Genomic DNA, 61673 nt, shown 5'->3' with positions numbered 1-61673 from the left:
TAGGCAGGTGATTCACTTGGACAGGAGTTTTATGGTAGTTTTTCTTGGTTTTTTTTTTTTTTGGTACAATGGCTGCTCATCCCAATCTGGCATGAGTACAACCAAAGTTTTTCTCGGTTTAGAGTTATATGGTGGTTGAACATTTGATCTATCGTAACCTAGAAATCTAAGTCAGGATAAATCAATGCCTTCCAAATCTCCGTGAAAAAGTTAGGGACAGTGAAAGATATGATTTCTAACATATTGCTATGCTCATTTTCTTTTCATTGTAAAACCTAAAATGTAACTAAATAAGGTGCGGTTTTTCAGATGTTGTACTAAGCGTACAATTGAGTTTTGCTATGAAATTTGAACCTTGATATAATCAATGACAGGAATTTATCACTATATTTCCTATCACATATTCTATTTGACCATAGATTGGTTATCAATAAAAGGAAATATGGAACTTGGATCTTAATATTGTCAATGTGTTATAGGGAACCATATCATTGCATTTCATTTCTCATGTTTCATATTTTTTTTTTAGCACGCCTACTGCTGGCTTGGCATGGTTCAACCGCGCCAGTAGCAAGCCAAGCGCGCCCAAGGGCTGGGCACAGGCCAGGCGAGGTTCGGCTGCAAAAACCTCGCCTGCTACAGTGCAGCGAGGTTTGGCCTGCTGAACCTCGCCCGCTACAGTGACCGCATGCCAGCCAGCTCGCCTGCATGCCCGCTAGCTCGCTCGTGCGCGCCCTCCTGCTACAGAACCTCGCTAGCTACAGTGATCGCGCGCTAGCGCCAGCCTGTGCGCACCCGCCAGCGTGTCAGCCCGTGCACGCCCGCCAGTATGCCCAGCCACGCGCACACGCCCAACTGCGCACGGCATCCAGACGGCCCGCGCGGCGCCCGACTGCACGCGCTGCCCTGGACGGCCCACACGACGCTCGGGCCGCGCAGCCGGCCTACACTTAGATTTGATGATCAAGGCAGCCATCCCTCTATATACTAAGGGTGGCCACGCCTTGGCCCTTTGGAGGCATACATGGGAAGCTATAAATAGGACCTAAGGGGGCATCTTTTGACATCTATCTTATATCTTAGAACCTTGTATCCACTTCTTGTATTTTCGGCCTTGAAGGCTCAAGAGGGACTTAGTCTCTATTGTATTCGGTCTTGAGGTTTGTCCAAGACTTGGGCTAGGAAAAATCCATCATAGTTTTCTCTAGATTTTGCTTGTAAGCTTCATTTTGGAAATAGAATCAATTAAGCGTTCCTCTACAAATATCTTCTTGTGTTTGATTGTCTTCTTCTCAAGTCAAGGGTTGGGTCAAGTTGCAACCTGTAGACCGTCCCCTTGCCTTGGTTCCCACGGCCACTTAAGAGCTTGGCACACCACGGCACAAGCTTGACACACTATGGCGTTACCCATTCGGCCCACTTTCCTACATTTCTAAGGCATTCGCAAAGAGCAAAGGGGCAAGACTTTGTGTGGTGGCTTGGGGCCGATAGCCACCCTCCAATAAGGGCGGGACGGCGATGTGGCGGCCAGAGAGGGGAGGCGGACGGCGGCGGCGACGATGCAGCACGGGCGGAGGCAGAGCCGCACGAGCGGAGGAGTGGCGGTGCCAGGGTGATCGAAGATGAATAGGTAAGGGGTTTTTTTTTTTTGAACTCGGATCCTTTAAGATTCGGGTTATCGGGCATGACCTGCTTCGGTAACCCTTGTTCTTCTGGGAATGGAAGATCAAAAAGGGCAAGGGCATTTTCAGTATTTTTTGAGAAAAAAGAAAGAAGCTAAGGGACCGGGATTTAAAGTTGGTGGAGATACTGAACGAAAGGTTTTAAGACCGGTCAACAGGGATTTTTTTGTTATAGCATGGTCTTTTGAAGGGTGGGGAATTAATTACCCCAATTTAAAAATCTTACATCAATTAAACCTCAAATAATAATCTAATAAAAAAATTATAATAATACTAAATCTAAACTAGATAGATATTGTCGAATATCTCCTCTAGTTTCACTCCCATAGTAGAACCCCTATCCAGAACTAATGTCACGCCCCAGATCTGGAGCATGACATGGTCGTGGTATCGTAGCATATTGCCCACAATAACACGAATCTCACAATGAAAAAAAAAATACAGTATGATAAAATTTGTCTAATTTTATTTGCTAAACAAAAAGAAGTGGGTATAGAGCATCTAAATTCAATATTTGAATATTCTCGACCACATAACTCAAAATTTAACGCAGGTCGCCGCCGACCACTGCCCGTCCCCGCTCGAGCTCCCTCCCGCGGCCGCCGCCGACCCTGGCTCGCCCCCTCCCGAGCCCCCTATCGCGGCCTCGCTCCCTCTCGAGCCCCCTCCCACGTTCCGTCCCCACCTGAGCTCCCTCTCGCGACCGCCGCCAGCCCCGGCTTGCCCCCTCTCGAGCTCCCTCCCACGGCTTTGCCGCCAGGAATGCCCCCACCCCTTCACGAGCCCCCTCCTGCGGCCGTCGCCGGCCGCGGCCCGCCCTCCTCCCGCGTCCGCCGCAACCCAGCCTCTTTCCGGAGCCACCAACCTTGCGGGAGGAGAGGTGTTCTCCGCTGGCCAGCCGCGGCCGCCGCCGACAGCGGCCCCGCCCCCTCCCGCGGCCCCCTCCAACGGCCGCCACGGCTCGGCCCCCTTCCGGCATCGCCGGCTCGCGGGAGGAGAAGAAAGAAGAAGAAGGGAAGAAGAGAAGAAAGAAGAAGGAAAAAAAAAGAAAAGAAAAGAAAAAAAGAAAGAAAAGAAAAAGAAATAAATAAATAAATGCATAAATAAATAAATATAAATTAATGAATGAATAAATAAATAATATATTCTAATGAAATAAAATAATTATAAAAAATAAATAAATAAAGCTGCCACGGTCGGGCCCTCTCCTGCGGCCTCCTTCTGCGGCCGCCACGGCTCGGCCCCCTTCCGGCGCCGCCGACTCGCAGGAGGAGAAAAAAGAAGAAAGAAGAAGAAAGGAAGAAGAGAAGAAGAAAAAAAAAAGAAAAGAAAAAAAGAAGAAAAGGAAAGAAAAAGAAAAGAAAAAAAAAGAAAAGAAGAAAAAAGAAAGAAAAAAAGAAAAGAAAAAAACAGAAGAAAAGGAAAGAAAAAGAAAATTTAAGTGTGTGCAGATAAGACTTGATTGTGTACAGAGAATACTTAACTGTGTAAGTGTTCTCTGTACATAACTAAGTCTTCTCTGTACACACTTAACTGTGTGATGCATAGAATACTTAACTATATGCAGAAAAGATTTAAGTATGTACAGAGAAGATTTAATTATGTGCAGAAAATATTCAACTTAACTGTGTGATGTATAGAATACTTAACTGTGTGCAGAAAAGATTTAAGTATGTGCAAAGAAGACTTAATTGTGTACAGAGAATACTTAACTGTGTGCAGAGAAGATTTAAGTGTGTGCAGAGAAGACTTAATTATGTACAAAAAATACTTAACTTAACTGTGTGATGCATAAAATACTTAACTGTGTGCATAAAAGATTTAAGTATGTGCAGAGAAGACTTAATTATATACAAAAAATACTTAACTGTATGTAGAGAAGGAAAGAAAAAGAAGCAGGAAAGAAAAAGAAGAAAAAAAGGAAAGGAAAAAGAAAATAAGGAAAGAAAAAGAAGAAAAGGAAAAAAGGAAAGAAAAAGAAAAAAAGGAAAGAAAAAGGAAAGAAAAAGAAGAAGATAAAAGAAAAAGGAAGAAAAGGAAAGAAAAAGAAGAAAAAGGAAAGAAAAAGAAGAAAAGGAAAAAAAAAAGAAAAAAAAAAGAAGAAAAAAGAAAGAAAACGAAGAGAATGAAAGAAATGTGATGCATAGAACACTTAACTGTGTAAAGAGAAGATTTAAGTATGTGCAGAGAAGACTTAATCATGTACAAAGAATACTTAACTTAACTGTGTGATGTATAGAACACTTAACTATGTGCAGAGAAGATTTAAGTATGTGCAGAGAAGTTTGGCACACAGATAATATACCATGGCATATATTTAAGTAAGCTTGGCACACAATTAATCAATATTTGAACACTTAATCTAACCTGACACGTAGTTAAATCTTCTCGGCACACAGTTAAGAAAGATCTAACTGTGTGCTAGACTAGATTAAGTGTTCAAATATTGACTAACCGTGTGCTAAGCTTATTTAAATATATATCATACTATATTACATGTGTACCAAGCTTACTAACCTAACTGTCACTCACTGATTATTTTTCTTTTTCTTCCTTTTTCTTTTCTTTTCTTCTCTTCTTTTTCTTTCCTTTTCTTCTTTTTCTTTCCTTTTCCTTCTTTTTTTTCTTCTTTTTCTTTCCTTTTCTTCTATTTTTTTTCCTTTTCTTTCTTTTTTTTCTTTTCTTTTTTCTTCTATTCTTCTCCTCCCATCTTATTTATTTATTTTTATTTTATTTCATTGAAATATATTTAGTTATTATCTTATTTATTTATTTATTTATTTATTTATTTATTCATTCGTAGATATAATTATTTATGTATTTATTTTATTTTTTTATTTTTTTCTTTTTTTCTTCCTTTTTCTTTCCTTTTTTTTCCTTTTTTTCCTTTTTCTTCTTTTTTTTCTTTTCTTTTTTCTTCTCTTCTTCTCCTCCCTCCTTATTATTTATTTATTTATTATTTTATTTTATTGAAATATATTTAGTTATTATCTTAATTATTTATTTATTTCTTTATTCGTTCATTCATAGATATATTTTTATATGCATTTATTTATTTATTTATTTATTTTTTCTTTCTTTTTTCTTCTTTTCTTTTTCTTCTTTTTTTCTTTTCTTTTTTCTTCTTTCTTTCCGAAGCTTCTTCTTCTTTCTTTTTTCTTCTCCTCCCTCCTTTTTTTCTCCTCCCACAAGGCCGACGGTGCCGGAAGAGTGTCGGTCGTTATTTATTTATTTATTATTTTATTTTATTGAAATATATTTATTTATTATCTTATTTATTTATTTATTTATTCGTTCATTCATATATATATATACATTTATTTATTTATTTATTTTTTCTTTTTTTTCTTTTTTCTTTCTTTTTCTTTTCTTTTCTTTTTTTTCTTTTTTTTTCTTTTCTTTTTTCTTCTCTTCTTCCTTATGCCTCTTCTTCTTTCTTCTTTCTTCTTTCTTCTCCTCCCTCCTCCCGCGAGGCTGGCAGCGCCAGAAGAGTGCCGAGGCTGGCGGTGGCTCGGCGACGAGGCCGACGGTGGCTCGGCAACGTGGCCGGTGGAGCGCGGTCGAGACCCTTTCTTCTCCGGATTCTCTCGCGGGTGGCAACGGTGGGGAAGAAGCACGGGTGGAGGTCGAGGGCAAGGAAGGCGGCGGTGGAGAGGGAGTCGCACTTAGCCTGAAGGTTGGAGCCGATGATGCGGAAGCGGAACGGGTACATGCGGACCTTACGGGATGGCTTGGAAGGAATAGGATTCAAAACAGAAAAAAAAAAGAAGGGAAAATGAAGATGGAGGTGAAGGGCATTATGGTCTTTTTATAAAATTTATTATGCATTGGAAATGGGTATGGACCGGTTGTTAAAGTTATGTTCAATAAGGATTAAACATTACAGTCTGGTCAAAAAATGGACCGAACATTAGTTTCCCCTTTTAAATTTTATTTGTCAGGCCCTGAGTTTGCTTCGGTATGGTCAGTGTTTCTCCGGTCGTCGGTTTCAAGAGCTCAACAGTTTTGTGAACTTCATGGTAGACACGGAGCAGGCCATTACAACACCATCATGTCAACCATGATCTGCATCCAAGCCTTGAGAGACGATACTTGACCTTGCAGCCCATCCAGTCCGAGCCGAGAAGGACGATGTGGGGATAGTCGGTTTTACCGGCACGGTCGACGTGGGCATCGATGAAGCGAGGCTCCAACGTTATGGAGCGCCAGAGCTTGCAGACATGTCTGAATCTTATGAAACTGAGCGTCGGAAGCCTCTGTAGTATCTCGAAGAGGAGGTCGGCTGAGACGTCGACTCCTTTCTTGTTTCGTTTTGTTTGCATGGTGTTTTCCTGGTTAGCCATGCATGGCCTCTTTTTAATGTGGAGGTAGGTTGAAGGACTGCAGAGAGCGGGGAGGAGTTTGTTTTAGAATCCATGTGACGAAGGACTCCTTTGGTTCCTTGGGAAGAGGAGAGAGAAAAATATGGCCAAATAAAAACTTATATATTTGGTTGAAGTCTTCAAATAGGAAAAAAATATTACTTTCTCATGAGAACAAAATTCCTATATTTCATCAAAAAAAATCTATATAGAATATAAAAAAGTCATTTCCTACTAGTTGAAAATTGGATATTTTTATAATACCATTAAATTTTTAAATAGAATAGAATAAAACCTATCCTTTTTAAAGGCATAATAGGTATTTTTTTCAACTTTTTCACGAAAATAGATGCTCAACAAAATATAAATTATTTTAAAATATATCACTTTCTTATATTCAACTGAATATATAAAAATAACTTTTTGAGGCATTAGCTTTTTAGAAAAAATATTCTAGTGAGAAAAATTTTCGAGCCAACCAAACAAGTCCTAGGCCTCCTGCCAGTCAGCAAAAGAAAGGGAAAAAAAAAAGAAGGTTGAACCATAGGCTTGAGCAACGTGGCAAAATAGACTTGTTATTTAGGACTTGCTAGTCTCTCAGAAGTCAAGGAGGTTTAGAATTTTGAGTAAGAGAGAGTTTTCCGAATCCGAGAAAGTAATAGGAAGGAAGCTTGCAGAAAGGTAGATCAGCTGCGGTTAGCCTTCCTCATCAGACTTCCACATCGACATACTGTCGAGAAATCATGAGGTCTTTCGATGGGTGTGCAAGCCCCAGTTTCATCTCAATGTACATCTCAAGCGCACCACCAAAACCGCTCTGCCCATCACTTGCGTCAGAATAAGTACCAAAACATGAGAAGGAAGTACAATGGTAGAGCTTCCTCGGAATTCCTAAGCGATGGAGGAGCTTCCTTTGGCTCAACGATGTAATGGATTTGATTAGAATGCCCCATAAAATCCTTGCAGATGGTAGGTGAACAAGGGACAAAAAAGAGCTAGCCATCTACATGCTCAACATCTTAATAAAGTAATAACAATCAAAGCCATAGATAGATATTCAAATAAAAGGGAGCACTTTGCTATCACAAAAACACCAGCCATAACCATAATAGCTGCATAAAATGAAGCAGACACTAGAGTGGCGACCGAGTATGCAATCCTCTCCATGCATATTTCCAACAGCACCAATACAAAGTAAACCATAAATCAGAGTTATAGCATTCAATCTAATATTACAAAAAATAATATATTTCGATGCATTACATTAGGGAACATTTGGTATAAAGACCATCTGATTGATGGATATTTGAAGGCCTAATCTGATAATATAATGGGCCAGCAGAATTTTATTCAAACCAAGATGAACTTCGAATTTTTCAGACTAAGAAGTCCCCTCTACCTTCAGGTACCTCTGTTTGCAATCGATTAGTTAATGTAGAACTTTGCTAGTACCCCTTTTTTTTTTTTTGAAGGTTTAACCGCAACCAACGTCACTTAACAAAGCAGATTGGTAAAATAAAGCTCGATCCCAGCACAAGAAACGGTGCACATGATACCCAAGACCATGCCCGTAGCCATAAATGGTGGATTCAACATTCTAAGACTTGTGTCGTAATACAGTTCTTATAATTAACTTGATTTTCCTTCCCCAAGGTGGGTTCCAACCCTTTATCTTTACCGCAACTAAAGCTTTCATTAGGAATAGCTAGTTACACAAATAAACATGAGACTTCTAGCATTGTACCCATCCATATCTTAGGTTGAGCATTGCGTCCTCTGCATTGCCGTTGTCCATTTTAGCATTTTCAGATTATTACTTATGTGAATCAATACATAGTTCAGGCAAATTAACCGTCAGCACACTCAAAGGGGCACCAATAAGGCATTTTCCACCATTAAACCTCTGCTGGAAGAAACTTAATGTGTTTAATAGATGAGGATTTAAGTAATCTGAGTCAACTTAATTTTTTCATATAAAAAAAATGTCTTAAATTTTCAGAGGCATCAGATCGTTTAATTTTAAGAAGTCACTGAGTGTCAACAATACAATCAAACTATGATTACAGATCTAAACAATAATTTCTATCTCTCACATAAGTCCAAATAAACAATGATGCTAAAAATTACAATATTTAGTCTTAAACATAGAAGCATCACAATTTTATTAGATGTTTATATTTCAGAGGCTTCTGACTAAACTTAGTACCAGTCTTGGTTTCCGTCTCTGCAAATCAACAGTTGACACATATCTGGTTTTGATAGAACTTGTAAAAGTAACACCGACAAATCATGGTGAATCTACAAATGAAACTGGTTTATTTAGTTTCATTGGCTCCGATTTCATTCATCCAAGGTAAATTCTTACCCAGATCCACCTTCCCAATGTTGTTCTAGGGCCCATCATCTTTACAGCCCTCCTGTGCAGGGGAAAAATATTTTTTTCCCTTCATGTGCTACTCTAGATTGAGAGCTACAAGCAAGAACAGGTGCAACAATAGTCTACAACTGGTAATTTGACCCATTTCATCTTAATCCAAGTTCTTGAAGTTGAACCACGATAAGCGTGAAAAGCTACATAAAACAGAATATGCACAACTCCCAGAAAAGTACCATCTCCAAAACCACCAGACTTAGATTTAAAGAAAAACCTACCATTCTCACTGAAATTCCCATATGTACAAAATTTCCAATTCAAAAGACAAAAATGTCCATTGTCTCCACTGTGCACTTTGATTGCTCGGCTTGACTCCTGCTGATCATCATGTTTCAGCTAAATCCTGTATAGAGTCATAGCTGATGAACAAACGTCATTGAAAAACAAAGAGACTGCAGGACCAGGTGCGAGAGAAGGAAATAGTTGCAAATGGCCCGAAGGGCTGGGGTATCAGAAGGACAAATTCAAGAGCACTTGCACCATGAAAAAAGAAACAAAATCCATTTAACCATACAAGCACCTACCTATACCCTATGATATTCAAAACCTCTTAAAGAAAAAGATATACCTATTGATTTAATAACTTCCAAATGCATGCAATAGATCTCTTCTTTTCCCTTTTTCGCCCCACATTCAGTTCAAAAACTGTATCATATTTATTCAGTTCTTGCAAGCATATTTTATTGCAGATAATTAAATACTGGGCTCGATCATATACCGTGCTACTACGAGATAGGATTTGGACCAGATCCTCATTTGACTAGAAAAGTAAGCTTGAATAGCAAGAAACAACACTGATTAATTTTTAAGTAAAAAAAGCTTACAGTGGATTTGTGCATGCCTTGAAGAGGATTTACTTGGAACTTTTGACCTTCGCAAGACTAGCTAGCACCTCTCTGATTGGTCCTTCATTCTTATGTTTGTTCGCCTATAAAGACATAAAGAAATTTTAAATTTCAGAGATTTAAAGGACTTGACTGCATAAAACAGAAAGAAAATTAAAGAACTACAATTATGACAAAAAACTAAACAGACAGTGTCAGAGCAATGTCAAAAACCAAGTAGCCTCACACACAAAAGGTCACTTTGGTCCACAATCAACCTGTTCACTCAAAGATACATTAATTTTATTGATAATAGTGTAGAAAAAGTCATCACCTTTTATGTATAACCTCTTTCTTATTCTACAAATGCAATACATATCAGAAAAGGCCATCTCAACCAGTACCTATTTAATCTACTACTATGCCATGCTGGATTGTGGCTCCAATAGTACTGATGTCAAAGAAGTCTTCTCTGTTTAGTAGTATGAAAACTATATGCTTTAGTAAATAAAGAAACAAATACACATAATACAGAAAAGCCCAAAATAAACACCTTAAGTATTTTGTCATGTACCATAACTACAAATAGCTAATTTAATATTTTAGATAGTCTGTATTGGCAGCATTATCGGTAAATGTCTACATAATCCAGAGTCAATACTGCAGGAACATAAGCAATGACTCTTGTTCTTCACTGATATGACAAAACAAGCAGTTACAACATGACTCTTACCTTCAAGGATGGTAAAAGAGCATAAACCTCCTCAACAGTCTCTGGACAAATGTTTCCAATCATACATATCTGTATCAAGAGGGAGACACAGTTACAAAAAATACATGCTACTTGCATAGAAGAACATAATAACTGAGATCCAAACCTCGCCATCATTGACCCCATTTATTTTGAGAGTCCTGGAAATTGAGTTAATGGATTAACAGCCAGATTGTTCACTGGAGCAGATGACGGACAACTCATTACTAGATTAAATCAACCGAAAGAGGAAGAAGACAAATGTAGGATACTCTAGGACTTTTCTCGCAGACTGGCTATTAATATAATGGCCACCAAATTTGGTATACTGCAATACTTTGTTAAATGACCTGAAATAAGAATTACCATCATCAATATTCAAATCAGAAAGAAATGACTTAACATATTTGAAAAGTGAGCATGCGAGGAGAAAGGATATTACTCTGGAAATTTAACTTTTGGGTCTTCCGATAAGATGGTCTTGTGCTCCTCAATTTCTTGTAAAATTTCTGCTGCTTCACAGTCCATCAACAATCTGGCATTCTTGGGAAGTTCTACAAGAAATTTTAATAACAAAGGAATGTCAGCAAATTATAAAAGCGATATATATATAATTTTTAATGCTATAATTTTTAATGCCAGAAAGCACATAGATGATCGGCTGTATATCAAAACTGACAAAACATCAAGCAACAAGGCATACAAAGATAAAGACAGAAAAGAGGGGAGCGTGTGTCACTTCATCAATCTTGTGATTGATCTTCAACCCAATGTCTACTCCAAATCAACAAATTGGACACCTTTTAGGGTCAAGACCAGGGGCCTCATACTGAAGCCATGCTTGGAATTTTTCAAGCCAAGTCCATATCCTTTAAGCAGGAACGGAGAAATAATCTACTAATACACAAATATGGGCCTCTATTACAACATGGTTTTCACGTTCAGCCTTATGAAACCAATGGAACCATATTCAACAAGACAAAGATTGAGACAAAAGAGCACATTGAGTTATAAGAAAAATACAACCTAGTTCAAGTTTCAGTTCGATTTCTGTTAGGCGAGGCTTTACGGCTGTTGCTTGTGGTAAGCTGCCCTTTCCCCCGGCCTTGCCTGCATTAAAATCCTTTCCTCCTTTGCCCCAATCCCCTGAAAATTTTAAAAAGATGCAAGAAAGTAGATTGTCACCAACTGCAAACTGTTTATCTAAAGCATTATACAGAATGTGAAAAAGCGCATGCATCTGAGACACCAAAATAACAGGAAATTCATACCTTTAGCAGCTGGGGTCTCGAATGAAGTCTTCCTTCCTGTTTTCAGGCTTTCGAATGAGACCTTCTTTTTGCCAGATTTCAGGTCAGATGATGCCTTTCCACTTGCCTTTGCTGAAGCTGGACTTCTTTCATCAACAAAACCTAAGAAAGATAAAATAAATGCATGCAATATTAGAGCATATTCAGCAACTTAACTGCTCAGATGATGGACTCTTGCTTGAAGCCTTTTCAGGCAATAAATTTTTAGGAAGAGAGCATTAAACATGATGCAACTAAGTTGGCATGTCCAGATGCATGTGACGAAAGAATAATGAGGAAAAAGTATCTGATGCATTTCTATGATCTCAAAAAAGGGAAAAAGAATGTTCAATTAGATTTTTTTCCATGAGTACATAAATTGATCGATGCACTCTCAAATTTGGTCATCGCAAATTTGGTTGATGCGGCTCTATTTATCTCCTTATCTTTCTAAAAAGTTATATGAGGAGAGAGAATCAAGAGCAATGTATTTTCAAGAAAATAAAAAAGGAAATCATTCATGGAGATGATTCTCAGCACCACACAAGCACCCCATTGCATTAGGCATTTAGACTGATAGCAAATGTGTAACTTCTGAAACAATTCTTGCCATTATGTTGAGAGGAACATCTATGGACTGATGAGGTCACCTTCTTTATCAATGATTCACTCTCTTAAAGTGTTGAGAATGCAAATAAGTGGAAAATTATATAGTATGCATATGTGAAGATCCAGTTGGTGAACTCCATCAGTATATTGTGTATTCAATAGTCAGGATGGATATCTTCATCCAATAGATATGGTTCTTATCAAATCCTACAAGCAACAATAAAAACTGCATTGCAGGCCTTGATGGTTGTTTATCTGTGAATTTTTTTATTCAAAAAGGGCAAGAAAAACATGCCCTGACATGGATAGCAAAAAAGTAACAGTGAACTACTAATTACACATATTCTAGAATGTAGTACTATGTTAACAGGGGAAGAAAATGTCAAAATACCACCTTAAACCTTATAAAGTAACACTAGATTATAAAGAAATATAAATGCATACCTTCATATTCAGAATCTGAGGAGTCTACTTGGATATGCCTTGTCTTATTCACAGGAGCACTGTCCTTTCCCTTCAGGGATTCTGCATGCAAATGGCTCACCTTTAAAAACATGCAATAATAAGAAGTTGGCATCAGCCAAACCAAAGTCTGCAAAACCTTACAGAAAGACCTTTTGCATTTCTACCATAAATTTTTAAAGCATATGTATGTATGTATGTATATAAGCCAATGTTAAATGTGTTCAGATCACTTTAATGCTTGATGAAACTGTTGTCAAGGTTAAGTACCATATATCTACCAGAACTAATAAAACTCAGTGACCATTTGTTATTGCCATATGATGGCAAGAGTCTGCATAAACTAGACCAGAAATATATTCAGCCTTACCGATGGATACTCAGAGAATACAAAAAGCTATAATAGGAAATCCTTTCCTTCCTACTACACTAGCGAAAAGCCACAAGCAATGCAACATAGATTAAAACGAATAAAATGGAATAATTTCAAATGTTAATATTTTATTTTTTTCTAGAATGTTGAGATTACTATAACAATTATTCTTTACATGTTTGGAAAGTGGTTTTGCAATATTGACAACATGCTTACCAAAGAGTAACTCTCAGTAATGTTGTTTCTGGTCGTCAAATCTTGTGGATTTGGTCAGTAAGCATTGCAGACTTGATCTATCAATTTAATAATAGGGAGGTTGACTGAAATCACATAAATTTGCAAAAGAGAATGCAATGGCAACAAGCAAGGTGGCTCAAAGAGATTGACTTGTCTGTGTCACATGGCTGTATGCTCTCTATAAGAATGGGAGAGCATTGTGCTGGGCATGTAAGATGAAATGCCAATTGATTCATCAAGGCATAAATAACAGGGTTAAACAAGCAATTTGGGTATGCATGCTCAAGAATAGTATATGAGCATTATGCTTAGGTCGATGCATGCCTGTATGGCTTACAACAGAAAAATAAACAAGTGGCAAAAGGTGGCAACGGTACAAGTGGTAATGGTCTTAAGAGGTCAACCATTCTTTAAGCGGCAGAGTGAAAAAGGGCCACCCACCCATAAGACTACCGTACAACTTTTGTCCTTCTATAAAGGATACCATATGATACAACAACCAAAAAAAGACAAATAAGAACACCTGTACTGAATTGGTGGTAGAGCACATTTTGCGACCTCTAATAGAAGTTGTAAAATGTGGATTTAAAGCTGAAGAGGTTGTTAATTATTACAGGTTGACATCTAATCATCAATCTCCTCTAACAGGAGGGAATAATGAAGAGTATTAGTTAGTGAGATGTTAAAGGGCATCAAATTTCATTCCTTGAGGTAATATACACATTGAGCCCAGCACTAGAGGATGTTAGACAAGGACTAAGCTAGCTTGTAGGACTAAGCAATTTAAAGTGGAGGGGATGTTGATAAGTCACAAAGTGAAGGATGCAAACTGGAAGGGCATGCTCAAAGCCAAACATATGACAATAGGTTGATGGCTACCAATTTTCTTGTAGTGAGATAGCAGCATCAATATCTCTACAAAGTGTTTTCTCATGCAGTTTTCATTATTCAACGTAATTAAGCATTTGTAAGTTTGAAGCATGTTGGTTTTCAGAAAATAGTCAGGAGTGGAGTACAAATATCATGCCAAAGTATTATATAGTACATAGAATAACTGATGCAATCAGCATGAAGAACTTGATTCATTAATAAGGTTAATTATGGGGTACAATGCCATGAAATTATCTTTAGCACAAAGAAAGCAAGCATAAAGTGAGACAACCAAGACAAGTGCTGGATGGAAAATTTTTTGAAGCATGAAGATGTAGAGAAGGCATATCATGGATGCAAACGTTGGATTATTGCAAATGAGTGCGTGAAGATGAAAGTGCTCCAATGCTTGTGAGATGAAATATGTTTAGTCATCTCAATGCATAGCAATACCATAAGGCATGTCACTACTTGGCTAATTAGCCTTGTGCAACAGATGTTATGCTCATCAAGGAGTCAATGACAGTTTGGTGGCACTAAATACTCTTATCTCATGGTTTGGTATGACTACATTAAGAAAACTTGGATAATCTAAAAAGATGAATGGACTAGATTTTAACTCAAAAGTGTGATGGCATGAGTGAATGGAGCTCATAGACAAAAAGGTGACTGACATGGGGTGCTCTAATTGTGGGGCAAGAGAACAATGTGAATATAAAGGTGACCAAGAATGGTGCAATGTCTTATGGTTGTGCTACAATAAGTGGCATTTTGATTGACTCCTGAAAATTGCTCATGGCACTTATTAGAATTCAACTGTGATGGCAGAAGCTACTATCATGGCCTGCCTAACCATCCCGAACCGCCCATATCAAGATGTACCGTATCGTACTAGCACAAAACCAGGATGGTTCCTAAGTTCAGTTCAGTATATGAGCTGGACCAGCCGATAACGATTTAAACATGTATCAATCGTGCCATGCCGAACCAGTAACAACCAGTACGATTCCTCCTACCAGTTTTGTCAAGTCTGGCCACCAATAGGAAGAAACATGAGTACCCATACCCAAGTCCAAATTTATTGTGTAGGGAATGGCAGTTGAATTAAGCATTTTAGCTGGCCCTAGCATGCCATGTACAGAAGATGATGGATCAAAATGTGAAGGCCTGCCCAAACTCCACAGAAACATTAACAGGCAAAATGGTTTCAAGCGAGTGCTTAAGCACTATTCCATAATCATAAAGGCATATTCTTCTTTATTGTGCTATTTCTAGACAAGTCTTAGAATGAAAAAAAGAGGAAAAGATAATAATGATGTAAGGAGAGAAGCGAAGAGGCATGGATGAGATTATTACTGATATTAAGTGTTTAAAAAAATTGGTAAAAAAAATCATTTTTCTTCACCAAACCAATCCCAACCATTTTTTTTAATACTATAGGCACACAGCATCATAACAAGGAGGAGGCATTGGGAGAGGCCAACGTATACAGACAACTAATCTATTACAAACCAATGCTTTATCATTAAACCACACAAATTTACTCATCAAACACAAGTTTCTCAAACTACTCTCAAACCAAAAACTTTAAAATTTCATCCAATAACCACACACCACATCATATTAACTCATCTTCAATGGAAACTTTCATAATAAAAAGGAAAAAGAAACCCCTTCAAGAATCCCAAATTGCTTCTTACGAATAAAAACAAAGTCGCCACCTTTGTTTCCCCTACTGCTTTCATAGATTTCATTCGAAAAACCTCCAACAAGACAAATGCAGAGGGAAAGTAAAGAGGATCTGACCTTCTTTTGATGCCGCCAATTTTGAAGCAGTCTTCCCTTTGTCCGAGGAGAAATTCTTGTCTCCTTTCTCCACCATCGCTGGAGCTAGAGCTAGGGCTCAACAAAGAGTGACTTCTCCGTCCAAAACCTAAAACTGATTTTTGAGGGGTTTGGAGACTCGTTGTCGGGTTCTTTGCTTTGGCGTCCAGACTGAGAGAGGCCTTTCATTTGTACAAATCGGGGATCATCACACCTGGCAATCGGAGGTAAGAACTCTTCTAGGGTTAACCTAAGGGTCGAGTTTAAGTAGCAAATAGTTATGGTGACATGCTGGCCACCTAACCGGAGAGTGATGGGACCTCGTACTCCTCATAACCGGAGAGTGACGGGACCTCGTACCCCTCGTAACCGGAGAGTGATACAATATGGACGGTCATGATCTCAGTTGATATGTGCACTCTCAATTTCAAGATATGTGCCCTTCTAATATATATTCTTTAGTGTGTGAAGTGTACTTAATTACTTATATCAAAAAAGTAAGAAAGGGCCAACTGTAGTGGCCTAGAAATGGAGTATATAAAGTCTTTAAAGATGGATTTCTTTTTTTCAGGAAAAAAATATATTCCTTTCCTTTCTTTTTACTACCTTTCCCACTCTGGAGCTTGGAGATGAACTGGATAGTAGGAAACCACCTTCTCGTCTAACAACATCAATTGGGAAAAAATTCTCTAATGGAGTCGACAAATTCTTTTTTCTCCGTATCTTCTTATATACTGGTGTAATAAACCAATATGTTCACTTCATTCTCATCTGATTATACTGCATAATCCATTTAAATCTTACAAAACGGGCAAAAATAAGAATTTGCTTATATGTCGTGAGAGATGTTTTGATAATTTACTAGTTTCATGGTTTTTTTGTCTAGGTTAAGATATCAGTGTACATCAAATCTTAAGCAATAAACAAAAAGTATGGCAATTCATTCATCTTATCAACTCTGCAAGGGCTATGGTATGAGACGATTCATGAAATTCAAAGTTACTAATAGTCCATAAGATTGATAAAATTATGAATTGATTTTATATTAGCCATGAAGCAAAGGCTGAATTGTTCCATCATAGCCTGAGAAACAGCCCACTTTCTTATGTCTCTTTATCGATTTATAGCTGCTCAATGATGAACTCCAAAGTAAAAAATAAATATATAAATCAGGCGAATTCTTCATGCAGTATAGTTTTATTGTGATGACTTGATTTTAGCTTCGTGTTGACAGTTAATGTATTTTTATTTTATCACCCAACACTTTGTTGTAGGTCTCGCTCAGTTACTTTTATGAGTGCTAAAATCTAATAAATGCATTCATCTTTGTTTCCTCTTTTTTTACTTAATATATATATATATATATATATATATATATAAAATTGAGTCACAAGAGAATCCCACTGAACGGTCTAATTAGCTTGATAGATTTACTTTGTAGATACTAGCAGTTAGCAGCAAAAAAAGTTTGTCAATTTGTTGAAATGGCAGATGAAGTTTTGCAATTTTCTTAATTGTGATTCATTTCTTTTAAAGAAATATGAAAGTTATGCCATAACTAGGATTGCAATCGTAAATATCTCCCAAAAGCAAGTCCAAGAAGAGGGGCACCAACCGTTGGATCCAAGTCTTGTTGGTCAAATTGAGACAATATTACTATGCTCAAAGCATTTAAAATTGATCACTCTATTACATAAAGATAAGACAAAACATGATGATTAATTGTATGGTCATAACCATCTAGTAAGCATTATTTTTGAAGTACATAAATAATGTAAAATGTGAACCACAAATTAATTTATTCATATAGGTGTGGGTTACTAGTTTTATCGATGAAAATGTTATTAGAAATATACAATTTTTCCATCAGACAATATACTAGAGCTTTATTAATCGTTATATCAATTGAAAATTCTACGTTTAAATTTTGACTAGTGCATGATTGAAGTATTTGACATCGACAAGTTATAATATGGGTGGTCCTTGCTTTCTTTTCTCAAAGAAAATAATATGAAAGTTACTTCATACAAAATGAAGCTTATGTGGCATATCATAATTTTATCAATCTTGTGGAATATTAGTAATTTTGAATTGCATGAATCTTCTCATACCATAGCCCTTGCGGAGTCGACAAGATAAATGAATAGCCATACTTTTGTTTATTGCTTAAGATTTGATGTACATTGATATCTTAACTGAGACAAAAACCATGAAACTAGTAAATTATCAAAAAAAATCTCTCAGTACACACAAGAAAACTCTTATTTTTACCTTTTTGTAAGATTTAAATGGACTATGCGATCTAGTTAGATGAGAAAGAAATGAACATATTAAGTTATTACACCAGGACATAGGAAGGCAAGGAGTAAAAGATTCAACTCCATTAGAGAATTTTTCCAATTGATGTTATGAAACAAAAAAAGGGGTTTCCTAACTTCCGGTTCATCTCCAAGTTCTAGAGTGGGAAAGGAAGAAACTCTATATACTCCATTTCTAGGCCACTACATTTACCCCCACCTTACTTCTTAAATACAAGTAATTAAGTACTTCACACTCTAAAGAACAGAAACTAGAAGGGTGCATATCTTGAAATTGAGAGTGCACATATCAACTAAGATCATGACCATCCATACTATATCACTCTCTGGTTACAAGGAATATGAGGTCCCATCACTCTCGCAGTTAGGCAGTCAGTTTTACATAAAACAAAAATGGGCATCATAAAAATGTCCAATCTCCAACAAACACCCAAAGAAAAAAAAAACTCAATTACTTCATTCCATAGTAGGCCCAGAAAAGTTTATGATTCCATTTACCTAGATCCATGAATTTCACCGTATTGTTGTTTTTCTTAAGTATTAAGTTCAACACATGCAATTTCTGGCAATTACTAGAGGTCAAGCCATCTCACTTCTTTAACATCAAAGAAATTGATCTCCCTTTTTCACCACCAAAAAAGGTAGAAAAAAAAACTCAATGCCGTGCTGCTCCATTCTTGCAGCTAAACCACAAATCTCTAACATATCCTAAAGTGTTTTAACAAATAGTCATGTTACAATATATAACACCAGAAACAAGAAAACCACATAACAACAGGACAATAAAAGACTATAATATCGAAAAAAGACGGCCATGAAAATCCAGCATATAACAGAACCAAAGCAAAGTGAGATTCAGATCCAAAAGATTTTAAAAAAAATCCAAAAACAATGTTTCCAGGGCTAAAGAAAACCCTAGCTACAGAGCGAAAACTACGAAGAAAACCGGGTCCCATATATTCGAATTCGTATAAATAAAATTCAACTCAGAAGATCGTAAAGATAAATTATTCCAACAAATTATAGAACCATATATCGAATCAAATAACTACAACGAACAGATCAAGTCGACATCCAGATCCCGCTCTAATCTTTCCCCGCTTTCAGGAAAGATTAGCCCATCAATCGAAGACAAACGGATATCAATCGAGAAGAGCTATCAGAAAATGGGGATTCCCGGAGAGAAATGAGCTACTTACTTCTCCCCATGGCTGAAACGATGGAGGGCGAAAGCGGCTCCGGCGGAAAACCTCTGAGGGGACGAAAATGTGGGATTCTAGAAGCTTCAAAACCCTTATGCGGACGTGAAGAGGCCCGAATTGGCTTCCAGCTTTAAATGGGCCGAGCTGGAATAGGACGGGCCGAACGTTCAACCGGACCGATGAATCGCTTGGAATACTTCAAAACTCCTAAGCCACAAGATATTAAACAATTCATATTAATTTCTCGTTAATGGTTAGTTTACGTACTGGACCCAACCTTGGTTGAGCTTGGGACAAATCAAGATCGTTTTGAAATTATTTTTGAGCACAAATTTTGAGATCAAGCTTAGTTTATTCGTCATTTGATCGAACTTAATGTCAAGCCAAGCCAATCATAAGTTTAGTCCATCAGTTTAATAAACTCAAATCAATCTGAAATTAAGTTGAGCTTTCTAATAGACCAGAATCAAGGTCCACTGTAGCTTAGCTTAATGTTTGAATAATTCAAACATTAGAAAATAGTTAATATTTAATCAGAAAATATAAACCTATAAATATTAAATATACTATGAAATAAAGTATTACTCCACAAAACATCATAACTTGACTAATCCATCAATTAAAAATTATATATATTGTATTCTATTATACAAACATCATCCTATATGTTCTTTTATATATAGAGTAGAATATATGTATTTATTATATATATATATAACAAATATTATTTATAAGTATTATAGTGTATATATACTATATATATATATAGTAGAATAAATACTTATATATATATAATTATTTATTCTACTATATATAAAATATTATAGTGCATATTTTTTTCAAGGCTTATCGAGTTGGACTAATTTCCAACTTACCTTGAAAATTAGTTTTGTGCAGGCTTGATCAGCGGATAGTTTTATTTAGGACTACATACAAAATCAACAATAGGCATGACAAATCCCCATGAAGTTTGTAATGTAAGGATTTGTAAGTAATTTAAATTTTAACTAGTGATTCGTATAAAATCGTATTTTTAGGTATAACTTGCTATAGCTCAGTAACTTGTAGTAATTCAAGGTAGAAGTTGAGGCTTATAAATAACTTTTCCTCTACCTATACCATATATCCAACTTAACGTGGAGTCTTATTGAAGAACTTAAAAATAATTCAAAATTCAAATGGTATTCAGTAACCACTTTGACATACAATCAGGGGCCATGCAGATATATATAGGCAACATTTCTTGCTAGATTTAGTAGCTTTACTATGGTTAAAAGAAGAACATAGTATGTTATTGCCTTGGCACCCCTCGTTTTAGTAGAAGATTACTCCTTTTGACTTAGCATGGGAGCTAGCACATGGATGATCATATACATGATGATGCATGGAAGAGTGAGGCTTAGCTAACTGGTTTTAGCAAATGATTGTTGTTCGATTTAAGGGCAGCATGGGTTAACAAGTTTATTCATGATTTAGTACAAGCCATGTATTGGTCACAATATGTTCTAGTTTGAATGCACTTTTACATTGTTTGAGACATCTATTGTTGCCCAGAAGACAACTCAAGAGGGGGGTGAATTAGATTTTTTAAAACTTTTTAGCAGCTAATCAATTTAACAATTGAAAGCTTTCTTGAATTTAAAATAAAGAGCTAATGCAGATAAAGCAAAGCGGAAAGATAAGTAAAGAGAATGAACCACAATACAAGCACAGAAATTTTATAGTAGTTCGGAGCTAACTCTTGCTCCTATGTCCACTCTCCAAGCAGCACTGGGAATTCACTATAATCCTCATATTACAGCGTGGTTGTTTTCCGAGTTCACAACCCAACTTGTTGTTTTACCAGGATCACAACGAATCTTGTTGGTTTTTACTGGATCACCAACTAAATCAAATCTCCAAGCCAACCTTGGCTTGTATAGTGTCCAATTCTAAGTGATCAGTGGTCTTCTTAACCCACTGGCCATCTACCTTTTAGAATCTCATCCTTAGTAAGGTTTTGTCATTGTAGTAGTCGGTATGCCTAAGGGGTCTAGATGGTTCTTCTTCAGAAATGGGTCCATCAAACTCCCTAAAGACTAAAGTAAAAACCATCCCATAAGGCAAACTTGGCTTAGACTTGGTAGCAGCTTCCCCTATATATGAAAGCATCATCTTAGGTAGATTTAGGGAAAAACTCTCTATAATGCACTGCATGACTACTATGTCCCTCTCAGAAATGAAATCGAATCTACCACTTTTGGAGAAAATGATCCGGCCCACTATACTTAGAAGAAGCCTCATTTCTACTGATAATTGATTTGCATACACTTCTTCTAAAGGATTTACTAATTCTCTACCTAGGATTAGCCTTAGGGTACTAGCCCTATCAGAATGGGCACTAGGGTCGGGTCTCTCTCTAGGTAGTCTTAAAAGGTCAGATAAAAACTCTTCAGTTAGGATAATTCTAATATCCCTAACTATCCCAACTAACCCACCAGCACCTCTTCCTACATTACAAAAAAATTCTCTCATCAAACTAGGGTAAGTAGGTAAATCTAGCGAGCATAGGTAGTCCCAACCTAGGATTTTTAGTTTTTCTCCAATTGAAAATCCTTCTCTCTCTAGAAAGGAAAAATCCACCTTTTTCTCGGTGGTTACTGTTCTCCCCGCACAAGAGACGGAAACAGCGGGCCTGGGAGGAGGAGAAGCAACAGGCTCTTCACGAGTCGGCTCATTCCTCGCCTTAGATCTTCTTTCCGAGCTACTTGCGATGAGGGCACGTTTCTCGTGGGAGAGGGGAACTCTCCTAGACGCCATGGACAGGAAATGGGGGTCAAAGACTAGGGGAAAAGCTTTAAGAAAGAGGAAATGAGCACGGGAGAGAGAGAGCTAGGGTTTTTGGGCGGAAACAAGATGAAACAATCGGAGACGACTCGAAGTTTAAAACCCTTGTCCCGACCTCGAGACGTCTCGCCCTTCTACGCAAGACGACTCGAGCTCGAGTTGACTCGAGTTAAGCGCGAGTCGGCTCGGGCCCTATCTCATCCAAAAAGTATTCAACTTTCAAACTAAAAATAGTTCCAATTAGGTCCAACAATATGTCAATGAATAAGATCTTTCAAGGATAAGATTAAATCAGATTGAATTTCAAGATGAGAAGAGAAAAACTTTAGGAAAGAAGAAAAACTATTGGAAAGGATCACAAACTCCTAATTCTCTTCTAAGGATGCTAAATCTATCCTTACTCAAGGGTTTTGTAAAGATATCCACTAATTGCTTATCAGTACAAACAAACTCAAGCATAATGTCATCATTCAATACATGATCTTTTATGAAATGATGTCTTATCTCAATGTGCTTAGTTCTTGAGTGTTGCATAAGATTTTTACTTAAGTTTATGGCACTTGTATTATCATATTTTATGAGAATTTTAGTTTGTTTAATGTCATAATCCTCTAGTTGCTGCTTAATCCATAGGATTTGCGCATAGCAACTTCTGGCTGCAATGTCTTCAGCTTCTACAGTAGATAATGCAACAGAATTCTGCTTCTTGCTAAACCAAAAAATTAAGTTTTCACCGAGGAATTGATAAGTACCACTGGTGCTTTTTCTATCTAACTTACACCCAGCAAAGTCAACATCAGTGTATCCTATTAAGTCTATATTTGAATCTTTTGAAAACCATAAGCCTACATTGTATGTTTCAATTAACTATCTAAAAATTCTTTTAACAGCAAGCAAATGAGATTCTTTAGGATCAGACTAATATCTAGCACACATGCAAATACTAAATATCATATCAGGTCTACTAGCAATAAGGTAAAGAAGTGATCGATTCATATCTTTGTATAGCTTTTGATCAACCTTCTTACCTAATTCATCTTTGTCCAATTTGCATGAGGGGCTCATAGGTGTACCAAGTGGTTTGCTTGTCTCCATCCCAAACTTTTTAAGCATCTCTTTGATATACTTTGCTTGATTGATGAAGATCTCCTCTTTTAGTTGTTTGATTTAGAGTCCGAGGAAGAAATTGAGTTCACCCATCATGCTCATCTCGAACTCTCCCTTCATTAGCTTAGCAAAGTATTGACAAAGATTATTGTTAGTAGTACCGAACATAAATTTGCACTATCAATAAATCTTTATCTTTTCTTTTCAAAAACAATGTTGTATCTACATGTTCTCTAGTAAAATCATGTTCCAATAAAAACTTGCTAAGTCTCTCATACCAAGCCCTAAGGACTTGCTTTAACCCATAAAGTTCTTTGTTTAATTTGAAAACATGATCAGGATATGTATGACTTTCAAAACCTAGAGGTTGTTCTACATAAACCTTCTCAGTTATATATCCATTCAAAAATGCACTTTTGACATCCATTTAAAATAATTTGAAATCCATAAAACATGTAAAAGCAAGTAGTAATCTAATTACTTCAAGTCTATCCACAGGTGCAAAAGTCTCATCAAAATCGATACCTTCTTCTTGATTATAACCTTTTGCAACTAGTCTAGCCTTGTTCCTTACTACAATGCTATTTTCATCTAATTTATTTTTAAATACCCATTTAGTTTCTATAATTGAATAATCTTTAGGTTTTTTAATTAAGTTTCAAATATTATTTCTTTTGAATTGATTTAATTCTTCTTGCATAGCAACCATCCAATTAGGGTCAGTTTTAACTTCTTCTATAGTTTTAGGTTCAATTTGAGAAACAAAAGCTAAATAATTACTCAAATTTCTAAGAAAAGCTCTAGTTCTTACCTGTTGTGATGGATCACCAATTACTAAGGCCCTGTTTGGGGGAGCTGTTGGCAGTAGAGCTGTTAGAAGTAGAGCTGTTGGAGTAGAGCTATCTGAAGTAGAGCTGTTATAAAAAGTTGTTTGCTGTTTGGTAACTACATTCGTAAAGTGCTGTGGTACTTTGTTTTGTGTTTGGTAAACAAACTGAGAAAGTATTTTATATGACAAAATTACCATAAAGGATATTGCATAGTATTATACAACAGAACGTAATAAAACATAACATAAATTAATACATAAATATACGATATAGTATAATATTATTGTAATATAAAATAATATTATGTTAATATAGCATACTAGTAATATAATTATTAGAGTAAATTAATATTTGGTAATATAACATAATATTAAATTATTTAACATAACATATTAAGGTATTATGATATAATGTAATATATATTATATTTATAGTATAATACAATAATAAAAGTATAAAATAGTATAATTATTAGTATAAATTAATTTCTCATAATATAACATAATATTAAATTATTTAAAATAACATATTAATGTATTATAATGTAATGTAATATAATACAATATTTATAGTATAATACAATAATAAAGGTATAAAATATTATAATTATTATTATAAATTAATTTTTCATAATATAACATAATATTTAATTATTTAAAATAACATATTAATGTATTATAATGTAATGTAATATAATATAATATTTATAGTATAATACAATAATAAAGGTATAAAATATTATAATTATTAGTATAAATTAATTTTCCATAATATAACATAATATTAAATTATTTAACATAACATATTAATGTATTATGATATAATATAATGTGATATTATATTTATAGTATAATACAAAAATAAAGGTATAAAATATTATAATTATTAGTATAAATTAATTTTCCATAATATAACATAATATTAAATTATTTAACATAACATATTAATGTATTATGATATAATATAATATGATATTATATTTATAGTATAATACAAAAATAAAGGTATAAAATATTATAATTATTAGTATAAAATAATTTTTTATAATAATTTTCCATAATTTCCCATAAAATAATTTCTCGCGGTCTAGGGGCTCTTCTTCGTGGTCAACGCTCGAGGAGGACCTCAGCGTGGGCCGCGAGGTTGATGATAAAAAAAAACAATAGATTGATTTTGGAAGGTATGAAAAAGGATTAAAATTTTTTTCTTCTAAAATGTGGTTCAAGAGATGCATACAAAAATTAAAAAAAAAATACTTTTTCTTACGGAAGGTAGTCTGACGTGTTGCCCAAGGTGACAAGCCAAGAGGGGGGGGGTGAATTGGTTTTTCTAACTTTTTGATTCCTTTATCGAGTTAATTGATGAGTAAGTAATTGTAGTAAAGTAAGACAAAACACAATGCAAACACACAAGAAATATAGTGGTTCGGTGCTCTCCTAAGCACCTACGTCCACTCCCCAAGCGACCCCTTGGAAATTCACTATAATCCCGCGGATTACAGTTGGATTGTTTTTCGGGCTCACAATCCAAAAACCTTTACACTTTGGTTTTCCGGGATCACCAAAAACCTATGTTGGTTTTACGGGCTCACCAACGAACCTTCATAATTGGTTTTACGGGTTCACCAATAACCTACGTTGGTTTTATGGGCTTACCAACAACCTACGTTGGTTTTACGGATTTACCAACAACCTATGTTGGTTTTACGGGCTTACCAACAACCTACGTTGGTTTTACGGGCTTACCAACAACCTACAATGTTGGTTTTACGGGCTTACCAACAAACCTTACAACAAGAATAAATAACAAGGAATTAAAGCTCCTAAATGAGCAAATAAAACAATTATGAGCTACAAAGAAGAGTGATGACCCAAAGATTGATTTAAAGATTGATTTTGATGATCACAAAACCTTGAAGTATAATTACTAATGTTTGTGTTGCAAGGAGAAAGATATTTATTTTGCAAGGAACATAGTAAGTTGGAAGAATACAAGAAGGCCTTCAAAAGCTCTCAAAAAAGTTGGAAGAAAGCTTCACTTCATTGGCCCAAGTTTCAAGTTCAAAGGATTCAAGTTGGAGGAGCAAATTTAAAGAAAAATTCAAAAGAATAGTCCTCGAGTCGACTCCGGAAAGTTTAGAGTCGACTCTGGCACTCTAGAGTTTCAAGAAACAGTGCTCGAGTCGACTCCGATACTCTACGAGTCGACTCCGACTGAGAACAAACAAAAAGACAGAGAGTTGATTTTCAGCGCTACAGTGATCTCGAGTCGACTCCAACTTCAGTGCTACAGTGCGGAGTCGACTTCCAGCTACAGTGCCGGCAGACTACTATTCACGAGTCGACTCTTATTTCAGCCGAGTCGACTCCTGCTTCAGCCGAGTCGACTCCTGCTTCAGCCGAGTCGACTCTAGCACGCTGGGAGGCATAACGGCTAGTTTTTTTCTTGATTCCAACGGCTCTATTTTTGTCTCTAACGGCTAGATTTTTGTTTCCACTCCCTCTAAAGCTATAAAATCAAGAGGAGAGCTAGGGAAGAGGGCATGGGAGTGGGAAAGAACATTTAGGAAAGAGATTTTAAAGAGATTACAAGGAAAATCTCCCATAAGCACAAAAGGGCCATCCAAAGCGAAATAGAGAGAAGAAGAGCATCCAAGTGAATCCCAAAGCTTCCTCTCCATCCGTGTGCTGCCTCAATGATCCTCTACCTCGTGCCAAATCAGAAGAGGGTCAAGTAAAGAAGAAGCCGAGTTCCTTCATCTTCAAAATTCGTTTGAGAGCTTCTCTTTACTCCATTTGTTTATATTTGCTATATTTGCTTAGTTAAGAAGCTTGTATTTGCTTTAAATTCTTAGTCTAATATCTTGTAACTTGATTCAATCAAGGGATTGAATCAAGAGGTTAAGGTTTGTTGGTGAGCCAAAGGAAAAACCAACGGTGTTAAGGTTTGTTGGTGAGCCAAAGGGAAAACCAACGTTGTAAGGTTGTGGTTGGTGAGCCTTTGGGGAAAACCAACTGGGTTGATTGTGAACCCGGATAACAATCGTTGTAAGGTTGTGGTTGGTGAGCCTTTGGAAAAACCAACTGGGTTGGATTGTGAGCCCGTGAAAACAATCGGTAGGTTCTAGTCGGTGAGCCTGTGAAAACCGACCGAGTTCGTTGTGATCTCGCAAAACAACAAGTTGGGTTGTGAGCTTGTAAAACAACCGGCTGTAATCTGGAGGATTATAGTGAAATTCCCAAGAGGTCTTGGGGAGTGGATGTAGGTGCTGGGGTGCACCGAACCACTATATGTTTGTTGTGTTTGTGATGCTTTTTGTCATTGTCTAACTTGCTCACTTACTTACTTAGATAAATTGCTTGCTTAACTCTTATCCGCGCATCCTTTAGTTGCAAGCATATTCAATTTACTTAATCAAGTCTCATTCAATAAATCAAATTGTTGCTAAGTTTAAATTCCACTGTGCATCTATACAACTTAGCATAATTAATTGAAAAGTTTTAGAAGTAGTATAAAAGTTTTAAAAGACCCAATTCACCCCCCCCTCTTGGGTTGTATCTACTGGGCAACAAGTGGTATCAGAGCAGGTGCTCTTCTATTAATTATAGTCTTAACCGACTAGAGCTAAAGATTATGACAACCCCACATAACATATTATTTGCCGAGGGACTTTCCATAAACAGACCTCCACTGTTTGATGGAACTTACTATATTCAATGGAAAGCTAGAATGAAAATTTTTGTTCAATCACAAAACTATAAAATGTGGAATATCATTATAAATGGACCTCACACACTCTCTCAAAATGTCAATGAAAAAGACTTAGCACAATTGAATGCTAATGCTATGAACTTTCTATATTGTGCTATCCATGAATCTATATTTCATAAGATTTCTGCATGCTTATCTGCTAAAGAAATCTGGGATACTTTAACAATTATTTATGATAAATCTCAGATTAGCTCACATGTGCTTCAATTGCGTACTAACAATGAGATTGCAGAATCCTCCACAGTAGCCGAGTCGACTCTCAGTTTGTCCGAGTCGACTCCCAGAGAAGAACAGTCTGAAAGGCAGAGACACAGTCTTGAAGACCCTGTGAACGAGTCGACTCCAAGTATTTCCGAGTCGACTCCCAAGTTAGCCGAGTCGACTCCAACAAGGCTCGAGTCGACTCTGAGGCAGATTAGTTCAAAAAACAAAGAGTCCGGTGATGGAAACAAGGATCCATTCCCAAACACCGAAAATTCAAAAGCTTCCTAAAGACAAGGAAGAAGAGGAAGCAAGAAGAAAGGAAGAAAAAGATAACAAGCAAGACAGTCTTGACCAAGGAAGAGTCAAGCAAGAAATTGAAAGCTAGAAGCAACAATGAACTACAAGAGGTAACTAACTTATGTTTTATGGCACTAGAAGATAAAGTAGAATCTGAATCTAATGAATTTCATGAAGAATATTCTTATGATGAACTATTAAATGCTTTTCATGATTTGTATAGTGAATGTAGAAAATTAGCTATCAAAAATAAAAATCTTAAAAAGCTAAATCTCGAAATCTCAAAAGAAAAAAATTCTATTGCTGAAATATATGACAAACTAAATTCTGAAAATGAAAGCTTAAGGTTAAATTCAGAACAATTGATTCAGAAAAATCAGAATTTAATTAAAGAAAATCAAAACTTAAGTGAAGAAATTAACCAATTAAAATCTTTTATTAACAAATTCACTGTAAGTTCAGAAAGATTAAAAATAATGTTTGAAAGCCAATATGTTGCTTATGATAAATCAAAATTTGGCTTGACTCCTTTACTTAATAATAAATCTCTAGAGAAAAAGGTTATCAATTCACCAAGCAAACCATTAAATAAGATAACTTATTTCAAACATGAAAAGAATGGGCATAACAACTTTACCTATTGTTCTAACATAATTAAATCAAGTGGTAAAGTTATTACAATTAAACAAATCTGGGTTCCAAAAGGAACCATATGTCCTAACTCTCAAGGACCCAAGCAAGCTTGGGTACCCAAAATGAAAATATGAGGATGTAGACATAGATGTGCCAAGATACCCATGGAACAAATAGATTCATACAAATGGGTGTTCTAGACACACGTCAAAAAATGAAACTTAAAACATACTTATGAAAAGTAATTTTTAAAAAATAATAATAATAATAATAATGAAATCAGTAATCCTTGCATCTCATCATTATTTTTTGCTTTAGTATTTGATTAAAATATGAATTGCAAGTATTGATCAATTTTGTGATATAGAAAATACTTTTGGAAATATAATCAAATCACTTCATTTTATAGTATACTTTACTCACTATTGGATAAGTTGCTAAATGATTAATCAATTTATTAAGAATAACTCTATGAATTCTCTATATGCTTGATTGAGTGTTTTTATCCATGGCATTATTGTTTATTGATCATAGATATGATAATGTGTACTTGGTGTGCTTTTGAATATATGCACTATGAATACCAAGATTAAAGAAACCATCTTTGGCATATAAAATCAACTCATGCTAGTATGTACTTAATCTCAAAAGACCTTGCCATTGGCTTACTTAGATTATCTTCTGAAAGGTCAAAGTTTGCTATGCATGCTAACTAAGGAAACAAACAAAAATCAATTTCTAAATCTAAAGATGTTGTTTCCATCACTAAGTTTTCAAAAGCTTACATTGGATTTGTTCTTGGCAAATGAAATTGAAATATTTTCTGTATTTGCTAAATCTTGTAAAAGTGTTTCAAATGATAAAGGTTTCCAAACTGTGAAGATAAAGAGTATCATGGCACAGTGTTGAAAACCAAAATCCTGATAAAGTTTATACAGAAATTAATTATTTCAGCACCAAGGACACCTTAAGTAAAATAGGGTTAATAGAATTCTTGAAGAAATGAAAAAGACAATTGTGTATGATAGTCATCTACTTAAATGTTTTTTAAAAGCTATCATCACTGCTTGTCATACATATGATTTCTATTAGATCTATTTTTGATGAAAACTCCTTTTGATCTTCTGAAAAATGGAAAATGAACCATTGCATATCTTTCATATTCTTCAGTCATACACGTTATGCTTGATATGTTCTTATGAAAATAATGCCAAATCTGATAAAGATATCTCTATCCTTGGATATCATTCATCAAGCAATGCATATAGAACATTCATAAAAAGATTCTAGTTGTAGAAGTATCAATTCATTTTATTCTTTATGAGACTAATGATTTATTATTAAGATACTAAAATCAAATTATATATGTATATGGTTAATCTTTTACATATAACAATCTGAAAAAACTTGTTAATAATTAGAACTAAATTGGATTTTTCAGAAATGCACTTAATGAAGAAAAATTGATGACTACTAAAAGACTAAATCAAGAAAAGATGAAATAGATCTTGATAAGATTCTTGCATGATTAGAAGTAAAGATCACCATTATCATTTGCTTGCTTTATGAACTTTAATTCTGTCAAATGAATGTGTAGAATGCACTCCTATGTGGTTATTTCATTAGAAAAGATCTATGTAAAATAACCACCTTATTTAAAAACACTCATTTCATATATGATAAAGTAATATGTGATTTGGAACAAGCATCAAAAGTGTCACGCCCCCGTCCCGAGATCGCGAGCCGGGGGTCCGCGCCAACCGCCGCACACCCGTAGGGAACTCTCCCCACGAGCATGCAAGGCATCTCAATCAAACATCTCAGTTATATAACTAAAATAATTCAGCTGAAATAAATGCAATCTTATTCCATTGACTGACACAAATTATATAGTCTCACAATTCTAAATACGCAGCGGAACAATAAATATGAAACATCAATTTAAATAAAGCCTAATCTAAGATAACTTGTGTCATAATTCTTGTATTCGCTCTCCCATATTGTAAAACCCCCGGATCGAGCTAATTCTTCGGATCTGTAAAAACAGTGAGAAATTGTATAATGAGCTAGACAGCCCAGTAAGTAATAAACACCTTAACTAGTCAATTCATATAATAACATAAAATATAAATACAAATTACGATGAATCAACATAATAACATAGTCAATTCCTTTTTAAGTACAAATTCATTAAAATTCGTATCTTTCAAAGATCCACATACATAATCGTAAATCTGATTCGAAACAAATCACATTCATCTCATCAGCCTTTAGCTACAACCACACTTATACCCTGTGGCTAGGCCAGAAACAGAACCGCACTTATACCCTGCGGAGTGGGCCAGAATACCGCACTTATACCCTGCGGAGTGGGCCAGAATACCACACTTATACCCTGTGGTGGGGCCAGAATTGCCAATGCATAATCCCCTATTGGCAGGGTCCAGAACATAGCCAGGCTGAGAGTTCTAAATCTGATGCACATCAAAATTCTTTTGTAACATAATAGATATATCATAATCCGATCTAAATATGCATATACGATGCAAGAACAGTAATATAATAATAGTCCGAAAAAATATTATTCCAATTCACATATCCATTTTTCATTCAAAGCATCATCTTATAAAATTCATAAATCATATATAAATTCATTAACAATATACTTGATGCAAAAATAATATTATATAAATGAAGAGTCTAGAGAAGGCAGTTCATTACTTACATTGAACGCGATCCACAGTAAATCCAATTAATCTCACAAATTCCTCGCAGGACCTAATATCCAAAAAAATCATATTTTCTTTCAAAATTAATCATAATATATATAAAAACTTAAATTTAATATTTTCCCATGGCCGACCCTGCAGGAGTGCCTAGCACCTCGGGTTCGGGTTCGGGTTCGGGTTCGGATTCATACCCGTAAACCACCCTCTTCCTTTTATTTTATTATTTTATTTTTTTTTCTTTTCTTTCTTTTCTTTTTCTTTCTTTTCTTTTCTTTTCTTTTCTTCTTTTCTTTTTCTTCTTCCGACTCCCCTCTTCTTCTTCGGCGAAACAGGGGATCCGTGACCCCCCGCCCCCCTTCTTCTTCCCTCTCGGTCGGACCCAAGGGGCGACCATGGTGGCCAGCCCCGACGGCGGCAGGAGGCGGCGGAGCAAATCCGACCACCCCCGGCGGCTGACGACGGCGAACGAGGCCGACGGCAAGAGTACTCAGCCGAAACAGGGCATTGGACCAAAATCCGGCGATCGGCCGGCTCTAAATCTCCACACACCGTGGCTAATCACCAAGAGAAGAAGAGGAGGAAGCCTTACCTCAACCTCGATGAAAATCCGGCAGCTTTCTTCCTCTCCGGCGGTGATGAGGAAAAAGATCACCCGTGCTGCTCGGCTCTCCCTCTTCCTCTCTTTCTCTCCGGCAACGCGAAGAAGACCCTCCCTCTTTTCCTCTCTCTCGGCCGGCAGCGGCTCCTCTTCCCATCTCTTCAAAGAGAGGAGAAGCCCTAAAAAGATTGGGGGAGCCGGCTTCTTCGGGATGGCTCCCCCCCCCTCTCACACGCCCTCACGTGCGACGCACGTGAGGCCAAAATTTGGGCTGGGCCGGTCAATGGACCGGGCCCAGTTTCGGGATCTCACATCCTCCACCCCTTAAAAGAAATTTCGTCCACGAAATTTTCGTACATGTAGTTCAAGAGTAGATTATACTTCTTCCAAACTAAGTCATAACACTCTTCAAATCAAAGTCGTCTTGTCTGACCAATTTCAAATAATTCCATTCACCACACTTCCTCTGCACACACTGGTTTAAACCTCAACATACCCATGTCAAGTCTAGATTTTTTTTTTTTAGAATTACTTGCTTATTGGTACATTCATTATTATGTCTTAATCCGTGTGAACACTTTCGAAATTTAAAAGTTCATATTCTTCTTTTGACAACTAATCAAAAATGTTATGTAACTATTTAATCTTTTCTAGTAGTATAATGAGTTATCTAACAAAGAGTAGTGGGTATGGTTAGACAATAAATAGAAATAAATATTGGGACTAGATTAATACCTGTCGTCAACACATCAGAAGCCAGAATGGTTGTTACAATCATCATAAACTAACGTCCCAATGTCCCTAGTGTCTACCCACCTACACTCATGTCATGTCAGAATTTTTTTTTTTTTTAATCTTAGAATTTATCCATTCATGCTCTGATACCATAAAAGTTGTCACGCCCCCGGCCCGAGATCGCGAGCCGGGGGTCCGCGCCAACCGCCGCACACCAGTAGGAAACTCTCCCCACGAGCATGCAAGGCATCTAAACCAAAACACCTCAATTATGTAATTCTAAATTAATTCAGCTGAAATAAATGCAATCTTATTCCATTGACTGACATAAATTATAAAGTCTCACAATTCTAAATACGCAGCGGAACAATAAAGATGGAACATTAAATTAAATAAAAACGTAATCTAAGATAACTTGAGCCATAATTCTTTTATTCGCACTCCCATATTGTAAAACCCCGGATCGAGCTAATTCTTCGGATCTGTAAAAACAGTAAGAAATCGTATAATGAGCTAGACAGCCCAGTAAGTAATAAACACCTTAACTAGTCAATTCATATACTAACATAAAATATGAATACAAATTACGATGAATCAACATAATAACATAATCAATTCCTTTCAAGCACAAATTCATTAAAATTCGTATTTTTCAATTATCCATATACATAATCATAAATCTGATTCGAAACAAATCACATTCATCTCATCAGCCTTTAGCTACGACCACACTTATACCCTGTGGCTAGGCCAGAAACAGAACCGCACTTATACCCTGCAGAGTGGGCCAGAATACCGCACTTATACCCTACGGAGTGGGCCAGAATACCACACTTATACCCTGTGGTGGGGCCAGAATTGCCAATGCATAACCCCCTATTGGCAGGGTCCAGAACATAGCCAGGCTGAGAGTTCTAAATCTGATGCACATCAAAATTCTTTTGGTAACATAATACATGTATCATAATCCGATCTAAATATGCATATACGATGCAAGAACAGTAAATATAGCAATAATCCAAAAAATATTATTCCAGTTCACATATCCATTTTTCATTCAAATCATCATCTCGTAAAATTCATAAATCAAATATAAATTCATTAACAATTTATTCGATGCAAAAATAATATTATATAAATGAAGAGTCTAGAGAAGGCAGTTCATTACTTACATTGAACGCGATCCACAGTAAATCCAATTAATCTCACAAATTCCTCGCAGGACCTAATATCCAAAAAAATCATATTTTCTTTCAAAATTAATCATAATATATATAAAAACTTAAATTTAATATTTTTCCATGGCCGACCCTGCAGGAGTGCCTAGCACCTCGGGTTCGAGTTCGGGTTCGGGTTCGGATTCGGATTCATACCCGTAAACCACCCTCCTCCTTTTATTTTATTATTTTATTTTTTTTTTCTTTTCTTTCTTTTCTTTTTCTTTCTTTTCTTTTCTTTTCTTTTCTTCTTTTCTTTTTCTTCTTCCGACTCCCCTCTTCTTCTTCGGCGAAACAGGGGATCCGTGACCCCCCGCCCCCCTTCTTCTTCCCTCTCGGTCGGACCCAAGGGGCGACCATGGTGGCCAGCCCCGACGGCGGCAGGAGGCGGCGGAGCAAACCCGACCACCCCCGGCGGCTGACGACGGCGAACGAGGCCGACGGCAAGAGTACTCAGCCGAAACAGGGCATTGGACCAAAATCCGGCGATCGGCCGGCTCTAAATCTCCACACACCGTGGCTAATCACCAAGAGAAGAAGAGGAGGAAGCCTTACCTCAACCTCGATGAAAATCCGGCAGCTTTCTTCCTCTCCGGCGGTGATGAGGAAAAAGATCACCCGTGCTGCTCGGCTCTCCCTCTTCCTCTCTTTCTCTCCGGCAACGCGAAGAAGACCCTCCCTCTTTTCCTCTCTCTCGGCCGGCAGCGGCTCCTCTTCCCATCTCTTCAAAGAGAGGAGAAGCCCTAAAAAGATTGGGGGAGCCGGCTTCTTCGGGATGGCTCCCCCCCCTCTCACACGCCCTCACGTGCGACGCACGTGAGGCCAAAATTTGGGCTGGGCCGGTCAATGGACCGGGCCCAGTTTCGGGATCTCACAAAAAGCATGATATATAAAAGCTTGAGTAACTTTTTGATAAAAAGTAATAATGATAAATCTATACATTAAAAAGATGAATCTGTGATATCTTGCTTGCTCAAAGCACACATTGATGGCATCATTTTTGTTCTACTGATGAAAATTTATATGGAGATTTTACTAAGCTCATGCAAAGTGAGTTTGAAATATGTATAATGAATAAATTAACATTTTCCTTCTCGAACTCCAAATTAAGCCAAACAAGAAAGAGGATCTTCATTGACCAAAGTTAGTCCACAAGAAAACTCTTATAGAAGATTGGCATGAAGAAGGTATGTCTATGACCCCATCTTGTAGAATTTGAAAAGAATGAGCAAAGTAGATCTATTATTTTTAAAGCTGTATTGAAGCATGATAGAATAATCATTTTATCATACAGCTAGTAGACCAGATTGTATGCTCATTATGTGCCCTTGTGCAAGATTTCAATCTAACTTTAATGAATCATGTTTTATTGATAACAAATAAATCATAATCTGAATTTTGATAGAAACAACCGTTTAAGATAAATTGATTAAAACTTAGCTAACATGTTTTATTGATAATTATCTTAAGCAAATAGAATCTAAACTAAATTGATTTTGGAAATAAGAAATTGATTTGATCTTGATGAATCTTTCTATTGCCTCACATGCTTGTCCTTGAACCATCTTGATTAATGAAACTATTTCTTTAGTTCAAGTGATATGTGCTTGCTTATATTTAGGCAATCTCTTGAGTAAAGTGACTCAATATTCAACTATTGTCATATCTTATATTGAGTCATCTAGTTAAAAATATGTTGGATGAATGTATCTTGAAGAAACTAATGACTTTCTTTCAAGAAAGAAAAGGAGTTTGTTAATAATGCAGGATCCTTGAGCAAGAAAATGAGAGATTTCAACTTGAAGGACACCTCCACATAAGATACAATAAACATTCACATGCAAACAAGAGAGAGGACCTTCTTCAGCCAAAAGTTCACACATAAAAAATCTAGTTTGGCTTGAAGAATATAGAATGAATAGGTAATTTTAGATACCTCTCTCATAAATTAGCTGAGCAAAGTCAATAACTTAAATCTTATTGTGGCATGGTTAAAATCTTTAATTATTAATTTCTTGATATCATGTCTATATATGCATTAATTGACTTATGCTTTTAAAAATTGTTTCATGGTTTGCTCAAACTAAAATATTTCTTTGCCTATATCATAACCATGAAATACACAAGTATATGCTTAAAATTTTGATTTAAAATAACTTGTGAGAAGTTATGAATCCTTGAGCACAATGAAAATGTTGTTTGCATGATATACATCTATATGATACATAAGATTATTTCTTTATTCTGCTCTTTCATGTAAATTACTTGAGAATAACAAAAAGAGAGAGAGATAAAGAAAAAAAATGGATATTATTCAAGAGAAGTAAAATCTAAGTAAAGGCAAATACTTCAATCTTAAGGAAAAGCAAAACAAGCATAATATATTCGGCATATTTGTGTGACATGTGTGAGCATTCTTTTGGAAGGGATAAAATCCGTAATTAATTACACTTAAACAGGGAGAGTTGAAGTAAACATTTTAACATTTCTATATTGCTCATCATAGGGATGGTGCCAATGGGGAGGCTAGTGGTAGTACCCGGCACTATTTGACCCAACTATTCGGTGTAGGGTATATTAGGGACGGCACAAGAGGGAGGCTAGTGGTAGTACCTCGTGCCCCTTCCAACTCCACCGGATAGGGAGCAAATAGAGTATAGAGCATAAGAAAGTAAAAATGAAAGACAAAGTAAATGAAAATATATAAAAAGAATCAAGTCAAATTTTTAATCACTTGAAAATACACTTTAAGGATGAAATCAGTGCAAGAGTATATTTAAATAGGGGGAGTTTATTTGAAAAGAATTGATTTTGATCATTGACATGCTTGTTATTTTAATGCATGACTTAACACATAATATATTTTGCATGTGGCATGATGTCTTGAATTATGGGCTCTCAATATTTTGTAATGCTCCATACTTGGACAATTTGATTGAATGTTTGAAATACTACATAAAATTTTTGTTTGGTATTATTAAAAAGAAATTTCAGATTTGTCGTTCACAATCATCGTTAAAATCTGAAAGTTGAATAAATTTGTAAAAAGGAGAAGAGAAGGATATCCCTATTTAGGCAAAATGAATTGATTTTGTTTTATCCTTCAACTTGCTTAACTTTGGTATATAATGTTCTAATTCATACCAAAACTCAACATAAATACAAATGTTGCCCAGTAGATACAACCAAGAGGGGGGGGGGGGGTGAATTGGGTCTTTTAAAACTTTTAACCTACTTCTAAAAGTTTTTGATTAATTATGCTAAGTTGTATAGATGCACAGTGAAAGTTAAACTTAGCAACAGTTTGATGTATAGAATGTGACTTGATTGAATATGCTTGCTACTAAAGAATTCGCGGATAATAGTTAAGCAAGCAATTTATGTAAGTGAGTAAGTGTGTAAGTTAGATAATGACAAGAAGCATTACAAACACAACAAACATATAGTGGTTCGGTGCACCCCAGCACCTACATCCACTCCCCAAGACCTCTTGGGAATTTCACTATAATCCTACAGATTACAGCCGGTTGTTTTACAAGCTCACAACCCAACTTGTTGTTTTACGAGCGCACAACGAACTCGGTCGGTTTTCCCAGGCTCACCGACTAGAACCTCTCCGATTGTTTTTCCGGGATCACAATCAAACCCTTACACCGTTGGTTTTGACCTAGGCTCACCAACAAACCTCTCACCGTTGGTTTTCCCTTTGGCTCACCAACAAACCTTAACCCCTTGATTCAATCCCTTGATTGAATCAAGTTACAAGATATTAAAAACAAAGTTTAAAACAAATCAAAGCTTCTTAAACAAGCAAATATAACAATATAAACAAATAGAGTAAAGAGAAGCCCTCAAACGAGTTTTGAAGATGAAGGAGCTCGGCTTCTTCTTTACTTGACCCTCTTCTGATTTGGCACGAAGTAGAGGATCACCGAGGCAGCACACGGAGAAGAGGAAGCTTTGGGATTCACTTGGATGCTCTTCTTCTCTCTATTTTGCTTTGAATGGCCCTTTTGTGCTTATGGGAGATTACCCTTGTAATCTCTTTGAAATCTCTTTCCTAAATGTTCTCTCCCACTTCCATAAGTTCTCCCCTAGCTCTCTTCTTGTTTTTATAGCTTTAGATGGCGTGGAAACAAGAATATAGCCGTTAGAGACAAAAATAGAGCCGTTGGACACAGTCTGCACTTGTTGACAATATTACCGTTGGGATCGGAGTCGACTCGCGCGATCAGGAGTCGACTCGTCTGTTGCAGGAGTCGACTCGTGCTTTACTGGAGACGACTCGGCCACTGTTCTAAATTTGAATTAAAGTCGCCTCTTCGACTGGGAGTCGACTCGACTTGACCCGGAGTCGACTCGCCAACTTCTGGAGCTGACTTGGCATTTTCGGAGTCGGCTCATCCCATGAATTCAGAGGACATTCTTTCTGATTTTCTTCCTCGAGTTGACTCGGATTCTCTTGGAGTCGACTCGGCTCTCAGAGCCCGAAAACTGATCCTCTGCATTTTTGGCTTGTCTGGTCTTGGAGTCGACTCAAACTGTTTCGGGGTCGACTCGGCTCTCAGTTTCCGAAACACAGCCTTCTGCCATCTTGGTGTAGCGCTGCCTTGGAGTCGACTCGAGCTGTCTGGGAGTCGACTCGAATCTCAGAGTCCGAAAACAGCTCTCTGACTTTTTCCTTGTGTACCACTGAGAGTCGGCTCGCGCTTTCTTTGGAGTCGACCTGCCAACCATCGGAGTCGACTCGCGTTCCACAGGAGTCGACTCGAATCTCAGGGTCGAAAATCGCTCTCTGACTTTTCTGCCTGTTACACCCTGGAGTCGACTCGAATTCCTCAGGAGTCGACTCGAAGACTATTCTTTTGAATTTTTCCTTTGATTTTACTTCTCCAATTTGAATCCTTTGAACTTTAAACTTGGGACAATAAATTGTAGCTTTTCATCCAACTTTTCTTGAGAGCTTTGGAGGCCTTCTTGTGTTCTTCCAACTTGCTATGTTCCTTGCAAAATAAATATCTTTCTCCTTGCAACATAAACATTAGTATCTATACTTCAAGGTTTTGTGATCATCAAAATCAATCTATGAGTCAATCTTTGGGTCATCAACAAATATTCTGAATATGCTCTTATATGTTTGAAATATGTATTTTCAATCGTAATGATTTAAGATGAGCTACAATGTGAAAGATACATATCTCAAATTATGACTTTGAAAGCCTCTATTAAAAATCTTTATGAAATTCAGAATCTGATTTTGTATAAAAGCTTAAACTCAATATGATTTCTAAATAAAATCTTAACTTAAGAAAATAGAATAATTCTGATGCCTTGATTGCTTGCCCCGATACGCATCTGAAACATATCATTTCTTATCTTTAAAGTGTACTAATATTGGTCCAAATGATGTGTCTTTCGATGATCTTGATTGCAAACAAATATTTCTAAATATATGATTTTATTTTGATATTAAAAAGATTTATTAGGTTTCATGTATACATTGCTGTGAATCTATGAGTAAGAAATTAAATCCTATAAACATTCACTTGAATGATCTTCTATATCCCTTTCTGCATGATTGTTGCTTCCGTCACTAAAAGAAAGAGCTATTTTTAAAAAAAAAGTGAATGCTCCTAAAGCTAGAAATATTTTAACTCACTCAAATGACTCTTAAAAGAAAAAAAAATATAATTGCTCTTAAAAGAAATTGAGCTTCAAATGAATCATTTTCTGATTAATATTTCTATACATTTTCTCAAGTATTTAGAGGAAGCATAACTTGTTCTTGAAGGATTAAAAAGAGTGATTGGTATAAATTTTGAATAAATCTAGATCACTCTACATTCTTGATATCATAGAATTTCTGTTTTTATTTACGCTTATCATTAAAATCTGAAATTCAACAAAAAGAAAAGAATGATTAAAGAAGAATGCATCTTTTGAGGGGGAGCTTAGACATATCAAGATTTTACATCTAATTCAAAAGCCACCATCATATGATGCATACCTTGAATTTTATGGATTGATTTTGATGAACCTCCTTGTATGGACTTACTAGCCTTAGTTACATAATAAGCCTATACCTTGAGTTGAGTTCTATAGAGGTTATCTTATCTCAAACTTTGAGCTTTATGAAAATATGCTCTCATTAGTATAACCTATGCTGAAACTCATCGCATAAATCTATAACTAAAGGAGAGAGAAAGAATTTATGATACACCTTGAGGCTTGTTATTTGGTTAATATATCCTATGCATAATTCAAATAGTTGATCTTAAGATCCTCTAACTTAATGAAAAGGGGGAGAATAATGTGTTGAAGTTTCTTGAGTATCTCTTAGAAAACCTATTTTTGGAATTCACTAATGAGTTCTTATTGGCTTGTTCTTTAGAACTTCAATTTTGTGCCAATTCATTATTATATGTACCAAAATGTGCTTCTTTTTAAAGGAATAAAATCTTTAAAAGAGCTTTAAAAGAACCTTCAAAGCTTTGAATTTTATGTATACTCTAAGATATATCATAAATTGCATGAATTCATATTTTGGTACTTATGCCACAATATTTTTACACCATAAAAGAACTTTGCAATCATACTTAATATATTGCTCTTATACTCTGAAAATTAGTTAAATTGCTCTCATGTTGCTAAAATACTTAATATATTGGGCAAAAGATCTTAAATGAACAAGCTTTCATACTTATTATTGAAGAGAGGTCAGATTTCCATTCGTACTTTCCTTGAATATTATTTGTGGTACTTCTTGAATTAACTTAAGAAAGATTCCACCTACACTTGATTTGAAAACTATCCTTGGAATCACATTCGATGTGTTCTCCTCTGAAATTATCCTAATTGGCTCTGATCTATGCTCATTAATCTTTTTCTAACATTATTACCTTGAGTTATATGATTCATATTCTTGCAATAATTTGACATGCAAATCAGAGTACACTAAGAAAAAAGAATATTTGAGTATCATTTGTTGCTTTGTGCTTAATGTTTCATTACTTTGCAACCTTTTTGATGTTGTCAAAAAGGGGGAGAAATATTTGAGTATGAGTATATGCTCATAATGCTTTATGTTTTGAATTGAATACAAATCAGCTTAAATTGAAATATGTTGATTGTGTTAAGTTGATTAAATCTAAAGCATTATCATGAAGTATATTTTAAAGATATATATTTTCTACTTCAAACAACTTAGCTATGCATTACTTCTAGAACACAATATATTTTATATTGCATATACTCCAAGTTTTGTCATCATCAAAAAGGGGGAGACTGATGACCCAAAGATTGATTTAAAGATTGATTTTGATGATCACAAAACCTTGAAGTATAATTACTAATGTTTGTGTTGCAAGGAGAAAGATATTTATTTTGCAAGGAACATAGTAAGTTGGAAGAATACAAGAAGGCCTTCAAAAGCTCTCAAAAAAGTTGGAAGAAAGCTTCACTTCATTGGCCCAAGTTTCAAGTTCAAAGGATTCAAGTTGGAGGAGCAAATTTAAAGAAAAATTCAAAAGAATAGTCCTCGAGTCGACTCCGGAAAGTTTAGAGTCGACTCTGGCACTCTAGAGTTTCAAGAAACAGTGCTCGAGTCGACTCCGATACCCTACGAGTCGACTTCGACTGAGAACAAACAAAAAGACAGAGAGTTGATTTTCAGCGCTACAGTGATCTCGAGTCGACTCCAACTTCAGTGCTACAGTGCGGAGTCGACTCCCAGCTACAGTGCCGGCAGACTACTATTCACGAGTCGACTCTTATTTCAGCCGAGTCGACTCCTGCTTCAGCCGAGTCGACTCCTGCTTCAGCCGAGTCGACTCTAGCACGCTGGGAGGCATAACGGCTAGTTTTTTTCTTGATTCCAACGGCTCTATTTTTGTCTCTAACGGCTAGATTTTTGTTTCCACTCCCTCTAAAGCTATAAAATCAAGAGGAGAGCTAGGGAAGAGGGCATGGAAGTAGGAAAGAACATTTAGGAAAGAGATTTTAAAGAGATTACAAGGAAAATCTCCCATAAGCACAAAAGGGCCATCCAAAGCGAAATAGAGAGAAGAAGAGCATCCAAGTGAATCCCAAAGCTTCCTCTCCATCCGTGTGCTGCCTCAATGATCCTCTACCTCGTGCCAAATCAGAAGAGGGTCAAGTAAAGAAGAAGCCGAGTTCCTTCATCTTCAAAATTCGTTTGAGAGCTTCTCTTTACTCCATTTGTTTATATTTGCTATATTTGCTTAGTTAAGAAGTTTGTATTTGCTTTAAATTCTTAGTCTAATATCTTGTAACTTGATTCAATCAAGGGATTGAATCAAGAGGTTAAGGTTTGTTGGTGAGCCAAAGGAAAAACCAACGGTGTTAAGGTTTGTTGGTGAGCCAAAGGGAAAACCAACGTTTGTAAGGTTGTGGTTGGTGAGCCTTTGGGGAAAACCAACTGGGTTGATTGTGAACCCGGATAACAATCGTTGTAAGGTTGTGGTTGGTGAGCCTTTGGAAAAAACCAACTGGGTTGGATTGTGAGCCCGTTGAAAACAATCGGTAGGTTCTAGTCGGTGAGCCTGTGAAAACCGACCGAGTTCGTTGTGATCTCGCAAAACAACAAGTTGGGTTGTGAGCTTGTAAAACAACCGGCTGTAATCTGGAGGATTATAGTGAAATTCCCAAGAGGTCTTGGGGAGTGGATGTAGGTGCTGGGGTGCACCGAACCACTATATGTTTGTTGTGTTTGTGATGCTTTTTGTCATTGTCTAACTTGCTCACTTACTTACTTAGATAAATTGCTTGCTTAACTCTTATCCGCGCATCCTTTAGTTGCAAGCATATTCAATTTACTTAATCAAGTCTCATTCAATAAATCAAACTGTTGCTAAGTTTAAATTCCACTGTGCATCTATACAACTTAGCATAATTAATTGAAAAGTTTTAGAAGTAGTATAAAAGTTTTAAAAGACCCAATTCACCCCCCCTCTTGGGTTGTATCTACTGGGCCAACAAAGAGTTTAGAATATAGTTATCCCTTTAATAAGGCTCTTCTCTTCTTTGTCAAGATTGCTTCACTCTTCAAAGGTTGGTGGAGCTCTTAATGTCTCTTGGAATCTGCTCAACCACTTCCTTTTGCCTCTTTGAATGAAGCAATTGAATGAAGCTTGCCTTGCTAGGATTTTCTCTTAAATGCACTTGATGTCTTTTCCAAAGCTTGCTTCCTCTGATGAATACTCCCTCTTAAATACTTCTCCAACCTCCAAATAATCCTTCCTGACCGTTGGATTGAAGAAACTAGCCGTTGGGAGTCCAAAAAGCACTTCTGCACAACTAGTCGTTATGCTTCTGCCCGTGCTTGGGTCGACCCAAACTTTTCTTGGGTCGACCCAAACCACTGTTCATCAGACTTGGGTCAGCTCAAGCTTTTCTTGGGTCGACCCAACTTTCACTTGGGTCGACTCAACCTTTCCTTGGGTCGACCCTCTCAGAACCATAGAAACTTGCAATTCAGCCTTCCTTCACTTGGGTCGACTCAACATTTCTTTGGGTCGACTCAAGGTTCAGTTGGGTCGACTCAACTTCCACTTGGGTCGACCCTCTCAGGATTTCCAGAGAACCTTTTCTGTCATTGCCTTTGGGTCGACCCTCTCAGTATTTGGGTCGACTCAAGCTTGGGTCGACTCAACTTCCTCTTGGGTCGACCCTCTCAGTGGTTCCAGAGAACTGTTTTCTTGAGTCTTTGAGAGGCTTGAGGTTTGGGTCGACTCATGCTTTCCTTGGGTCAACCCAACTACTGTTCATCCGTGCCATTTTTGTAGAAGTGTGCCAGATGCTTTCTTGATGTGCCGGGTCGACCCAATCATCCTTGGGGTCGACTCAATCCACACTTTGCTGCAACTCAAGGTTAGATTCATCCAAATAAACAATGAAATGCATCTTTATCTTATTATACAAATATACTGAGAGTAATAGACTTATAAATGAAGTATCGAATATTTCTTCCTTACTCACTTATCTACTGGATTAATTGAGTTAATAGCATTAGCACTTCCATATGGCCTCAATGACTTTGTAAGTATCAAAATAACACTAGGATCCTCAATCTCCCCCTTTTTGATGATTACAAAACATTGAGTATAAGCAAATTGATATTCATGTGAGAAGTAAGGTTTAATGTATGAAAAATGCTTTTGGTGTAATGGTTTCAAATAGTCCAATTTAGAGAATGTATCAATGAACCAAAAGCTCCCCCTATCTTATCCAAGTAGAATGCCTAATGAATTTTAGCTTTGCTTCCCCTGCTTCCCCTTAAAGCAAGAGTTTCAAGCTATGTATCGAGGCAAGAAAAATCTCTATGATTATGTGCCAGATTCAGATTTTCTCTTTGTCAAATGTCTCCCCCTTAAGTGTATAATACATGTCTCCCCCTTAAGTATGCAATATATACCTTTTATATTTTCTCCCCTATTATATTTTCTCCCCTATACTGTTTTTCTTATAGAATTTGCTTCTAGTTTCTCCCTTATATTTTCTCCCCCTTTTTGTTATCATCAAAAAGAATGAATAACAATGAAATGGATAGCATTGTAATGACAATCACAAAGATCATAACTCAAGAGAAACATTGTCTATGCCAAAAGCACTATGTTTTAGAGAAGAAATACAAACTACCACAAAGAGCACATACAAAGTCTGGGAGATACTTTAAGAACATACTTCATGATAATGCTTTAGAGTTAATCAGCTTTAATATAATCAACATATTTCAATCTAAAGCTGATTTATATTCAATTCAAAACATAAAGCATTGTGAGCCAGAAGTGATCTCTAAATGTAGATTCCAAAGATAGTTTTCAAATCAAGTGTAGATGGAATCTTTTTCAAGTTATTTCAAAAAGTATCAAGAATAATATTCAAGAAAGCACGAATGAAAATCCAACACCCTTTTTTTAATATATTAAGTATATAGCAACATGAGAGCAATCTAATTAATTTTCAGAGTATAGTATATGAGCAGATAAAGATCAAAACTTATATATTCGAAAAATATAAGATTATGTTGAATCCTTAATTCTTAATAACTTCAAAGTTCTTTCATAATATAAAAGTATTGGGGCATAGATACCAAAACATGAATTTATGCAATGTAGGATACATAAAATTCAGGGCTTTGAAAGTTCTTTTAAAGCTCTCTTAAAGACTTTCTTTTACTCCTTTAGAGATCATAGCATCAAAATCAATTAAAATTGATTGGCTCAGGATTTGAAACACTAAAGTGCAAGCCAATAAGAGCTTATTCGTAGATTCCAAAGTAAATTTCCAATACTAAGACAAATGGAATTCTTTTCAAGTGATTTACCAATTAAGTACAGATGAAAAGCCAACTTTCAAAAAGATATTCAATAAATCACAAAGTCTAATACCAAAATATGCTTAAATTTGATATCAGTTTTAGATTAGTTGGACATTAAAAACATACTAAAAGTTCTTTGCCAAATTTACATAGAGTAACCTTTAATGATTTAGCTTTAAGAAAATTCATTTCTCTTTCATTTATGTAAGGCTCTTGATATTAATTCATGCTTTGTAAGTAAAGCGGTTAAATTTAGAAATTGACAAGAATGATTATGAATCAAACATAAAACATTCAAAGTATGCATCAAATGTAAGTGACTTTTGAAAAAGATGCAGAATGCAAGAAGATTGAATATTTAAGGCTTTCCCTCAAAAGATACATTCTTCTTTAAATATTCTTTTCTTTTATTGAATTTCAGATTTTAATGATAAGCATGAATGAACTGAAATTTTGTGATATAGAGTGATCTAGAGTTTTTCAAAATTTATAGCAATCACTCTTTTAAGTCTTTCAAGAACAAGTTATGCTTCCTCTTAACTTTTGAGAATATGCACTGAAATATTGATCTGAAAATAATTCTTTTGAAGCTCAAATTTCTTTCAAAAGCAATTACATTTTTTTTTCTTTATGAATCATTTGAGTGAGCTAAAATATTACTAGCCTTAAGATCATTCACTCTCCTCTAAAAATAGCTTTTCTCTTAATGATGGAAGCACTTTAATTATGTAGGAGAAAAGCATATAGAAAATCATTCAAGTATATATTTATAAAATTCAATTTCTTAGTCATGTTTTCTTAGCAATGTATACATGTAGCACAATAAATCTTTTTAATATCAAAACAAAATCATATGCTTAGAACTATTTGTTCGCAATCAAGATTATTGAAAAACACATCATTTAGACCAATTTCAGTATACTTATAAGATAGAAAAAGATATGTTTCATATGCGTATCGGAGCAAACAACCAAGGCATCAAAATTAATTCTATTTTCTTAAACCGTAGTTTTCATCTAGGAATCATATTGAGTTTATTCTCCAAAATCTTTTTTTTTAATTTCTTTCTTTAACCACTCAATGAACATTTTGATTATCTTCATTTGTTTTCGGTTTTACTTTTCTATGCTCTATATTCTATTTGCTCCCTATCCGGTGGAGTTGGAAGGGGCACGAGGTACTACCACTAGCCTTCCTCTTGTGCCGTCCCTAATATACCCTACACCGAATAGTTGGGTCAAATCGTGCCGGGTACTACCACTAGCCTCCCCATTGGCACCATCCCTATGATGAGCAATGTAGAAAGGTTAAACTTTTCTCTTTAAAAATGTTCACTCCAAACTCTTCCTATTATAGTTGATTATGGATTTTATCCCATCCAAAGGAATGGCCTCACATAATTCTTACAAATGTGCTGAATATATTATGCTTGTTTGCTTTACCTGAGATTGGAGTACTTACTTAGTTTTATTATCTTAACAGATTTTTATGAATCTTTTGATATCAATTAGATGTGATTCATTAGAATTAGTTTGATTATCTTTGCATATAAGCACAAAATGAGCATACAATTTGGCCTACAAGCTGCATGATATAGTAATACAGCTTCAAACAGTAAAATTACCTTCGCTCATTATTTTTAAGCTCTACAATATGGGGTCATAGATATACCTTTCTTCATGCCAAACTTCTGTAAAAATATTCTTGTGAACTTACTTTTGGCCAATGAAGATCCCTTTTCTTATTTGTCTTAGTTTGGAGTTCGAGAGGAAGATTAGTTCATCCATTTTACTCATTTCGAACTCACCCTGCATGAGCTTAGAAAAAAAAAACTTTACATAAAACTTCCATTAGTAGCACCACAAATAATGTCATCAATATATATTTGAGCAATTATGATATCAGAATTTTTCTTTTTGATACATAGTTGTTTATCACTATTACTTTCTATCAAAAAGTTTACTTAATCATTCATATCATGCTCTTGGTGCTTGTTCTAAATCAAATAGTATTTTATCATGTTTGTAATGAATATTTTCAAATATAGATGGTTATTTTTACATAAAATTTTAATAATATAACCACACAGAAGTTCATTCTAACATCATTTGACAAAACACAAGTCTCATAAAACAATCAAATGAAAGTGGTATCTTTGGCTTCTAATCATGCAAAGATTCATCAAGATCTATTTCATCTTTTCTGATTAATTCTTTTAGTAATCACAAATTCTTCTTATTAAGTGTGTTTCTGAAAAACTCAGTTTTGTTCCAAATATAAAAGTTTTCAGATCTTCAATAAGATTCATTTTTATTCCCTTTCAAAATGATTTAGTTTAACTTAACCAATTATCATCTTGTTCATTCTTCTTAATGTCTTTTAAATAGAAGCAAAAATGACAAACTATATTCTCAATAAAAGATCTAGTTTTAAATAAGAATAATATGAATTGACATTTCTACCAACTGGTATCTTTTCATTGAATATTCTATATGCATTGTTTAGAGAGTAATATCCAAAGAAACACTTGTTTTATCAGATTTGGCATATATTTCATTCTTGAGAACATAAACATGTATACACTGAAAAAAACATGAAGGTATGCACCATTTGATTTCTGTTTTTCATGAGTTCACATGGGATTTTCTTTCAAAAATAGATTTAATAGAAACCTTATAAATATGACAAGTTGTGATGATAACATTAATCAACTGCTATCACAAAGCATTGTCCTTACACAACAAAGGTTCTATTTTATATTTTTATTAACCCCTATATGTAATAGTATTCTTGGTGCAAAATAATTGTATTCAATACCGTTTTCTGTGCAAACCTTATTAACAAATTGGTTTTCAAAACTGTGCCATGATACTTTCACAGTTTGCAAACCTTTTTCATTTGAAACCTTTTGTAAGTTTGTGCCAAAGCAGAAAATATTTCAATTTAAGTGCCAAGAATAAAACCAATGTTAGCTTTGAAAAATCATCCATAATTACAAAGTCAAGAAGCTTATCTCCTAGGCTAACTATCCTAGAGATCCAAATAAGTTCTTATTGAGAATTTTCAAAGACTAAGAGGTGGAAACAATGTTTTCAGATTTCGAAATGATTCTAGTTTGTTTTTCTAGATGACATGCATAGCAACTTTGACCTTGTAGAAATTAATTTAAGTAAGCCAATGACAAGGTCTTTTGAGATTAAGTACATACTAGTATGAGTTGATTTTATATGCCAAAAGTGGTTTTTAATCTTGGTATTCATAGTGCATATATTTAAAGGCATACCAAGTATACATTCTCATGTCTATGATCAATAAAAGATAATACCATTGATAAAAACTCTCAATCAAGCATATAGAGAATTCATAGAGTTATTCTTAATAAATTGATTAATCATTTAGCAACTTATCCAGCAGTAAGTAAAGCATACTATAAAATGAAGTGATTTGATTATATTTTTAAAATATTACCTATATCACAAAATTGATTAATACCTGCAATTTATGTTTTAATTAGATACTAAGGCAAAGAGAATGATGAGATGCAAGGATTACTAATTCATTATTCTTTTTATTTCAATTACTTTTCTTAAGTATATTTTAAGTTTCATTCTTAATATATGTCTAGAGCACCTAATATCTAAAATAACATCTTTTGTTGGAGCCTTGAGTGCTAGACACACCTACAGAAAATATTCAGATTTTCAACTTAGGAACCCAAGCTCTTTTGGGTCCTTGTAGGTTAGCTATTATTGTTCCTTTGGAACCTGTTGCCCAGAGATGGTCACCCAAGAGGAGGGTGAATTGGGTGTTTTAAAACTTTTTGGCTAATTTAAAAAATAAAACACACAAATATATAAACTAAAGCAAAGATAAAAGGATAAGAAGAGACAACCACAAACACACGATTTTATAGTGGTTCGGAGCCTTCACCACTCCTACATCCACTCCCCAAAGCGCCTTGGGAATTTTCACTATAATCCAAGATTACAGTACGGTAGTTTTGCGAGTTCACTACCCAACTCGTTGTTTTACACCGGGCTCACAACAAACCCAAAACTCCCAATTTCTCTTAGGCTTGGGACGCCTTTCCCTTGTTCCAAGTCCCTTGACTTGAACAAGCACCACAATCAAAGAGTTTACAAAAGAGAATAAAAGCTCTAAAGCAAATATATCAATTATGAACAATTTAACCCGGAAGAATCTTTTTGCCGTTGGAAGCGTGGAGATGTTGATTCTTCCGATGTGGAGCGCGTGGGATCGAGTGTGAGCTTTGAATCCCGAGCCACGAGCGTGATTGAGCTTGAAATCACAAGGGAAGCTTGAATGCACTTGATTTCTTCACTTGAATGCTCTCACTCCCTTGAACTTTTCTCTCTTAAATGATTTTGCTTTTGGGTTGGTGAAGAGTTGTTGAGAAGCACTTAAGAGCTCCCTTTTATAGCCCAAAAAGCAAATATAGCCGTTAGAGATAAAGTAGAGAAGATTTGAAATTCAAATCAAACCTGAAAAGCTGTCAGTCGCGTCCCAGGCGCTCCGGGGACGTCTCCGCTACAACGAGAGACGTCTCGCCTACAGGATTTTACTTTTTACTTTATCTGGGGTCGACTCGGCACTTTACGGGGACGTCTCGGCTTGTCTGCACTTTTTGAGTGGGGACGACTCCGCTGCCATGGGGACGACTCCGCTTCTTTGTCTCCGAAAAACTTGTCCTCTGGAATTCCCTGAGAGAGTCGACTCCGCTCTTTCAGGGGACGTCTCCGCTTGTCTGCACTTTATGCGTTGGGACGACTCCGCTTTCTCAGGGTCGACTCCGCTTCCTTATTACCAAAAAAACATTCTCTGGAAAACCCTGAGAGAGCCGTCTCCGCCATCTTGGGGACGACTCGGGAAGTCTCCTTTTTGCTTGCGGGGACGACTCCGCGTACAGCGGGGACGTCTCGCGCATGTCCCTTGAAAATCGTCTTTCTGCCGCCACTGAGAGAGTCGACTCCGCTACTGAGAGAGTCGACTCCGCTAACGCGGGGACGACTCGACAGGTGCCGGGGACGTCTCCAGGTGTGCCGGTTCTTCCTGTTTGTGCCAGAGACGTCTCTGAAACTATCAGGAGACGTCTCGGCTGTTCCTGAACTTTTTCTTTAGCTCAAAATATTTTTCAATAAATTCATAAAAATTATGGGAACTTGCCTAGACATTTCTTAGCAATATTCCTAATAAAACACATGAATTCCTCAATTAAATAGATAAGATATAATGGAATTTTACTCTAGTATTTTGTATTCATCAAAATCCATTAGGGGGTCAACAATCTCCCCCTTTTTGATGATGACAAAACACTGAGTATATGCAAAATTTGAAAATCAACATATACACAGTATTTGCTCAGATGTACAAGTATAAGGTTTTGATTAGAACTGGATACAATGTGCATTAATTCAGAATATTCAATTTTCAGTTCTTCCCTTATGCATAAAATTGATCTTTATAGCTCTTAAGTAAATTTAGCATATCAACTGAAATCGAATCAAGTTAAAATGAAATATTGATGCTAAATATAATTGAGAGCAAAATTTAGCAATTATCTCAAAGCCAATAAGTATGAATTTTAAATTTTGCATTTCATATTCAATAACCATATTCAAAATTCTACTCCCCCTTTCAATATTATTCCCCCTTCTTTCAATATTCCATTTTACTCCCTCTCCTCTCAATATTCCACTCCCCCTTTTTGTCATCAACAATGAAGGGGACAAATTACCTTAGGTGCTTAAAACTCAATTCATAGTAGAATTCATTCATTTTACTCCCCCTTTGATATTCAGGTTGTGCTCCCCCTGTTTCATATGCTTTGATAAGTTGTGCCAAATTTAAATACTTAATGTATGTTTTGAGATTCTTATGACACATCAAGAGGCACATTCATATTCACAGACACATGCACAAAATTGACAATGTACACATATTTTTCAAAAGAGATTGTATTCATGTATCATTGTGAACCTTTGAAGTCAGTACATAGTCAAAAAGAAGAAATCATTACAAGTATTGATTTCTAATACAAAAGTGTTTCAAAAAACCTAGGATTTACAAAAAGAAGATCCTACAAGATATCCATCATCGGCGACGTTGCTCATGGGGCTTACTAGTTGTACTTTGTGCATAAGCCTTACAAGCTGCATCTATGAATTGATAGAATCCATGAGGTCTTAAAGTGATCTCCCTGTGACTTGTGGAAACCTGCCACAAGTGCTTCAAACTCTAAGGTTGCCATCTCAATTCTGCCTCTAAGTTGGGCAACTAAGGTGCCACATTGCCATCTGGCTTTGTCAACTCTTTGAGGCTCTGGAAATGGCCTTCAAGCTGTCCTTGAGCTCTAATGATCTGCAGGTTTGGGTGGCACCCACACCAATTATTTCTTGTGTTGTAGCTTCAATTTGACTTCTAATATCCTTCATCTCTTGTAGAAGTCCTTCATGTGAAGCTCTGATGGGGGCCAACTCTGTGGAGATCATGGATCTCATCTCCTCCCTCATCTGCTGGCAAATGGCAGATGCTAAGTGTGCATCTGCTCCTCTGACAGGAAGGAGGGCCCACTGACTGGAGGAGGTGGTGGCATGGATGTGGGGTCCAGCTGAGCTGGAGGGAATATCAGGGATGTCCATGTGGCTAGGTGGAGGAGAGTGATGGTCAGACTCATGATGTGGGATCTCAGGCTCTATGGTTTGTGCTTTTCTTTTTGGAACCTTGACCCAAGACCCATCTATCTTTTGAAATTCCATTCTTCTCATTGTGCCCTCATTGTAATAGTCGGTGTTTCTCAAGGGCTTTGCAGGTTCATTTGTTGGAATGGGAACCTTAAAGTGTTTGAAAATCAAAGTAAAGATCATGCCATAGGGTATACTAAACCTAGCGTACCTATGACATGGGCAATGTAATTTAGCATGAGTCTAGGGAGGTTTAGAGGGATCCCTAGTAGGATATGATGCATCATAACTAAGTCTCGCTCCGAAACAAAATCGAAGCGACCAGTTTTAGGGAATAGGACCCGATTGACAATGCTTAAAAGAAGTCTCATTTCTGCATTTAGGTCCTGGGAGTAGACAACATCAAGAGGGCCGCAGTCCTCTCTTCCTAAAATTAAGTTTAGGGCTATTTCCCTTTGGGGATGTGAGGTGGAGCCTCTCCGTCCCTAGGGATTTGCAAAACAGTGGATAAGATGTCCTCATTAATTTCTACTAATGTCCTCGGACATGTGCAGTGAACCCTAAGTCCCCTAAAGCCATATCACTAAACATTTCTCTAACAAGGCCGGGGTAGGTCGAGGTATTTAGGGTGCAAAGGTGCTCCCACCCTTGGGCTCGAGTCTCTCTCCAATAGAGAACCCCTCATGATCTAAAAATGCAAAATCTATGTACCTACCGGTTGTGACTGTGCGATTTGCACAGGAAATCGCCGTGGTTGGCGGAGCAACCGGAGGAGAAGGCGCGGAGGGTTCTTCCCGCCGTTCCTCACCGTCGCCCGCTACTCTAGGTCGCCTCCCACGGGTCGTCCTAGCTTTCTTTGGTGCCATGGATGCTAGGGTTTGTGATTTAGGGCAAATGGAGGCTAGGATTTGAGGTGGAGAGCAAATGGAGGCTAGGGCTTTCCGTTTTGGTCGGGAATGAGGGAGAAAAGCTCGAGTCGGCTCGAGCGATTTCGACCTATTTAAAAAGCCCTCATTCGGTCCCCGAGACGTCTCCGCGACTAAGGCGAGACGTCTCCCCTGGGGGGACGTCTCTGCGATTTGCCAGAGACGTCTCCGGCACTGAAAAATTTCAGACTGAATTCTATCTTTTCCCAATTTTTGTTTAATCACCCTAATTAACATAATCTCTTTGATGCACTTAGAGTGAATTCATTTGTGATCCTCCCTTAATGATACATCCTATAATGATTTGATAATGATTTTAGATTATTAAATTGAAATGAGGAATGTTTGACCAAATTTCGAATACCCATGATATAGGCTCTGAAAATATCTCTATGAAGAGTCCAAGGGAGGGTACCATCCTCCGGAAAGTCAAACAGTTCGTCATTTAGTTTAGATGAAGTCATGTTTTTCACATATTGTTGCCTTGAGGTGGGTTACTAGTTCGAGTAGCAAAGTAAAGCAATACAAGTTCACTTCATTTGCTAGGATCATACAAGCTCAACGCATTCCTTAAGAAATTGAATCTATCTTTACAAAGGGGCTTTGTAAGATATCAGCTAATTGATTTTCAGTACATACATATTCAATCATCAACATCATTTTTCATCACATGATCCCTAATAAAATGATGCCTAATCTCTATATGCTTTGACTTAGAGTGTTGAACAGGATTTTTTGTTAAGTTGATTGCACTTGTATTGTCACACTTAATTGGTATATTGTCCATTTTAATACCGAAGTCTTCAAGTTGTTGCTTAATCCAAAGAACTTGGGCACAACAGCTTCCGGCTGCAATGTACTCAGCTTCAGCTGTGGACAAGACAACTGAATTTTGTTTCTTGCTAAACCAAGAAACCAAATTGGCACCCAAGAATTGACATGTGCCACTTGTACTTTTTTTGTCGAGTTTGCACCCGGCAAAATCAGCATCGGAATAAGCAGTTAGGTTTATGTCAGATTGTTTGGAATACCATAAGCCTACATTAGATGTCCCTACTAGATATCTAAAGATTCTTTTAACAGCTTGCAAGTGTGATTCCTTAGGACATGCTTGGTATCTAGCACACATACAAACACTGAATAATATATCTGGTCTACTAGCAGTAAGGTAAAGCAAAGAGCCTATCATACCTCTGTACAATTTGCAGTCTATACTTTTACCTTTTTCATCTTTGTCAAGCTTGCAGCTTGAGCCATGGGTGTGCTGATTTCCTTTGCATCCTTCATCTTGAATTTTTCCAGCATTTCCTTGATGTATTTGGACTGACTGATGAAGATGCCTTCCTCTGATTGTTTTATTTGTAGCCCAAGGAAGAAGTTGAGCTCACCCATCATGCTCATTTCAAATTCTCCTGCATAAGCTTGGCAAACTCTTGACAGAGACTATCATTAGTAGCACCAAAAATTATGTCATCCACATAAATTTGTACAAGCAATAAGTTATTTCCTTTTCTTTTAATAAAGAGGGTTTTGTCTACATTTCCTCTCTCAAATTTGTTCTCAATTAGGAAATTACTTAATCTTTCATACCATGCCTAGGAGCTTGCTTAAGTCCATACAATGCTTTATGCAATTTATACACATAATCTGGATGTAAGTGATTTTCAAAACCTGGAGGTTGTTCTACATACACTTCCTCCATTATATATCCATTTAAGAATGCACTTTTTACATCCATTTGATAGAGTTTAAATCCATGAAGCATGCATATGCTAAAAGTAGTCTAATAGCCTCTAACCTAGCAACAGGAGCAAAAGTTTCATCAAAATCTATTCCTTCCTCCTGATTAATCCTTTGGCCACTAACCTAGCTTTGTTTCTTATTACTATTCCTCTTCATCTAGTTTATTTCTATACACCCACTTGGTGCCTATAATTGAAACATTAGGGGGTCTTTTCATTAAAGTCCAAACTTCATTTCTTTCGAATTGGTTTAATTCCTCTTGCATAGCATTCATCCAATTATCATCTTTTTCAGCTTCTTCTAGTGATTTAGGCTCTATTTGTGAAACGAAGGCAAGATAATTACTAGTGTTTCTTAGGGAGGATCTAGTTCTTATACCTTGTGAGGTATCACAAGAATTAGATCCTTTGGATGACCATGTGCATACCTCCATTCCTTAGGAAGATCTTGATTTCTTGATGGAGGTTGATTTTCTTCATCTTGCTGATTTGTATCTTCTTTGATCTCATCCTCATGTTGTTTGTCTTGTATGGAGAATTCCTTGATTCGGTCTTCAAGTATACCTGCATCAACATCTTCTTCTTTTCTAGAAGAATCTCCATTAGTTTCATCAAAGACAACATGAATAGATTCTTCAACAACGAGAGTTCTCTTGTTAAAGACCCTGTATGCTCTACTAGATGAGGAATAACCTAAGAAGATCCCTCATCTGATTTAGCACTAAATTTACTGAGATTGTCCTTTCCATTGTTCAAAATAAAGCATCGACAACCGAAAACATGAAAATAACTTATATTTGGTTTCTTACCTTTCATCAATTCATACGGTGTTTTCTTTAAGATGGATCTAACCAAAGCACGATTTAAAATATAACATGAGGTATTTATTGCTTCAGCCCAAAAATACTTTGGTAGATCCGATTCGCACAACATGGTACGAGCCATATCTGCTAGTGTGCGATTCTTCCTTTCTACCACCCATTTTGTTGAGGTGTCCTAGGTGCCGAGAAATTATGATTGATACCATTTTCGTCACAAAACTTTTCAAAGTGTTGATTTTCAAACTCGGTACCATGATCACTCCTAATTGCTTATAGTTTAAGGTTAAGTTCATTTGAAATCCTATTATTGTGGAGTGATTGATTAAAACCCCTTTGATTTTGATGAGCTCAAAGCATTTGAGTATATCTTGTGATTACTAATGAATTCAATTGAGTGTTTCAGTGAAAATCCTGTCCAAGTGTCTCTAGATTTGGTTCATAGTATTTTGGATAAGTTAAGAAGTCTGCTGAACCAAAGTCTGAGACTCGAGTCGACTCCCGAGTATCACGAGTCGACTCCAAGCGTATCAAGTTCACTGGCACGAGCTCGAGTCGACTCCAGACTAGTACGAGTCGACTCCGACTGAGAACAGAAGAAAACAGAAAGCATTCGGTCTGAGATTCGAGTCGACTCCTGAACGCGAGTCGACTCCAATGTTCAACGAGTCGACTCCAGAAAGAAGAGTCGACTCCAAGAGACACAAAGAAAAGTCAGAGAGCGTTTTACTGCCTCTGAGATTCGAGTCGACTCCCAGACAGCTCGAGTCGACTCCAAGACAAGCTTCACGTCAAAAGGCAGAAGACCAACTTTCGGAAACTGAGAGCCGAGTCGACTCCAAGGAAGTTCGAGTCGACTCCAAGACTGGATGAGCCAAAAGACAGAGAATCGGGAGTTCGGGCTCTGAGATTCGAGTCGACTCCCAGGACAGTCGAGTCGACTCGAGTGGACAAAATTCAAAATTGGATCCACGGACTTCAGTGGATGAGCCGACTCCAAAATTGCCAGGTCAGCTCCAGAAGTTGGCGAGTCGACTCCGGGTCAAGACGAGTCGACTCCCAGTCAAGACGGCAACTTTAATTCAAATTTGGAACAGTTGCCGAGTCGACTCCGGAAAAGCTTGAGTCGACTCCTGCTACAGCCGAGTCGACTCCTGATCGCGCGAGTCGACTCCAACCCACCAACGGTCATATTGTCAGGCTGCGCAGAGTGTGCAGAACGGCCAGAAAAAGCAGTAACGGCTAGTTTCCGTGGGGGTTGGCTTAAATAGCCACAGAAGACTGTAGCAAGGCAGAGAACAGACATTCCACTCCAAGCATTCAAGTTTCAAGCTCTCCAAGTGCTCTTCAACGAAAAAAGGGAAGATCTGCATTTACTGCTCCAACAACTTCTTCCCAGCAATTCAAAGCTTCCTCCTCCTGCATTCAAGTCGACCACTCTTTCAAGAGGAGACCGGAGTTCCAGAAGCCATTCCTCTTCACTTAAAAGCGTTTGAGGGCTTCTAAACTCCTTTACTTATATTGTTTTAAATCTGCTTTTGAGAAGCTATTTTCTGTTTTCTTCTATTCTTGTATTTACTTGATTCAATCGGGGGATTGAATCAAGGGGATTAAGGTTGGTTGGTGAGCCAAGTTAAAACCAACGTGTGTAAGGGTTTGATTGTGAGCCCGGGAAAACAATCGGGGTTGGTTCTAGTCGGTGAGCCTGGGAAAACCGACCGAGTTCGTTGTGAGCTCGTAAAACAACAAGTTTGGTTGTGAGCTTGCAAAACAACCGGCTGTAATCCAAGGGGGTTATAGTGAAATTCCCAAGTGAGACTTGGGGAGTGGACGTAGGAGCAAGGGTTAGCTCCGAACCACTATAAAACTTGTGTTTGTAGTGCATTGTCTCTCATCTTCTTCCCCATTACTCACAGCACTTAGCTTTAATTAAATAACTTGCATAGTTTTTAATTAATCATCCACAAAGTTTTAATTATCAAATTATTTTAAAAACCCAATTCACCCCCCCTCTTGGGTTGTCTATCTGGGCAACAAGTGGTATCAGAGCCAAAAACTCTTCCACTCAAGAGTTAAAAGATCAAAATGACAACCCCATTTGGATCTTGTCACATTGAGGGTCAGTCCACCCAAAGACCCCCTTTCTTCAATGGATCCGACTACTCATACTGGAAGGCTAGGATGAGAATATTCATCCAAGCCCAAGACTATGAGATGTGGACCATTGTAGTAAATGGCCCATACATCCCATCCATATATAGATGGTGTTAAGGTACCCAAACTAGAAACGGATTGGGATGAACATGACATGAGGAAGGCACAATTAAACTCTAAAGCATGAATGTGTTTTATTGTGCCTTAGACCGTAATGAATTCAATAGGGTTTCAACTTGTAATTCAGCAAAAGAAATTTGGGACAGACTTGAAGTGACCCATGAGGGCACGAATCAAGTCAAGGAATCCAAAATAAACATCTTGGTTCATAAATATGAACTATTTAAAATGGATTCAAATGAAACAATCACATCATGTTCACTAGGTTTACTGATATTGTCAATGGCCTAAAAAGCCTTGGCAAGAACTATACTAACAGTGAGCTTGTCAGGAAAATCCTTCGGTGTCTACCAAGGTTGGGAAGCTAAAGTGACGGCAATCCAAGAAGCTAAGACTTGAACAAGCTACCACTTGAGGAGCTTCTTGGATCCCTATGACGCACGAGCTCACCATGAAACAACACAACGAGGAAGAGTCCTCCCATAAGAAAAAGGTAATAGCTTTAAAATCTACTTCTTCTAACAAGGACTTGTCTTGCAGCAGCAGCAGTGAAGAAGAAGAAGATGAGGAAGATGGTGGTGAGGCTCTTCTTGTGCGCAAGTTCAAGAATTCATCAACCACAAGAAGTCCTATCATCAAAGGAGAGGCCCTCAAATTCCTACCGCAAGGACAAAGGTAAGGAAAGGAAAATGAGGGGATTGGGTGTTACGAGTGCAAGAAGCCGGGTCACATAAGAGCAGAGTGCCCCTTACTGAAGAAGGGGAGTAAGTACAAGAAAAGAAGAAGCCTTGTCACCACCATCGGACTCCGACTCATCATCCTTCATCATCGATGAAGAACAAGAAGAGAAGGCCAATTTCTGTTCATGGCCAACGAAAACGAGGTAACTTCCGATACGCATTTGATTTTTCTTTGATGAACTTTATGATGCATTTAATGAATTAATGATTGAGTATAAGAATATAAATGTTAAAAAAAGAACTAAAAGTAACTAACAAACTTATATTCATAAGCATGATATTAATTAAGGATAAGGATAATCACCAAAGAAAATAGAACTTAAACAAGCAACCAACTTTTAACTCAAGAAGACTAACACCTTAACTAAAGATAATGAAAAACTAACTAAGGAATTTTCAGAACTTAAAAATATAAACAAACCTTAAAAGGATCTACAAAAAACTTAATGATCTAAAAGCAGAAAATCAAAACATGTAACTAAGAAAACCAAATAAAACATCTTAGTTGAAAATTTCACATATAGTTCTGAAAAATTAAACATGATCTTAAATAATCAACGAGGCAGTATTTAATAAAAGCGGGTTTAGGGTATAAACCAAGGAATAAACAAAAACTTCTTAGTAACTTCTTTGTTAAAGCTGGAAAACTAAAACTAAGAAAATAACTTGCTTTTGTTGTGGAATAGTAGGACATAAGCAATGCATGTGACTATAGGAAAAGGAAAACTAAAGAAATTAAAAGGGTATGGGTTCCAAAAGGAACCAACTTGACTAACCATGAAGGACCCAAGAAAACTTGGGTACCTAAGATGACATGATTGATTTGCTTGTGTAGGAGTGTCTTGCAGCCAAGGTCAACAAAACCGCTGGTATTTGGATAGTGGCTGCTCAAGGCACATGACGGGTGATAAAGACAATTTTTCACCCTTGAAGCTAAAGAGGGAGGTGTGACGTTTGGGACAACAACCAAGGTCATCATTGGTATTGGTAAAGTTCAAATCACCCTTCTACTTTTATAGATAATGTTAGATATGTTGATGGTCTTAAGCATAACTTGTTAAGCATTAGTCAATTATGTGATAAGGATATGATGTTATGTTTAAACCATCACTATGTATATATAACAAATCCTAATGATAATAGTTTAGTTTTTAAAGGAAGAACGTGGAAATGTATATGTTGTAGACCTAGAAGATCTTGCAAAACATAACCAATGTTAGTTGTAAATGAAACTAAAGAAATGATGCTAGTTGGTTATGGCACCGTAAGTTAGGTCATGCAAGCATGGACACAATAACTAAACTAGTTAAAAGAGACTCCGTGATAGGTTTGCCAAAATTAAAATTTGAAAAGAACAAAATATGTGAAGCATGTCAATTTGGCAAACAATCTAGGAACTCTTTTAAATCCATAAAATGTGTCTCTACTTCTAGGCCTCTAGAATTACTACACATGGACCTATTTGGTCCAACTAGAACAACAAGCCTAGGTGGAAATAAATATGGTCTAGTTATAGTAGATGATTACTCTAGGTACACATGGGTCATGTTTCTAGCACATAAGGATCAAGCATTTTCTGTTTAAGAAGTTCCATAAGGAAGTAACAAATGCTAGAGAGTCTTCAGTCATAGCCATTAGAAGTGACCATGGTACCGAATTCGAAAATCAATCATTTGATGAATTTTGTAGTAAAAAGGGGATAACCCATAATTTCTCAGCACCTAGGACACCACAACAAAATGGAGTTGTGGAAAGGAAAATAGAACACTAGAGGAAATGGCTAGAACTATGTTATGTGAAAGTAACCTCCCTAAGTACTTTTGGGGAGAAGCCATTAATACTTCTTGTCATATTAAATAGAGTTCTATTAAGACCCATTATAAAGAAAACACCTTATGAACTGTGGAAAAACAGAAAACCAAAGGTTAATTATTTTCATGTTTTTGGATGTAGGTGTTTTGTACATAATAATGGGAAAGATAATCTAGGGAAATTTGATAAATCTGATGAAGGAATATTCTTAGGTTATTCTACAACTAGTAAAGCCTATAGAGATCTTTAATAAAAGAACCTTAGTCATAGAAGAATCTATACATGTAGTATTTGATGACTCTAGTGACATCTTCTAGTAAGAAAGTTAATTTTGATGATGATGTTGAAATACTTGAGAAAAGATAGATGAGATGGGATTACAAGATGATAATCAAAAGTTGATTGAAGGAGAATCATCAAGCCAAGAGGCTATTGTGGATCATGGGCTAACAAAAGCTTGGAGGTATGCTCACGGGCATCCTAAGGAACTCATTCTAGATGATCCATCTCAACCGGTTAGGACTAGAGCTTCACTTAGAATCTTAAAAACCATCTAGCTTTTGTTTCACACTTTGAGCCCAAACATATAGAAGAAGCCGAAAATGATGTAAATTGGATAAATGCAATGCAAGAAGAACTAAACCAATTTACTAGAAACAAAGTGTGGGATCTAGTAGAGAGACCTTCTGAATATCCAATTATAGGTACAAAATGGATATATAAAAATAAGCTAGATGAAAATGGAATTGTTATAAGGAATAAGGCTAGACTAGTGGCAAAGGGTTATAATCAAGAAGAAGGTAGATTTTGATGAAACCTTTGCTCCCGTAGCTAGACTTGAGGCTATTAGACTATTATTAGCATATGCATGCTCTAAGGATTTCAAACTATTTCAAATGGATGTAAAAAGTGCATTTTTAAATGGGTATATTAATGAGGAGTGTATGTAGAACAACCTCCTGGTTTTGAAAATCATCAATACCCTAATCATGTGTATAAACTGAACAAAGCACTTTATGGATTAAAACAAGCACCTAGAGCATGGTATGAGAGACTTAGTAAATTCCTATTAGAACATGAATTCTCTAGGGGAAATGTAGATACAACATTATTTCTGAAAAAGAAAAATAAGGATATGT

General features: G+C 36.5%; 1 protein-coding gene across 9 annotated transcripts; it reads right to left on the bottom strand.

Moving 5' to 3' along the window:
* Window positions 1-8538: 8538 nt before the first annotated feature.
* On the bottom strand, window positions 8539-19370 carry LOC103716802 (DNA-directed RNA polymerases IV and V subunit 4). 9 transcript variants are annotated; one of them, XR_605601.3, is made up of 12 exons: window positions 19234-19370; window positions 15699-15930; window positions 12395-12475; window positions 11324-11464; window positions 11079-11198; window positions 10495-10606; window positions 10325-10402; window positions 10180-10213; window positions 10035-10103; window positions 9302-9405; window positions 9046-9122; window positions 8539-8950 (listed from the first exon to the last, which is right to left on the bottom strand). XR_605601.3 is itself a non-coding variant. In XM_026808364.2 (11 exons), the coding sequence occupies exons 2-10, from the start codon at window positions 15772-15774 to the stop codon at window positions 9331-9333; spliced, it is 786 nt and encodes a 261-aa protein (XP_026664165.1). In that variant the 5' UTR covers window positions 15775-15930; window positions 19234-19370; the 3' UTR covers window positions 8539-9122; window positions 9302-9330. The 9 variants fall into 9 exon arrangements, 7 of the variants coding, with proteins under 7 accessions (XP_026664165.1, XP_008803190.1, XP_008803189.1 ...); XR_003387490.2 differs by having other exon boundaries at window positions 9046-9405; XM_026808364.2 differs by having other exon boundaries at window positions 8539-9122.
* Between the last annotated feature and the right edge of the window lie 42303 nt (window positions 19371-61673).

Source organism: Phoenix dactylifera, chromosome 1, assembly GCF_009389715.1.
Source record: "Phoenix dactylifera cultivar Barhee BC4 chromosome 1, palm_55x_up_171113_PBpolish2nd_filt_p, whole genome shotgun sequence".
Lineage (NCBI taxonomy): Eukaryota > Viridiplantae > Streptophyta > Magnoliopsida > Arecales > Arecaceae > Phoenix > Phoenix dactylifera.
The sequence above is the reverse complement of the archived record's forward strand: the minus strand, read 5'-3'. Positions and strand labels throughout refer to the sequence as shown.

Bases quoted from the DNA above. Each gene is read 5' to 3' on its own strand.
- LOC103716802 (XM_026808363.2), bottom strand. From the start codon at position 15,774: ATGGTGGAGAAAGGAGACAAGAATTTCTCCTCGGACAAAGGGAAGACT. The intron at 12,476-15,698 runs GTCAGATCCTCT...ATTTGCATGCAG, and splicing joins ATTGGCGGCATCAAAAGAAG to AATCCCTGAAGGGAAAGGAC. The intron at 11,199-11,323 runs GTATGAATTTCC...TAAAATTTTCAG, and splicing joins CGAGACCCCAGCTGCTAAAG to GGGATTGGGGCAAAGGAGGA.